General features: G+C 51.8%; 13 protein-coding genes across 13 annotated transcripts; 6 read left to right on the top strand and 7 right to left on the bottom strand.

Moving 5' to 3' along the window:
- Positions 1 to 264: 264 nt before the first annotated feature.
- On the bottom strand, positions 265 to 1,877 carry UCRPA7_4159 (putative spx domain-containing protein; the record flags this gene model as incomplete). The annotated part of the gene is made up of 3 exons (XM_007916724.1): positions 265 to 1,305; positions 1,384 to 1,580; positions 1,643 to 1,877. The coding sequence occupies 3 exons, from the start codon at positions 1,875 to 1,877 to the stop codon at positions 265 to 267; spliced, it is 1,473 nt and encodes a 490-aa protein (XP_007914915.1).
- Positions 1,878 to 4,552: 2,675 nt separating this feature from the next.
- On the top strand, positions 4,553 to 6,796 carry UCRPA7_4158 (putative u3 small nucleolar ribonucleoprotein mpp10 protein; the record flags this gene model as incomplete). Its single annotated transcript, XM_007916702.1, has 1 exon — positions 4,553 to 6,796. One exon carries the CDS (start codon positions 4,553 to 4,555, stop codon positions 6,794 to 6,796), a length of 2,244 nt encoding a protein of 747 aa, XP_007914893.1.
- Positions 6,797 to 7,481: 685 nt separating this feature from the next.
- On the top strand, positions 7,482 to 8,868 carry UCRPA7_4157 (putative 2-nitropropane dioxygenase protein; the record flags this gene model as incomplete). Its single annotated transcript, XM_007916713.1, has 5 exons — positions 7,482 to 8,160; positions 8,217 to 8,245; positions 8,318 to 8,403; positions 8,459 to 8,635; positions 8,688 to 8,868. 5 exons carry the CDS (start codon positions 7,482 to 7,484, stop codon positions 8,866 to 8,868), a joined length of 1,152 nt encoding a protein of 383 aa, XP_007914904.1.
- A 28,210-nt stretch (positions 8,869 to 37,078) lies between these two features.
- Positions 37,079 to 37,884, bottom strand: UCRPA7_4156 (hypothetical protein; the record flags this gene model as incomplete). The annotated part of the gene is made up of 2 exons (XM_007916708.1): positions 37,079 to 37,813; positions 37,879 to 37,884. The coding sequence occupies 2 exons, from the start codon at positions 37,882 to 37,884 to the stop codon at positions 37,079 to 37,081; spliced, it is 741 nt and encodes a 246-aa protein (XP_007914899.1).
- Positions 37,885 to 42,928: 5,044 nt separating this feature from the next.
- Positions 42,929 to 45,105, top strand: UCRPA7_4155 (putative l-fucose permease protein; the record flags this gene model as incomplete). Its single annotated transcript, XM_007916709.1, has 3 exons — positions 42,929 to 43,234; positions 43,292 to 45,018; positions 45,072 to 45,105. 3 exons carry the CDS (start codon positions 42,929 to 42,931, stop codon positions 45,103 to 45,105), a joined length of 2,067 nt encoding a protein of 688 aa, XP_007914900.1.
- Positions 45,106 to 46,137: 1,032 nt separating this feature from the next.
- Positions 46,138 to 46,752, bottom strand: UCRPA7_4154 (putative glyoxalase bleomycin resistance protein dioxygenase protein; the record flags this gene model as incomplete). Its single annotated transcript, XM_007916727.1, has 3 exons — positions 46,138 to 46,228; positions 46,326 to 46,681; positions 46,738 to 46,752. 3 exons carry the CDS (start codon positions 46,750 to 46,752, stop codon positions 46,138 to 46,140), a joined length of 462 nt encoding a protein of 153 aa, XP_007914918.1.
- An 839-nt stretch (positions 46,753 to 47,591) lies between these two features.
- On the bottom strand, positions 47,592 to 49,151 carry UCRPA7_4153 (putative major facilitator superfamily transporter protein; the record flags this gene model as incomplete). Its single annotated transcript, XM_007916704.1, has 2 exons — positions 47,592 to 48,536; positions 48,588 to 49,151. 2 exons carry the CDS (start codon positions 49,149 to 49,151, stop codon positions 47,592 to 47,594), a joined length of 1,509 nt encoding a protein of 502 aa, XP_007914895.1.
- Positions 49,152 to 50,456: 1,305 nt separating this feature from the next.
- UCRPA7_4152 (putative aryl-alcohol dehydrogenase protein) lies at positions 50,457 to 51,660 on the top strand (the record flags this gene model as incomplete). Its single annotated transcript, XM_007916712.1, has 2 exons — positions 50,457 to 50,594; positions 50,650 to 51,660. 2 exons carry the CDS (start codon positions 50,457 to 50,459, stop codon positions 51,658 to 51,660), a joined length of 1,149 nt encoding a protein of 382 aa, XP_007914903.1.
- A 2,103-nt stretch (positions 51,661 to 53,763) lies between these two features.
- UCRPA7_4151 (putative gdp-mannose transporter protein) lies at positions 53,764 to 54,871 on the bottom strand (the record flags this gene model as incomplete). Its single annotated transcript, XM_007916723.1, has 4 exons — positions 53,764 to 54,164; positions 54,221 to 54,598; positions 54,660 to 54,750; positions 54,800 to 54,871. 4 exons carry the CDS (start codon positions 54,869 to 54,871, stop codon positions 53,764 to 53,766), a joined length of 942 nt encoding a protein of 313 aa, XP_007914914.1.
- Positions 54,872 to 55,793: 922 nt separating this feature from the next.
- UCRPA7_4150 (putative methionyl-trna formyltransferase protein) lies at positions 55,794 to 57,176 on the top strand (the record flags this gene model as incomplete). Its single annotated transcript, XM_007916706.1, has 1 exon — positions 55,794 to 57,176. One exon carries the CDS (start codon positions 55,794 to 55,796, stop codon positions 57,174 to 57,176), a length of 1,383 nt encoding a protein of 460 aa, XP_007914897.1.
- A 5,184-nt stretch (positions 57,177 to 62,360) lies between these two features.
- Positions 62,361 to 62,891, bottom strand: UCRPA7_4149 (putative stf2-like protein; the record flags this gene model as incomplete). Its single annotated transcript, XM_007916728.1, has 2 exons — positions 62,361 to 62,607; positions 62,707 to 62,891. The coding sequence occupies 2 exons, from the start codon at positions 62,889 to 62,891 to the stop codon at positions 62,361 to 62,363; spliced, it is 432 nt and encodes a 143-aa protein (XP_007914919.1).
- A 2,386-nt stretch (positions 62,892 to 65,277) lies between these two features.
- On the top strand, positions 65,278 to 66,423 carry UCRPA7_4148 (putative fe-s cluster assembly protein dre2 protein; the record flags this gene model as incomplete). The annotated part of the gene is made up of 2 exons (XM_007916711.1): positions 65,278 to 66,046; positions 66,116 to 66,423. 2 exons carry the CDS (start codon positions 65,278 to 65,280, stop codon positions 66,421 to 66,423), a joined length of 1,077 nt encoding a protein of 358 aa, XP_007914902.1.
- Positions 66,424 to 66,867: 444 nt separating this feature from the next.
- UCRPA7_4147 (putative carboxypeptidase kex1 protein) lies at positions 66,868 to 68,891 on the bottom strand (the record flags this gene model as incomplete). The annotated part of the gene is made up of 3 exons (XM_007916725.1): positions 66,868 to 68,250; positions 68,306 to 68,666; positions 68,740 to 68,891. The coding sequence occupies 3 exons, from the start codon at positions 68,889 to 68,891 to the stop codon at positions 66,868 to 66,870; spliced, it is 1,896 nt and encodes a 631-aa protein (XP_007914916.1).
- Between the last annotated feature and the right edge of the window lie 279 nt (positions 68,892 to 69,170).

Below are 69,170 nucleotides of genomic sequence, written 5' to 3'. Positions count from 1 at the left end.
GTGACCCGTCGGCCATTCGCGATACCGCAACGGGTCCTATATCCGTGACCTAGGCCGTCCAAACCCACAATGTACAGTCAAATCATATGCACCTCAACTCCCGCATTGGAGACACAAAGCCTCATCATATCCAGGTATCTTCGTCGTCGTCATTATACGAAGACCTGGCATCCTAAGCCGGTCAGGCTCGGTTCGCCGGATCATTCGTCCCAAAGCACACTACCGTTGTGCCGTTCATCCCAAGTTTGATCAATTCTACTCGAATCAAGTCGTGTTTCCCATCACCAAAACTAGGAGCATCCCGTCAAGAACACAAACGGTTGCGAAGGCAATCCAACCCGCGGCGTTATTGATTGTGCCCAGCTGGTCTTTTCGAGCAAGCATCATGCCTAACGCAGTGCATGCCAATCCCAGACTGACGACAACGCCGACCGTCACACCCGCATCGACCTCGACACGGAGTTTGTGGCGCCCGGTCGATATGAGCACAGCCGCGATGCCAACCAGGGCAAAGGCGATTGTGAAGCATCCCACAGTGCCAAAGAATAGGACTCGCTCGCGGTAGCGAAGTACCCGTTGCTCCTCAATGGATGGTAGGGAAGCGTAGTGAGCCTCGTAGCCAAGGGGGAATTCTTCTGACGAGGCGTATTCGAAGCCGACCTCGCTCTCGTTTTCGTCGTCTGCATCGGTATCTACGGCCGTGGCCGAGGAGCTCTGCCCGGCGGGAGACTGGCCCGGCGGATTTGTGAAGTAACCCACATCTTCCTGTGTTGGGGGAGTTCTGTCACCCCTTGTACCATAGCCGCTGTCGGAGATACTGGCATGAGTGGGCAACAGTGGCTGCCGGGCATCGCTCGCCTGTTGATGGCGGATTGCGAGCCAAGCTCTGGTCTTTTCAATTGGCATGGTCAGGAAACTCATCAGGTTAGGAAATGCACGATCGTCATCGGGATTGATATAGATGGCGTAACCATCGTCGACATCCCCCACTTCACTACCGTGGTCGTACTCGTTCCAGTACCGCACCTCCTCGGGTTGGTAGGAGCGTGTTTCTGATGGTCGCACCTGGATGGTGACATGCCTTGGCGACAGTCGGCCATTGCTCTGATACGATGGCGTTGGAGGCATGTCGTCAACAGCTGGCGTTACAGGCTCGCTGTCCACTGGACTTGCGGCACGTATGGCCGCCAGCCGGTCCTGGTAGGTTTGATGAAGGGTCCTAAAATCACGCTGGGTGAAGCTCTTTGGGTGGCTGAGCACATTGTCTCTGAAGCGTGTGCCGAGCGATGTTGAGCCGGTCCATTTCTGCCAAGACCTGGATTAGCGCTAAATTCCAAGAAACACTCGCACAGCATCCTCGATGACGGGTTGCTCAGGTCTCACCTTGTACTTCTTGAGGATCTTTCTGAAGGCGACGACCTGCGCATTGACGAAGCGCTGCAGGAACTGGATTTCGTCACCGATGCGGAGCAGCTCTCGCTCGCGCTTGGCCAGCTTGCGCTGCCGTCTGATGGTTACCTTGCCGGCGTCATCGTCGGAGCGTCTGGAGATGAGTCGCCCGGTCTGGCTGGTGAGATATTCTGCGGCCGCGTCATGTTAGCTATTGTTCTCATCGCACGAAAAGGTGGGGAGGAGGACGTACGCAGGCGGCGGGAGATCTCGTCGGCCTTTGATGCGACAAAGAGGTCGACTCGGTCGTGCTGGCGGCACAGCTCGAGGTAGAGCTCATCTTCGACTCTGAGGAGGGCGGCGTCGGAATGGCCGAGGATAGTGATGGCTCTCGCCTGGTCCTTTGTGGTGTGCACCTTGATGTAGTGCTTGAGGGAGTTGTAGTCAATGTTATCTGGGATTGGGGAATCCCCCAAAATGATCAGCATAAATGCAGCGGAGTATTATTACGTTAGAGCAACACAACACATACGAAGGCTCCATTCCGGCACCGATTCCCTCTCAAAGTTGTCGCCGTATTTCATGTCCTGGGTGTACTGTTACTGCCTCTGCGTCTTCATTTGAGACCCGTGTGACGTGTAGGCGGCGCCGAGGGCAGGAGGACTACCGAATGTGCGGTTGGAAGAAGCAATGGGTGGCTGGCGGGCTGGCGGGCTTGCTTGGATGCGTGATAGCCCGAGTAGGAGGAAGATAAGAATGATAGAGCGTAGATCGATCACCCCGGCGGAAATTCACGCCAATTGCCACTGGGAAGATGAGGCTCGAGCGATAAACGACTGTTGATCGAGAACTGTGTTGTTAAGAGAAGGTACAGTAAGAGAAGGAGAGATAAGGAAGAGACTGATAGATTGACTGATCATGAACAAAGCCACACTCTGGGCGGCGAGGTTGGCATTGGCATTGGCGTTGGCGTTGGCTTGTTTGACTCGGTGCGCGGCCTTGATTCGGAGGCGGCTTCCCTGCCCTGGCAGTGACCCTGTCTTATACCGGTATTACGTCGTGGAGGGAGCCGAACGAGCTGGAGGGTGGGGTTGGATTGGCGCTGCTGGCCCCAGCACTGGCGCACTGGTGCACTGGAGAGTGCTGCTAGAGATGCACGTGGGCGGAGCAACGCAGCATACTGGCGTCCTGTAGTCGCCTGTGGGCCCAATTGATGCCGACGGTGTGCGTGCTAACTTGCAGCTAAGATAGTGCCGTCTAGTCTTCAGTCCAGGAACCGTTCGCGGTTCTTCTCCTCCTCTGCAGCGGAAAACCCTGCCTGCATCGTGATGGTTGCCGGCAGACAATTGTCATATACCTACCGAGCATACCTCCCCCACCGCAGGAAGCTCGCTTCTCTACTTTCCAGTAGCGTCAGTACTTTTGAGGATTCTTGTAGATGATCAATCTGCTACATTCCTCTGGGTGAATTGGCTATGCTAGTCGCCAATTGGCTTCTATGGGGAAAGGGAAAATGCCCGTGGGGATTCTCACAAGCTGCGACGGCCGGATTCCGCTCATCGGCCGTGGAATATCACGATCTGCTGCAGAAAAAACGCCATCCAGTCCTTTGCCCCTCTCTCAAGGGTGACCACCACCAAGAAATCAGCTGCGTATTTGTAACAGTCTTTTCGGCTCTTGATGCACTCGTCCCTCCAATGGTTAGCCTAACAAAGACTTATCCCGACTTGCCGTAGATACAGCATCTTTCGCTCGGTTGTCCAATGGAGAATGCAGATGAATTGTTCGCGCTGAATTGATTTCTGACATCTTTCTCAAGAGTCAACACCTTGCCGATTACGGACGCGATGTTGAGCAGGGTGTGGTAGACCAGAGTCACAGAAAAGCTCTCTAATCGTCAACAGTCTCATCCCGCCCTGATGAAGGGATTGCACGAAGTTCAATCATCTCCACTACATTTGGGAGTATCACTCGTGGCCGAGCATAGTCTCGAGACGCTTATCCTGCTTCTACGTAATTCTCACGATCACCGCCTGCTTCTGAGATTCTGTTGAAGAATCGAGGAGACTTAACACGACCTTGCGGAGTAGTAGGGAAGTGCAGCCGCCCGCAGCTTTGACAGGGGGCCAGATGCACCAGCCATTGGCTCTGAGTTGAATGAAAACACGGGATCGTCCCCTCCTCTGCTAGAGTAGTGCATATGTTCCATATTCTAGACCTCGACTAAACATTCCAATTCTGCCGATTCGATAATGCCTCTGATTACCCGCATGCAGTGAGCATTAGCGTTCAAGAGACCCGATCAGGAACATGCCGTGCATACCGGCCTTATCTTCGCTTTCCCATCGCTGCTTACCGTCTGTGGTGGATTGCGGGCCGAGAACTGCCACGTGCTCCATCGGCCATTTTGGTGTATCTTTTCCATTCAAATTCAAAGATCAGCTTCGCAACAACGATCCCTTTCCTCTCGTTCTCTCGAGCTCGCGCCTGTCTCATGACGTTGACTGAGAATAGCCGCATGTGCCGCTAGCGTGCTTGGACCCTTTTGATGAATCCACCTCGTCCGGAAAGACACAAGAGGTCACACGATTTCCTGCCAATTTGGAAGGATATGTGATGCTCGCTGGTGATTGTGGTGGCCGGTGATGTGGAGTCTCGGTCAGCGAAAAAGGTAAGGCGACGGGTCTGTCATGCAGTAGCATTTCGAGCCTCCGCTGAGCGGAACTGTCAAGTCAACAGCCCTTGTTGGGCTTCCTTGGCCGGCTGTGTCAAATTCTGCATCTTTCAATCATGTCGATCGAGTAATCGTTACTCGATTCTACTTTGTGTGCATAACTTCAAAGTTGAGAAAGAGGGCAATTGTCACCAGGAAAGGGCCGTTGTTGAGCGACTTAGGATGCAAGAGGGTAGCGTAGCCGTTGCTTAAGTGGGGGCAGCCTTTCTGTCTTTCCAGGGTCCTCAGCCAGTGAAAAGCCACAGTTGGCGCTAATTGGTCACTCCGCTTCAGCCTCTCTCGGCGGGGTTGCAATAGCCTGAAATTTCTAATTTTTTTTCTGCCACTGCACCACTGCAAGCAGCAGCACCAGAAGCTCACGCCTGCAACGAAATTTTCCTTCCTAGTCGGAGACCGGCGACTGCAACAGCATCACCGTGTGCCAAGACAATGGCTGGTGACGGCAGCACCTCCTCCTCTCTGACATCGACCTCCCACACCTTGACGCACGCCCCGGGCATCATGTCCCTCGCCGCCGCGGGCACCGCCTCTTCCGCCGTCGACCTCTCCGCCATGGCTGCTCTCCTCGACACGATCAGACCCTCCAACCGCCATGCCTTCCTGCAGCCCTCCGCGTCGATACCCTCTGCCTCCCTCCAGCTGGCAAAGGTAACACTGGACTCGTTCGCCGGCCAGGTCAGCGACGAGCAGCAGCAGCAGTTGAGGGAGGCGAAGAAGCGGAAACGTGAGGGCGGCTTGGACAGGAGCGAGGTCCTTAAGATCCGTAAAGTGCATGTTGATGGATTCGAAACGGGTCAGGTCTGGCAGCAGGCCAAGAGGATCATCTCAAGCGCTCTGAGCCAGTCCAATGAGGTGCTACGGGAGCTCGAGGAGAATAATGAAATCGAGACGGAGACCAATGGGGTCAATGGAGATGCTAAGATGCTGGAGTTCGGCGAGGATGGGTTCGAAGTTGGATCTGGTGACGAGGACTCCACGGACGCCGATTCAGAGTCAGGCAGTAGTGGCAGTGACGAGGACTCTGCAGATGAGGAATCAGACGAGGTTGGCTCTTTTGACATCGACGATGCTGCCGAGGAGCTTGAAGATGATGCTGAGGAAGATGGTGATCAGAACGAAGAAAGCGAAGGTGACTTGAATGCACCGGATGAGGAATTCGTAGAAGATCCCAACGGGCTCAACGATGGGTTTTTCAGCATAGACGACTTCAACAAGCAGACACAGTGGTTCGAGGAGCAGGATGCCAAGGCAGACCCGTACACCGACCAAGTCAGCGATGAAGAGGACCTCGATTGGCATGCAGATCCCATGTCTGTAGCCAGCACGTCAAGGCAAGCTTCGAAATCCAAGAAAGCCGTCGAAGAGGAAGACGAGCTACCTCTCGACGAGGATGAAGATGACGATGAAGAAGCCGGCCCGACTTTTGGTGATATGAGGCTCGATGCTCCTGAGGGAGAGAGCGAGGATGAGTTCGGCGATGATGTTGGCAATGGTCTAGATGATGGACTAGATCTCACCGCAAACGATATTTTCTACAAGGACTTCTTTGCGCCGCCTCCAAGAAAATTGAAGAAGGGAGATAAGCCCCGGAAACGACCCGAGCCCCCCCGAGCGGAGCTTGATGATAGAGACGTGGATCGTGCCATGGCGGATGTCCGACGTGATCTGTTCGAAGATTTGTCAGAACGCTCCGATTCAGAAGACGCTCTTTCCGATGTGTCTGCTGGCGACCCAAGATCCAGGCGGTCTGCGCACGAGAGGAAACAGGCAAAATTGGCGGAGGAGATCCGCAGGCTTGAGTCAGAGCTTGTTGCTAAGCGTGCTTGGACCCTGTCTGGTGAGGCTGCGGCCGCAGACCGGCCAATGAACTCTCTTTTGGAAGAGGACCTTGAGTTTGAACACATTGGCAAGCCAGTCCCTGTCATCACAGAGGAGGTTAGTGAAGACATAGAGGCATTAATCAAGCGACGCATTATTGCAGGAGAGTTTGATGAGCTCATCAGGCGACGGCCCAACGCTGATGTCCCGACTGACACCCGCCGCGGACTGATCGAACTTGATGACTCGAAAGCCCAGAAGAGCTTGGCTGAGATATACGAGGAGGAACATGTCAAGAATGCCAATCCCGACACATACGTAAGCAAGGCCGATGAGAAGCTACGGAAAGAGGAGAAGGAGATTGAGCAGATGTGGAAGGAATTGTCCGCGAAGCTCGACGCTCTTAGCAGCTGGCATTACAAACCGAAGCCGGCTGCTCCCAGTCTCACAGTCGTGGCGGACGTTGCTACTATATCTATGGAAGATGCCCAGCCTACCACTGCCCAGGGCGTCAGCGGTGGTGAGAGCATGATTGCCCCCCAGGAGGTCTACAATCCTAGCAAGGAAACTGCGGAGAAGGGCGAGGTGGTGGCCAAGAGCGGCCTTCCAATTGCAAAGCAGGAGCTGTCTCGTGAGGACAAGGTCCGCAGGCGGAGGAGAGAGAAGGAGAGGCAGAAGAAGAGCGGCGAGCAGGGCCAGCCGATCAGCAAGAAGGCGCAGGAGAAGAAGGATACCATGGCTGACTTGAAGAAGGGCGGCGTCAAGGTCATTAATAGAAAGGGAGAAGTGCTCGACATGGAAGGCAATAAGGCCCAGGCTGCGAAGACTGTCGGCAGTGGCAGCTATAAGCTGTAGTGCGTATGACTAGATAGCTACCTCTAACAGATGAGTTTAACAAACATCAAAAACATAATGTCGTCAAATAAGAGCTATTGTGCGTATATGGCTAGCAGTTGCCTTGCGTAAAGCCTCGAATGTCAAGACTGTCACTCTGAAGAGCCGGGTTCCCCATCGCTTCGTGGACATGCGGCTGACTGTTCCTATACGAAGGACTTTGTCTGATTTGTCTTCGAGGTTGGCGTCGCATCTCTATCTTGCCTTATGAGATTCGAGCAGGGGTCCATTTAAGGTTCTTTGCCCCATGAGGACCCCGCAGAAACACGGCAGTCCCACTAAAGATGACTTCATCCTTGATACCCGTCATATCCTCGATAACCGTTTCAGCTCGGCCAGACGGAGCACGTTCGACGGAGTCGCTCAGTTTCTTCGAGTCAGTAAGGCACAATTCTTAGGTAAGTTTTGACCGGGGAAATTATATGTCAATCACACAGAGAGCGCGCCCTGGCCCTTTCCAATATATGATGTGCTGTGCCGTTGAGGCATTCCTTTTGAGTCGGACCTGTCAGCAAATGCTGATTTTTGAGAATATTCAATGAGACTAATCCTACTTTCACGAAGAACTTGTAGGCTCTTTATTTCCAGCAATCAGCTTTGTGTGATACGCTCCAGATCTTTCTCATCAAATTCACGTCTATTCACCATGGCCCCAGAACGCGCAGAGCCCAAGTCTAAATTGCAGGAATGGTTTCCCAACGTGAAACAGCCAGTCATCATCAGCGCGCCCATGCTGGGCGTGTCTAATGGCACGCTGGCAGCACATGTCTCCAAGGCCGGGGGCCTCGGCATCATCCCCGGCGGCGCCGACTTCACCCCCGGCAGCGCACACCTCGCGAACCTGGAGAAGGAGCTGATCGCTGCGCGGGAGATACTGGGCATCGCCGAGCTGACCCTCACTCCGGCGCCGGTCGGTGTGGGTTTCATCACCGCGAGCCCGAGCGTCTCGCAGTTCAAGGAGACGGCCCTGCCGCTGCTCGAGAAGTACATGCCCCAAGCGGTGTGGCTGTTCGCGCCGGACCCGGCCGCTGAGCCCCGCTCGCATCCGGGCATTATCACGGCGCTTCATGAGCATGGCTTTCAAGTCTTTGTTCAGGTCGGCACAGTGGCGGCTGCGAGGGAGGCGGTGCAAGATGGTGCAGATGTTATCGTTGCGCAAGGCGTGGATGCGGGTGGCCACCAATTCCAGCAGGGTGCAGGTGTCATCAGTTTGGTGCCGGAGATTAGAGCCATGCTCGATCGCGACTTCCCTTCCCGAGGAGTAGTACTGGTAGCTGCCGGAGGCATCTCTGAAGCGGGTGGTGTTGTCGCTGCTTTGGCACTGGGTAAGCAGATGCCTCAAGTATACTGGTTTGTTTTGGCGGCGCTAACATGTCGATAGGTGCGGAGGCTGCTGTTATGGGTACGAGGGTAAGTTGGAAGGAGCAGACTCGATGATGTCGGGTTATGATTCGGGTGCTAACGTCACCTGATATGATTTAGTTCATTGTCGCAAGAGAAGCTCTCTCTCCAGAAGTCCGTCGCAAAGTTATCCTAGAAACGCAAGATGGTGGAGTGTCCACAGTCAAGTAAGCATTCCCTGATTCACAAAAGTCGAGATTGCCAAGGCTTAATTAGCTGAAGATCATACTTCCACGATGACGTCCAAGGGACCACCATCTGGCCTAAATTGTACGATGGTCGAGCCATCATCGGAGACTCTTACAAAGACCATGCTTCGGGGCTACCGATCGAGGAGAATATCAAGAAGTTAAAAGAAGCAAAGGATGCCGGAGACAATTCCAGATTGGTGCACTGGGCGTAAGTAGATTGTTAACTCAACCTTTATGGAGCCAGACTGACCGAGCAAAAGTGGTACTGGTGTAGGTCTTGTGACAGAGGAGTTGCCGGCGGGCGACATTGTCAGATTTGTCCGAGATGCTGCGAGAGAGAGACTGCAAAAAGTACATTTCTTGCTCGATGACGACGACAAGAACAAACGTGACAAGTCATGGATCAAGGAGCTTGGCCAGACCCTATACAAGCACAGATAAAGTATCGAATGCTGCTGCTACATACATGAGAAAATGACGGGGAATTTTCAATCTCGTAGCGTTTATTCTCTTGTGTATACTTTATTGCCTCCAACCCAGGTTTCTTTCACCCTCATATTACGCAACTTCTCCAGTGCAATACTTTCTATCGGCATGTCTAGAACAATCCAATCAGCAAAAGCTCCCTCTTGTATCACGCCGGCCTTGTCCTCAAGGAAGGCCCCGTGTGCAGGCCATATCGTGAATCCCTGCAGCGCCAGCGCAATTGTGTTTATTGACTCCTCGGGGTACCAGCCATCCAGGCTTCCATTCACTCCTCGACCTGTATGTGGGCTTTTCCTAGCCAAGGCGGCATATAAACCTTGGAAAGGATCTGGTGGTTCCACAGGGAAGTCGCTTCCTAAGACGGGTTTGAGGCTCAGAAATGAGGACATCCTGTAAGCTTCTGTTGTAGTTCTTTCATGCCCAAGTCTCAATTCGGCGTACTTCATGTCAGAAGTCGCGTGCGTTGGTTGGATCGAGGGGATGATGCCCATGTTCATCATGCGTGCTTGATCATGCGGATGTATGATCTGTGCATGCTCGATGCGAAATCGGTGATCGGCTTGACATTGATGTAACATCTGTCCAGGGCAAAGATCTATGAGAGCGGCCTCCATGGCGTCGATGGCCAGCCGATTCGCAAGATCTCCGATTGCATGGATGTTGACTTGATAGCCAGCAGCCGACCATGACTTGGTTAAAGACATTAGTGTGGCGCCATCTACGAGCAGTGATCCAGATGCGTCTGGTCTATCACTGTACGGCTCAATCATAGCACTTCCCCAGCTGCCTAATGCGCCATCTTGATGGTGTTAGCGAAAATTGAGCTCCAAGGGTTACTACTAACCTGCGAACAACTTGACGCTCTTCACATTCAGCATGCCATTCTCTTCTTCTATCCACGGAGCCTGATCTGGGCAGAATGTATTGCGCTCTTTGCATTCTATCATCGCGTAGACTCTAAGTGTCCAATCGGTCGAATGTGACATCTCCTGATATAATGCCAGGTCCTCAGGTATAACACCGGCATCGTGCATGCCAACGAGACCTACGGCATGAAGGCTCTTCATTGCAGATCTGATAGCCTCTTGTTTCTTCTTAGCATCTGGGCGAGGCCAGATGGCCATAACAACGTCCATGGCATTATCACAGAAGACGCCCATGCCAGGATCCCTGATAATTTCGCCACCAGGAACATCTGGGAGGTCTCGAGGAAGTAGGTTGAGAACAGCCTGCGAGACCCAGACGCAGTGAACGTCAATACGGTCAAGCATGATGTAATGCCCTTTCAGCTCCTTATCTGCTTCCAACATGCCCTTCAAAGTTATTAGCGCCACAATCCATCAGAGACTTCAATTGTGACTTACAGCAGTAGGCATTTCACCTAAAGCCATCTGATCCCATCCGACTCCCCTGATCCAATTATCTCGTGTACCAGTATCAGGGTGGCTCTTCAGGTAATCCACGACTCGGCTACGGACCTGCCCAGAAGAAGATGATCCGAAGAGATCGACCGAATGTAAGAACTCTCCATATTGTAGGAGATGCCCATGTCCATCCCAGAGACCAGGATACGCATATCCCTTTCTCACTGCATTCCTTTGATATGAAGAAGGTGGCTCTGCCAAAATTTGACTAAACTTGCCCCCCGAAACCGTGAAGCACTTGGGCATGATGCCTTTGGCCAGTGCTGAGGCGGTGTACACGCCCTGATAGCAATGGATCTCATTATCTAACCCGAATGACTGAAGAGGACGCTGGAGGCCGATATATGCTGCAAGCACCACGACTAATGCGGACAGGCCGAAGCCCCAGCGAAGGAGTCGTGCCGTTGGCATCATAACATGGTAAGATCTACCAGGGGTAAGGCCAAGCCGAAGCCGGAGCTAGGTGGGCTCTCGGAAACCTCAGATTCCTCAGCTGGTGACCGGAACATACAATAAATGTACAGTATACTGTCTAAAAGAGAAGCTCTGCAGCCGAAGCTTACGATATGGAAGGGGATGACTTGGTGCTGCCGTGAGAAAAGCTTGCGATATACCTGGTCCTGGAGGTATGTAGGTAGGGTAGATCTCCCTCCGATATGGGCGATAAGATAAGAGTTTATGCATGCGGATGATGTGCAGTGACTTGACCAGACACCGCTCCACTTACATTGCCGCACCGGTAGATATATGGTGTCTCTCTTCACGGTTTCAGCCCTCTTGATGAGTGCATATGATTGTCAAGTAACTCATTACACTTGAGTCAGTTGTAAAATTCTTCGAGAAGATCTGTGACTGTAGAAAGGATGTAGTTCCTGCGGTGAGATCTTGCCTGCTATTTTTAGCGCGTTCCGGGCGTGTGGTTGCTAGAGATGTGCCACTGAACGGCAGGCGCCGCTTGAGCCTCCTAAGCCGCCCTTCAACTTAGCCTGAAGTTGGTCGTATGCACAGGCAGGCAGCCTACATTACACAAAGAAGAATTGAACGACAGCAAGTCCTATTAGCAATACCCAAGGATCGTTTGACAGAGATATTGACTGTGTAGATTTCCCAAATAATTTGGCGGTCATCACCAATCAGTCCTATTCTATGTCTGGCCTGTCCCTTTACTTTCGATTCAACTACTTCACCAAAAGAAGACATCGCCTCATTTCTGGGGATACATAGATTACCCTGCAATAATGAGACCAGGAAGTGTTTAAAAGCTCTCACGAGTATTATTTGAGCATTAAGAAACGCTTTTCTATGCGTAATTGTGAGGCTCACAGCAGGGCTGATCTTCGGTTCCTCTTGAACGCTTACATAACTTGCGTTGATTTCAACAATGCATTCCAAGCTTGGTTGGTTCTGAAGAGATGAGTGTGGTGGGTGCCCGCCACTCTAAGTGCCTATCACGTCTCTTCACTATTGACATTGATAATTTATCTGTCATTGCTGGTCAAAAATATTCACCGAGCTATGCAGGTAAGAGAGACAACGGAGAGCTCATTGACATCAAATTTCACGGAGGCCATTCGTAAGTCTAAGTTTCTCATCTTGCGCATCAAGCTGACCATTTGACAGGCATAGTTGCAAGTCAAACTAGAGGTCAGCATTTAGCCAGCTACAAATCAGTGTAAGTCACGGGCACCCAGGTGCGTTTTTGCCTGCCCAGATCACATTTGATAGATATTTGGAGAGGAAGGAGCTCACAATGTACTCTCTTCTGCAGTGGGAAAAGAAGGGGAGGGGGGGGAGGGGGAGGGCGTGTACCTTCGCAAGCTTTTGTGAGCCTGCTGAGACGGCAGGAGCCACCAACATGTCTCCCGAGCCATACCACCTGCCTATTTACCTCTTACCTCCATCCATGCTCTCTTCAGTCAAAGGGCAGAGTCAATAAGAAAGAGCTTCGGTCAGATACTCATCGTCTTCATGAGCTTTGACTTCATTAGTACGAGCTTTTGGTGTCTGCGGGTCCAGTCCGGCTTTGATATTGTGGCACGAAAGGCACATTTCAGGCATTTAGTTCATCACACGTATGATGCTACCTTCGCTGACGTGCTGCAACCTCGGGTGAATATCCCCGTTGAACGAGCAGCCTCCTGTCTGTTCTATACGAGACTCAAGGCTGGGGACTGGGGCCAAGACTGGACCGAGAAGTGCACAAGTGAACAATACGATCTAATGGCTACGTGCCCATCTCACCTACACGATCAAGAACCACGTTAGATTACGCAACAAGCAACGTCTGCCTCCTCACAAGGATGCTAGTTCGAACTGGGTATGGGACGGCTTCTGATAAGACTGCATCTCGGAACAACCACACCGACCTATGACAATCTATCTCCTGCTGGCGATAACACAGGATCCCGCCGTGGATCGGCTTCCTTGATCGGGAGCAAGTGTGCACTGCAATGGCAAATAGACGGAGAAAGCTTGACGTGGCCATCTCGACCTCCCCATTTTCGATACGGCATACGTCGCAGCAGAGGCCGGCAGAAACTTGGTCCACATGGATCCAACTTCAGTCGAGAAATCGCGGAACGGCCTGTGTCCATGCTGCATGACGATAGAGGTCTCTCAGAGCTGTCCCTAGACAAATATGGCAACACAGTCAATGATCGAGAACACGATTAAGTCCAAGAGTCAGAAATTTCGGGTGAATTCAGACTGAAATCCAATACATCTCCAGGCCAACAACCATCGTTGCGATCACGAACGATCATGATGGAACACATGTCGAATAATGGAAAGGTCGAACACTTCATAATGACGATACACACGACTCGAAACATGCCAAGCTGGAAGAATATAATTCAACCGTATCACGCGATGATTGAGCCGAGGATGGCGTGCTATATCTCCTTACAGAACAAGTCGACAAAGGAATGCGCGTGCTTATGTCGACCGGGCCACGGAACCGGGTCCTATCGAAGGCTGGCAGCTGGTCTGACTGATTGAACATAGCTGCCCACTAAAGAAGGAAGCGGATGTTGAACGATCATTGAAGGCAACCTAATATCACGGAAGCGCATCGGGGGGAGAAACAAAGCAATGCCAAGCCTGCCGCCGAGCATCTGGGAGCATCTGGGAGGTCGGGTTTGGTGCGCTGCCATTGGCGGAAGAAATAGGCCCTGGAAGTCCAGTAATGGGACAATTGCGGCAACAGCAGTGGGGCTGAATCCGCCGTGCCCCACGTTCTGTCCCCAACTTTTCCCAGCTTCTAGCGGTTTCTTGGGAGGCCGGGCGAGCCGGGGGGCTCAAGCTTGCACCGACCCCGCCATTGGGCGACCTTCAACCCCCGTCTAGTGGTGCTCCGGCCATAGTGGCGCCCTTCCTCTAGGTACTCAAGTGTGTGCATACATCGTACACAGACGAGAGGCAATCCCGCGCCCATCAGGCGGCCGTTCCCCGAGTACCTACGAGCCTACGATCTACTGACCTAGGCACCTACCTACCTTGTTTGCTGTAGGGGAGCCGATTGTGGTGGTTGGATTGGCCTGGCCTGGCCCGAAGATACTTCACGAACACTGGCACCGGATGGTCGTCGATATTGCCTGCGCAGCATCCGCCACGGCTTGCAATCCCGTCCGTTCCAGTCGAGAGCCAAGACCATCTATCTGCCACTATCAGGACCTCCATATGCACTGATTCTGCAGCACACGGGCAACTGCTGCATCTCCACGTTGATCTCCTGGTGCCATCAAAATCTCTCCGATTTGGAGATAACCACTAATTAACTAGCTGAAGATGCACCAAAGGCCGCTAATCACAGCTCGTAGTCCGCCACCAAGCCGTCAATGGCATGTGCATTTAGCCTCTGGGGGGCTGCTGGGGCTAGGCACCTTACCCTTAGCACCTGGCAGGCTTGCAGGTGGTCTCCACTCGCTCGAGTGAGCAGCCAAGACTTTGCTTGCTGCCCGTCCTTCTGCCCGCCCGAAAGTCCCAAATCCAACACCGCAACCTCGAAGCATCCAACTGGAACTGGAAAGAAAGCCCTGTCTGTTGTGGTGGAACAATTCCATGCCCGTCAGGTTCACACATCCGCGCGGACTTCCACTGCGACCTTGGCCTGGAATGAGAATGGGCTGAGCCTGGCGCACGCCAATCTTCCCTCATTTCCTATACCTAGTCCTGTACTCCCTCCACTAATGGGAGCATGCGCTGCTTCGCGCTCTTCGCAGAGGGTCATCCCCGTCGAACATTGAAAGCCCACACCTCCTCCTCCTCCTCTTCCACCCCCCGGCAGACCCTTTGATAGTTGACGCAGCTTATTACACTGCTGGGTCAGGGATCGCTGCTCCAGCTTGTAGATTGACGGCAAAACAAGCGTCGGCGAAATATTTCGGCTGACTTGGCATTGGTACCTCCCACTAATCTCGTGAGACGACGTTGCGCCTTGCGAACACCGACCCGATCTGCCCTCTTTACAACCGCCTTTGCGCCTGCTCGCGACCCGTCGGATTTCTGCTCTGCTCTTCCTCGACCATTCACCCAGCTCGGCGTCGAAGCGCTTACGGCGACTACAGCTCGTGGTGCTTTGCGCCGTGTCTCGACTCTAGCAGCATTCGACAGTGTGCAACCATCTCCCGGGAGCGTGCTAATCTGCACCAGATATCACGAGCTGCTTCTCGCGCCACACGAATCTAAAGGCACCGCATTGTGGTAGCTGGAATAATATCTCTCCCAAGGCACAGGCCACGCGACTCTGGGGGTTTGTCAGATTTCGGACCGACCATTGAGGAATTTCTCCTGCTCTTATCTTCCCCGGCCGCTGGCCCCTCGACCCCAATTCCTGAAACGAAATCGTGGGGAACAAGCCCTTGACCTGGCTCATCGTGCAGCTCATACGCAAATGAATTCACCCCCACAACGCCAGACGCAAACACCTACAAGTCAGCCATAACCTTGGCATACCACGCCTCAGTACCACTCGCGGCCAATATCTATTGCCTTTCTGGCTCCATTTGTTTCTCCAGTTTCTCGTTCTAAGAGTTCAGCCTTCAGGCTCTCGTCCCGCTCGATACTGCCCTCTGCAATACGGGCCATTCTGCCATGCCCATTCGAGAATACGGAGACAACTTACAACTATATCCAGACGATCTGTCAAGCCACGCGAGGGCTTAGAAGTCAAGAGAGAGTGTGTGGAAGCCTTATATCGGACGACAGAGGGAACCGACCAGAGAAGGTGCCGTCGACGGGGAGTGGACATTTGGCCATTACCGTGGGGTTGTCGTATGTTAGGTAAAAATGGCCGCGGTCCAGCAACTCCAGTCGGTGCCGACGCCAGCGAGGCCCAGGAGCATGGTCAATGGAGTTGGGCGTGACATGGACGTCGACATGGATATGGGCAGACAGACGCCACCAGTGACGAATGGGAGCAGTTTCGGCAGCGGCCCCCAAAGAGGCGACACCAGAATAGTCGTCATAGTATACGGACCAGAGCAGGACAAGATCGTGTCCATATTCGCCGAAGTTCTAGGAAAGCCTTTTCGACTTACTAATACCTTTGGAGATGTGAGCGTGGCCGACCAGGGGTTGGTCGTAGGCATACTTGCAGATAATGCGAAAGGCGACATCGATGCAAGAGACCGGGAATTAGTTGTGGCGATCAACGCTCATTGTGTCAACTTGGGAATGCCGCCGGACGTCCAGCTGTCGGCGCACTGCGATTACGAGTTTTTGTATACTGAGGCACCCTTCTACCGACGGGATTTGTCCAGATTCATTTCCTTCACGCTTGGCCAGATCAACCACCATGAGACGTTAATGGCAAAACCCAGGACATACTTCATCTCTACTACTTTTCCAGATGTTCGGGCAGCTCTTCCCAACCTGGACATCCTCACAGTTGGCGCGGACGCTGTGGAGATACGTGTTGATCTTTTGAAAGAACCACTCGACAACGGGACATTTTCGGATGTTCCAAGTTTGAGCTATGTCGGGGAGCAGGTCATGCTGCTTCGCCAGAGAACGGAGTTACCGATCATCTTCACAACGAGATGTACTCGAGAAAATGGTCGGTTTCCGATGGATAACCCAGATCTATACTACGAGTATTTGTACCGGGCAATCCAATGGGGCGTTGAGTACATCGACGTGGAACTTTGGCTCCCAGAGCCGATTCGAAAACGACTCTATGAGCAGCGAGGAAGCAGTCGAATAATGTCTGCTTTCCACGACTTCTCGGGAACGTTTAAATGGCCGTCTCGTCAAGCCGAGTCAGTATTTGTGCAATCGAGACAATATGCTGATATCATCAAGATGATTACAATCATCAGCGACCATAACGAGAACTTTGAGCTTGAATACTTCCGTTCAAAAATGCGGGCTGAGTACCCGGACGCCCCACCATTATCAGCTGTTAATATGGGAGAGACTGGTCAGTTCTCGAGGACTCTTAACAAGGTGTTCACGCCCATCACTCACCCTTTGCTACCGATCATTGCCGCACCAGGTCAGATGAGTGCGGCCGAAATCAATGCCGCACTGTCACTCCTCGGCCAGTTACCAAAGAAAAGTATCTATGGGATCAGCAGTCCTGCATCTCGCAGTGCCACTCCACAGGCACCCTTCTATGAGAAGTGCTTCAATGAGTTAGGCCTGCCTCATTACTTTGCTGTTGTAGAACGGCAACAAAAAGGGAGTGTGGAAGCATGGTGCAACCAGAAAAACTTTGGCGGAGCATACCTCAACCCACCAGTATCATATCATAGTCTTGTCAGCAATAGCTCGTTTTTCGCATCTATAAATGGTGGTGCCGGTCCAATACTTAGCGAAGCTGCGCGAGCCATCGGAGTCGTTGATACTATCATCGTCAGGCCGGGAGCTTCATCGCCGTCATCAGCACCAGCATCGATTCCGTCAAGCCCGCGGAACGGACATGCTAGAATTGATTCGGGGTTTGGAGTCCACAACAGTGAGTCTGGACTGTCGCCGAATACAACTCTCATACTCGACAACGCTTCATGGCGTGGCATTCTCAGTACACTGACCCGGGACCTTGCTCCGTCGGCCTATTTTGGGCGGGCTGCCGTTGTTTTGGCTTCATCATCTGATGATGCAGCGAGCGCCATCTTCGCTCTCAAGGCTCTGAGAGTCAGCAAGATCTACACTGTGGGGTTCAAGACACCCGTAGCACTCGCGCGAGAATTGACTATCGAACCGTTCAATTCACTTGAGAGCTTACAACGAGCGAGGATGGTCAGCGCCAATGATGATAACGCCTCGCCTTTTGTCGTTGTGAGCGCTTTGAGTCCTGAGAAGAGCAACATCGCAGGGATGCTGGTTCGCCTCTTTAGCTCCCGTGGCTCACGCAACTCCCGAAAGGTGTTTTTGGATCTCGCCGACAGCTCGATCGCACGAAAAGGAGACCCGAGTATAGTTGCTGAGCAAAGCGGCTTTGCTGCATACGGCTTTGCAGATACTACTGCTTTCACTACCGTCGAGACATTGCGGTTGCTCGTGGGTCAGAATGTCCCATACAGTTTCGTAAGGCTAGCGAGTGGACGTGGCATGTACTGAATACGACGCAGAAGATGGAGATAGTGCTTCGAGCAGATCTTTTGCCATTAATCGGCCTTGACAGGCCCATGATAAGTGCAATAGTGAGCTCATTCGACATGCGACACTCTTAGAAGAGTCGTGGAGGGCATCACACATACAAGCAGGATTCTGTGTGTTGCAACTTCGAAAGAGCCATGCCAATCTGCTGATTGCTATGCCGCTGATATCTGGCTTATGTTTCTCGAGTCGGAGATGGGAGATGAGGTTGTAGGTCTTTTACTGATGAGTGGTGATATTCGCAATCACTAATCTCAGAAGACCTGTGCGAGTATGCCTTTGTGTGCGGCGAGAGCGATGGTGTGACACTGGCGCCCACGGAGAGTTGTTATGAGACTTATCATATTCAGGCGTTTGGAGGCAGGTTTCACATGAGCTGATACATACTCTTTTTCCAATATTAGTTCATAAATCTAGGAGTACGTGTCATGGTCGGATTGCTGAGAAGAGGGGACCATGATCAAATCTCATTATGTACTCTTTGGCCTTTGATATTCAGATACGAGACCTGTACATACCTGCATTACCATCTCAAGGGTTTTTCCAGGATACCTCTAGATCGGTCAAGCTGCGAACTTCCGGGACGTTCACATTGCCATATTGTTCTCGGGCGATCAAGCAAGCTTTTCACCCTCACTGACGCGTCTAGCCCCAATTTCTCGTTGTAGCGTCTTAGTGCAGTATATTAAACAATGTCTTGTGTCGTCAGATTGCAACAATCCACCCATAGAATTGCCACTACCGTAGGCATGGCCGTGCTACCAGGCTGGAATAATCTCGCATCGGGTGGAAGCATGTCCACTCATGCGGAAGCAAGATCCGGTGATGCGGGTTACTGAACGAGGTGATACGACATATCGCAGGAGAATGATATTTGAGACAGTGTCTAGGAGTGTGCTGACACCCTATGACTTAAGCAGGCTGATGGGAAAGCGGAGGCTTTCCTGGACTCCGTGGCTTGATAGAACAAAGAGCATCAAGAGAGTAAGGCAAGGAGGCAAGTATCAGGATGCGAGACATGTCTTTGCTCAGGGATAATGTGAAGTGACGGGCTGTAGCGTGCCGTGCGTTTGACTTGGAGGTGAAGGTGGTCTCAGGATATTGGTGGCTTCGCTAACACTTGCTAATCTTACGCTGCACGAGGCCCTGTATGTCTTCTCTTTCATACAATCATACGAATACAAGAGCTTTGAAAAATCCCAGAAGGTCACCAAACTATCCAAGAGTGAAGTTGCATCATGGTGGGACGTTTGCACCTGGATCCAGTCGAACCGGCGCCTCTCGACCCGTGGTTTCGGGTTCCGTTGCCGTCCCGCCACAGGCCACGATGCGGAGCAAAATGTCTCTTCTGCAGGAGGCTTGAGTAGCTTGGTCTGGGGAAGAAACTGAGCCTTCGGATAGGCCGTGGGCGTGTGTGTCATGGGGATATTATTAGATGAAGGCACGTATTCTGGAAGTCTATGCATGCGTGGAGCTTCACCTGCCGTTGAAAGAACGGGGCAACTGTATCATAGCCAAGCCGGTACTGTATGCGATCCTGAATGGGTCTATGGGGACTTTGACGTGGACCTTTTCCAGACGGGCCGCTCGGGGTGTTTCTCGCCAGAATCACTCGACATTGGTGCGCGTATGAGTGAAACGGAACCCTTAATACCTGTCAAATGCACAGTGATTTAAGTCAACCACGGGTTTTGCGGAGTTCCTAGGTCTCCAGGTGATGTTCAGTGGCAAGATCAAGCGAAATTGATGATCTGTGAGGGTTTGGCGTGATGATGATATTGAAGGTGTGAAGGAAGCTGTCCCATGTTACAGACACTTTACAGAAGACTACCTTATGACGTCCAGATCGACATTGTCTACGAAGAGGAGTTCGCTTGAATGTATCAGTTGATCTCGAAAATCGTCTGTAGGGTTGACGGGGTGGTAATACCCAAGAGAACGTTGTCACTTTTCCATTAACTCAAAGAAACCCGCCCTGGACACGCAGACTAGTCCATAGAACTTTGCAATGGAGCATTTGTAGATCCAGAGCACGAAAACCAAAGCTTACAGTCACGAAGAGCGAAGGCTAGATAGTGCGGGTGTATGCTTTCCGGCCGTTAGAGGTGGGAGAGGACCAAGACTGAGAAAATGGGAGCAAGGAGAAGCTGACAGCCAACCTTACGTTGTTCTCGGGCGTCATTTTGCCATGCTCGGTATTTGCGGGACACTGCCCCCCGAGGTCCCCCAAGCCACAGCCGCCATCTCCAGCTCTCAGAGTTCGGATTCGATGGCGTTTCGGGCCGGCAATTCGACGACCAGTCCTCTTTGAGCAAAGTTGGAGAAGGAGTTGGAGAAGGTCAAGTAGTCCGGGTCCGAGCTTCTGGTCTATATCCAACTCCCGGATAATGCTTTAAGTCATGAAACTATTCAGTACTGAAAAGCACTGCCGGGCCTAAGCATCTGAATGAAGGCACTGAGTAGGTCACTGCTCAAATCTGAGACAAGAGCCATGGCCAGAGCATCTCTTCTTGAATCGAGTATGCACTCCGGTCCATCAACTGCATGCATGCTATTTTGGACCTTAGTGCGGCGTACACGACAGGCAATGGAGGATCCTGTATTTTCTCACGTCTCGGCTACGATGATGGACTCGCTCAGCAGGTAGAGAAATGATCCAGGACTCCTTGGCGGTAGCTGCAGTTAATATGGACGAATCCCTGTTCTGGCTCTAGTGCCCGTAGGACATAGATTAAATTGAGGCGGGCTTCTGATCCGTACTTGTTTTGATGTAGTTAGACGCGTAGGATGACCATCTAGGCCCCCTCAGGTCATCGCGCCCTGGATCATGCAAGCCCGTGGCAATAGAAATGAAAGCTATTCCTAGTCGATGAGAAATCTGCAGCACTTACAGCACCCCTATTGACCAGAGGATCATCAACACGGTCGTGGTCCTCGGGATTCCGACTATCTCCATGATTGCTGCCATCCAGAGGCTCATAGGCTCGTTCGTATGGTATTCAATGCTTGATGCGGCAGGTTGTCAAGTCCTCCAAGGTAGTATTGACTGATAGAGGCCCGGCTGAGAGACCAGATGGGGTAGTTGGAATGCCATGATTGATAAACATCGAGATACGAGGCTCTCAGTAAAGCTGAAGTGTCGTTTGGGGTGTGGACCCTGTACAGCGAAACCACTCTTCACTTCGAGACTTTTGGATCTGTTGATCGAAGACAGTCTATGGGTCTCTTGGGAAGATACAGTCGTATCATCAAAAGTGGAAACATGACTCATCGAGTGGCATTGACTGCCAGACGCGGACCGGGGGCTACAAGGATGGGACCTGAAGTCAAAAGCAACAAAGTGGCAAGGTCACTTCTTCACGCTGCAGCTGTCACCCGTCAAATGTACAGCTCTAGCACGCCTGAAATCCTGCGTACAACCTGCTTTGAGAGGTTTCCGGTGGATGCTATGGCTTGCTGCGAGGATGTGTTCAGCTGTGCCGTTACGCAGCCCCTGTGATATAGCCTTCTTTGTTCCTTCCTGCCGAAGTCAGTACCCAACAAGTCCGATATGCAGTCTGAAAAGAAGATCGAGATGGCATAGGCCGTGGATCTCTCTAGGGTGCGACCGCCGCCGCTGTTTAGGGAGATGAGCCATGCTTTTTCTCGTAACAGAGAGAGGCCCACCACGTTTTCTGCATGGGCATGTGTCTCGCAATGCGCGAAAAGTATCTCTTCCCATGTGGGGGGTTAAGGTTCTCAGCTGTGTTGTGCCGGGGTACTAAGCGAGGGGCGGTACATACAGTACGATCGTGGGAATCCCAGGTTCGGGCGCTCCTCGGTTCATCATCAGTGAGGGGTCTCAACGGTTCTTATCCATGCGCCCCAATTCCCAGCCCGCCAGCACCAGTAACACCATGTCATTGACACTTAGCCCATGTTGTTGGAACCCTGGCCTTCTAGCCTCCAGGGCGCTCACAATCCCTAATACGAATGAGCAACAGGTCTCCTCCTCATATCGCCCACGCTCTTCTCACGTGTTCGACGCAACATACTGCATAGTAAGACAACCATAAATCCTGCTAGGCCATTGTCATGTTAGGCTGTGCCGATCCCCGCTGGCCGATGACTAGGATCACAGCGCGAAGAGAGTCGGGGCCGGAGACACGGAATGTCACTTCTCGAGGCCCTGGAGTGTAACCCCAGTTGTGCTTACCAAATATCGACTCAGCATCTCAGCTTGATAAAAACCTTTGTTGTGGCAGGCCAAATCCCCAAGGCCTTCTCGCTGATACGGCCACTTGCGACATGTACGCCGGCTACCGAAACTCATCGGATAGCTGATGGAAGATCAGCCCCAAACATGGGAAGTGGGCGCCCAACGGCTCGTAGACAAAGAATCGAAATGAGTGGCTTTTGAGGTGTGGCTGTCCAAGATTGCCTCAATGATCCGCAGTTCTTCGAAATGAGTCCTCGCGTTGAGGGCTGCTTAGCTGAACCAGGTTGCGAGAGCGAGTTGTGACTTTAGGCACCTGAGTCTCACAGGAGGTTGGCCATGCTGCTCATCGCTTCTTCCTTGCTTCCAGAAAAGACAAGTCGCGTGTTATCCTGGTTACATCTGGCCTATAAGTGAGCAATTATGGACCTAGGCTAGTCTCTCGTTGTGTAGGATCACACCGTGAGGGACTTTGGGTCTTCTCCGCATTGTCATTGCCAGCCGAAGTTCCACCCCCGCCATTCCGGCCCCGGCTGATCTGCTCTCATATGCGCGCCCGCTCTGCCCAGTCGGCTTCGCTGCAGTCTCCCAGGAGGGCTTCTCATCGTCAGGCCGAGGATCCCAGCCGCCAAGAGTTTAACCCCTAGTCCACGCTGGTTGATTTGCGTCAAGTCTCCATCGAGACTCTGCATATTGAACCTGACTCGATCGAGGGGTCAACGCCGAAGCCTTCATTCACTTTGCTGGCTTGCTAGGACCCGCTGCCGGACAGCCACGGCGCCAAAGCAAGAGCGCGCAATGTTACTATATCCAATTGAAAATAGGCAGGTGAATTCGGCACTTGTCTTCCAGGATGGCACGATTGTGCCTCGGGGAGAGAGCGGCTCAAAAACTCTGGCGCACAGACTCAGGGCCTTGAGTAACGAAGCACGCAGTGAAAAGCAAAACCGACTGAGCTCTTGTTGGGTCTGAGATCGTGGATGCTAGCCACTTGCAATCAAGATTGACGTGTTGAACCAGCGTCTGGCCGGCTCCCGAGCGAAGATGATGCTCTCCTGTGCCCGATCAGATCAACTCATCTCGCAGGCCGAGGCAGCCGAGACGGCGCATCCAGAGACTGACTTTAAGACAGGCATCTAAATAACATACGGCTTCATGCACGATAAAGTGGCATTTCCCAAGGAGACAGACCCAAAAATGGCCCGCGTTCCACAACAGCTGCAACATTGTGAGCCGGACCGAAACTGAGGAGACACATGCTAGGACAGTTTAAAAATGGATGGGACATGCGTGTAAGCTAGACAGTCGAGGGCTTATTGTGTAACAGTCTCGGGCCAAGGTCGGACAACGATGAGCCTGCCTATTCTAGACCCTGCCGATCTATGGGCCTGCTCGAATCTTGACCACATGTCGACATTGTGCAGGATCATGTACAGTATATCTTGTGCTGTGCCACTACCGTAACTATTACCAGAAAAGGAAGATCGATTTTGTTATCGATCACGTCTTTGAAGGGATTTGCCAATGTGGCCCAGACGCTGTTCCAGCAGTGGGGACCACTGGCCTCCTTTTCATCTAATGTCAAACCATGCTCCCGACGAAGCTGCATGTTTTGAAAAAGCTTGTGTGCTTCCTAAGGTCTGGACTATGGTGTCAGATAATAGGGGATCTTATGAACTCGAATCTTAGGCCAAGAAACCAGCCGTTGACTTGATTCATATGCACAGGATCGGTCTACATGTCACTCTCATGCTGTTGTGACAGGCAATTGCCGGGCCGCAGGAGACGGGACGCAAATCACGGATCCAGGGAAGAGGACAGCCCAATGCGCGGGCGCACTGCAAAGCGCACAGCTGCCGGGAACATCGTTGTTGTGCAACGTGAAGAAACAAGGAATCTGACTGTGACGGGACGCCATGTCGCGTGTAAGTCGAGTCTCGACATCACCATCCCTCCGGCGGTCGTCCAATCCGCAGCCATGAGGCGCACCCATAAAGCCCGCTCTGGCGTGTCTGATCTCTCGGTCTCGGCGGCGGCGGCGGCGCACAGCATTTGAGAGAGGGCGGGCCTAAAGCCCCGCCCAGGCTTCCCGGCTGCTTGCGTTTCCCTATCACCAACAGGCTTCGCTTTTGAGATCCCCGAACCTTGCGATCGTGGCTTTGTAGAACGTAAAAGGTGCTATATTTCACACAACCAAGTGCCAATACTGAGCCGTAGAAGCGGGACTCCCGAATCTCGCTTGCGCGTTCCGCTGCAGTCGCCCAGAGGCTGAAGCCAGCCTTTGGCCACAGCGCCCTTCCAGCACCCGCAGCCTCCTGTCAGGTCCAATTAGGGGGCGTCTATGCGGTGACGGTGGGTGGCTTCTGCGCTGTAAGGCACGGCAGTGGCTTTGTATCGTGCAGGAGAGCAAATTAAGGCACGCCTTACACGTGTAGATGCAATATAATGAGTGGAGGTGTGCTGAAGAGCCGTGCTGTAAGTCTACGAGAGCAGTACATTTCAGGTACATTGAGGCCCCCACCACACCGAGCTGCCGTCGGGTCTTTCCCCACAGTCCCAGCGACTGCTGTCCCAGGTTTGGCAGTCGCCGGTTCGTACCACTGACTGAACTCGCGGGTTGTTCCTTCCCATTGCTGCTGAATCAGGAGCAGACTGACTTTACACGTATGCTTGCCATGAGGAACAGGCAGGAACAGAAACAGGGGAAGGGAAGGAAGGCCCGAGGCCGCCTCATCGAGAGACCCGACAGACATGAGAGACATGCGATTCCCGACGATGTGAAACACGCAGCAAGGAACGCCGCACGTCACCGTCAGCATCCCAAAGGCCCCGGCCCCATCATCAGCACCCTCCTCAAGATCCTCTCCCAGCACAGGCAGCACAGGCAGCACATGGGACGGACGGTCTGGGATGCCTTCCACTTCCACTCCCACTTCTACTGGCCCTGTCCCGGATCTTGGGTCTCGATACCCGGATCGACCGAAAGTAGTCGATCGAGGCGAGCGAGGCGAGCAAAAGGAGAAATCACGGTGGAGCCAGTTACAACTGCCATGCCCCCTAAATTCCCCCATCCAGCACTCTACGGGTAGGGGCGCATGCGACAATGGCAATATATATGATTCGGCCTTATCAAAACCATCGAGGGAAGACCTGGAACGCCGGTGGAAATGCCATAAGCGAACAGGCACGTAAGACCTGACAACCTTAACTTACAGGGAATTGGGGAGGGATCACAACCAGGCGGCGGCCCTTCCCATGTGGTGTGGATCTGGATCTGGATGCTGTCCCATGACAGAACATATTCCATTTCTCGCTCCCCGATGCCGCCGTCTGCCCCCTGGTCACTGATGGTCGGTTCGACCATTCTGCTCCAAAGGTATGTCAGGATCGCGCGCGCATGTGCTACTACAGCACGTACGTAGCAGTCCAGAAACCCCCCTAGACAGGAGAGAGACCACGAAGCAGGCTTGAAGCAGCAAGCTAACAGCAAGCAAGCCAGCACTGCTCCGTCGAAAGACGACCCGAGGAGGGTCCCCCCAAATGCGGTCAACCTCTCCGCCTCCCCTCCAACCTTCTTGACCATCCCAGAACAGGCTGGTCAAACCCCATCTTTTCCTGCTAATTAGCGCCCCAGTCCTGCCCATTACTCGGCCCCTGTCTGCTCTCTCTCAGTTGATCAACCTGCCCTGCAGGCCAACCCTTGTCCCACCGCCCGCCGCTGCGTTGTCTGCTCGCATGCGAGGACCATCGTCCTGAATGGGAGGGGTGAGACCGTTGTTGGAGACTCGACAGTACCGCCGCAGCACGCAGCAAAGAGACTAATCAAGTACCTAGCGTCTTGCCTTAGTGTACCTACAGCGCATCTGTCTAGCGCTGGGAGGGGGCAGCACCTCCCGGTCCCTCGATGTCCGAACCCTGGTCCGGTACCCCGACCGTTCACTAGCCACCTCCACACACACACTCGCATCACGGTGGTCCACAGGCAAGAAGAGAGGCCACTCGCAGGTGCCCGGTTGTCTTTACTCCACACTCCCGGCCTGGCCTGGCTTTCGAGATCGTTTTCTTACCTCATATTTCCCTGGCCACCTTCGTTCCAGTCCCCTCCACTGCTCCCTCATACACTAAATCGACCTGCCGAGAGAGACAAGAACTTGCCAAACCATATCGGACCTGACGACAGACGCCACAGGCGTGAGTACGATCGAGCATAGGGACTCACCGTGTAGCCAACAAGAGACAGTGCCAACCAGGACGCAGACTGCAGGATGCACACCAACGGCCCGTGGACGCACGCACTGTCGAGCTAAGCAGACGGGAACCCCAACAACCACCACATTCATTTGCACTGCTCACCACGGATGCCCTTCCTGACGACGGGCATGACGATCTCGGGGTTCGAATCTCCAGTCGCTGCAGCGCCTCTTCCTGGAATCCATCCGATCCCAATGTCTCGTCCCCAGGTTGGCATCGAGCGGTTGCCGACTCGCCGCATGAGCAACGAGCCTCGAGAGTCGATGAACTGCAAATCATGCCGCAAACGCAAGGTAGGAAACCCGGGCACTGCAAGCCATTGAAAGCAGGCGGCACTGTGATACCTTCCGGAAAAATTAGTCTAACGTCTCCTCTACTGCCACAGATCAAGTGCAATCGTTTGCGACCAGCATGCGAGGCATGTCAGGTCTTTCAGTGTCCATGCATATATGGTATGTTGTGTCAAGACTACGCGATTCCAGCAATATGGCAGCCCCATGGGGGGTAGAGTGCGGCGCAACGGCGAGCTAACCACTTCTTTCTTTTCCCTGGTGCAGATGCCGTGCCGAAAAAGAGGGGGCCAAAGACCGACGTACTGGAAGCTTTACTGAAGAGAGTCGACGGCTTGGAGGCCAAGTTGAAGGAGAAGAAGGAGCAGGAATTGCCATCTACGCCCACTTTAGAAAGCGTCCCGACGATTATAGATGAAACATCATCAACAGCAACTGGTAACAGCAGTAATGCCGATTCGAAACTCAAACTACCACAACTGGATACGGCTCATGCTGCAGATCTGGCAGAGTCTGCTGTCTACTCCCCACCTCCTATCAGGTGCGTGAAGCTCAAATTACAGCTCCCTGACAGGCAGTGCAGGCTTTAATAGACTGACACGATTCTTAAACAGTGAGCCGTCACCAAGTGTTCAGCCGGATGCACTTCTCGACACATATTTTTCCCGATTTCACGCCAAACCATTCCACATCTTAGATGAATCGTCTGTCCGACAACGCCTGCAACTAAGCCAGGTTCCTTCCTACCTGGTTCATGCCATCTATGCTGTTGCAGCGAGGTAAGAGTCCTTTGCCTAATCTCACAACAACGCCTATTGACATTCAAAGATATACGCCACATCCAAATGGGTACCAAGCAGCTGTCAAATTGAGCGAAGAATATGCAGCCCGAGCAAGGGGAGAGATAGATACCGATGAGCCTTCGGTTGATGCACTGCAAGCCTGTCTGCTCCTGGTCACGGCCTTTACTGCGGCAGGGAAGGGCAAGAAAGCATACATGCTTCTCAGTAAGAGCATTTTTTCGTATTTGACATCTGTCACATCACTGACAGCGTGACAGCGAATGCCGTCGGCATGGCTATGGCTCTTGAGTTACATCGCGAGATGGATGTCCATGCAAGGGTCACCCCAGTGGAGCGCGAAATGCGAAGGAGGCTGTTCTGGACATGCTACCTTCTAGATCGGTTCATGGCTTGCGGGTCAAAACGACCCTCCCTGGTAGGCGATAAGACGATTCTTCTACGACTGCCGTGCTGGTCGCCAAATCCGGCTGCTTTGCCGGTCGAAGGCGAGTTCTTCCAGAGTGGATCCAACCTTCAATATCTCCAAGGCAGTGGCAAGAAATCTCAGGGCAGCAGTGGAATGCTCATTGATATCAGCCGCATTCTCGGCATTACAAATCGCTACCTCGCTGCAGGAGGCGTCAAGGGTGATTCACATTTTCCTTGGCACTCGCTATCTAACCTTTCCAAGATCCGCCAAGATCTTGACATCTGGGCATCTGGAACAGAAGACGTCTTCTCCAGCCTCGAAACACTTTTCGGTCAGCCAGATTCGACAGTACTCGTTCTCAGCAAGCTCATCTACCATTTGATCCACTGCCTCATATATCGACCCTTTCTCCCTATTGACCTGGCAGAGCTCGCAGGCAGCGGTCAACACCAGTCTTGGCAGATTGAGGCTACCAACATGTGCTTCCTTCATGCAAATGCCATTGCTGAACTTGTCGAGCTCGGGAAGCAGACCGCGACGATTGAATGGCCTTCATTTGTGGGCTACTGCATCTGTACTGCTGGAACTGTCCATATCCACGGAGCACATTACAATAAGAACGGACCCGGGGGTGAAATGAGTGTCTTCAGCTCATCCGCAGAATTTCTATCTCGAGAGATGCAACAGCTTAGTGAATTACGTTACGCATGGGCGAGTGTACAACATCAGCGCGAGACGCTTCAAGGAATATACAATGCCCACTCCGAACTAGTCAAAAGCCTGGCGAATATGAGATACTCACCGGTGTTTCACCTCGAGGATTTCTTCGAAAGATATTCAAACATTGGCGGTCCCGGAGGACAGACATTCAATTTTGACGCCGCGAACCTCAGTCTTTCAGACGTTGTGGTCGATTTCACCACCGATACATACACTGGGCATGATTTGTATGCTCCACGGGTGAATGGCGGAGGCGAACCTGGTCAAGAGCGGCCGAATCTGAAGCGTAAAAATACTGGCACAGGTGGAAGAAGGCGACCGGATGCGAAGACGCCAGCTCCGTTAACAAGCAACATCAACCAAATGTCCACCGGGCTTCCAACACCATCCCATCCTCGTCATCAGTCATTTTCGGCTGCTGGTATGGCTCCACAGCCCTCCCCTGGTATGTTGCACACTCCAGCATCTATTACTGGACATCACGAACTTGCGAGTCATCATCAACAGATGAATGGTATGCATGAAACAGCCGAAGAAGCTGCAAACAATGCTGCAATGGCTGCAGCAGCTGCGGCAGGATTTACTCTCTCAAATCATATCCACGTCAATCAGATACCTACTCTATCGGGGTCACCTTTCAGCCCTTCTTACAATTTTGCAACAATATCAACCTCAACCCCAGGACCCGGACCTGCCAGTCCTCAGAACAACGGTGGGCAATTTGATCCTATGTTCGGTGGACTCCCGACGAACGCTTTCTCTAGTCCGGCTCCATGGCACGGTGATGACGGCAATACAAGACTTGTTGGTGCGCATCTGCCACACAGCCCAAGTGCCAAGAGCAACAACGGTAGCACGGGCACGGGCCCAGGCGACGAAAAGGATCCGTTCCTTAGTCTTCTGGAACAACTTGCCGAGAGTGAACACGCCCGAGGTCCAGGAAGCGAACTGGATTTCTTCCTGGCTGGAACCGCTCAGCAGTAAATTACGCTACACTTTCGACACCACGAACAGGTCAAACATGGCCTCTTTATTTCATATTATTTACATATTTGCTCAAAGGGTATTCACAGGAGGAGCATCCATTTGATATTTGAGGTGTTCAGCGAGTGAAAAGTAGGATATAGGCGGTACTTCTGAGTTCTTGAAGCTAGCAAGCATTTGGGCATGACTTTTGGTTGCATGTCAAGGGCTTTGTTTGGACGGATTGAATTATATGACATGATGGGAGACGACAGCCTAAAAGACAGCGGAGCTGGTTTAGTCCGTTGCATAAGTCACGATGATACGTGTCTCAGTTTCTGAAGCGTAGTTGCAGCTATTGTATGATTATGTCAGTATTGAATGAAGAGCAGGCGTTGAGATGTTGCGGACAAGGAAGCCTTATTGAGTACCACACTCCGCCGTTGAGCCATTCGTCGCTTGCAGATCTCAGGGGCTGTGTTTAGCACCAAGCGCCATGGAAGGCGACGTATCAAGGACGCTGAATGCCAACCAGCCACCTCATGTTAGCCTCTTCTTGGCCTGCGTTTGACGTAAGTACTGGACCCTCGGATGATATCATGTCACTGGAACCTTGAAATTGCTCTCAAAGCGGTCAGTCTGAGTTCTGTATCCGACGGATGCGACTCTCTTCTTTCTCGAGTCAATTCAGGGGGCAAAATGTGCAGAAAGAGCCGGCGGCTCTGGTACACCCAGGCTACCATGTAGCAACGATGTATATAGAAGTCAAGCTCTCAATGTATATGACGACGGCGATACTACATAGACAAGGGGTAACGCTCGGCCTTGAAAAGAGCCGCCGAAGACTGTTGACAACCTAGAAGAGACTATGCTTGCTGCGCATAATGCCGGAGGGTCGAGGACAGCCCATCCTGGCCGACGTCCCTGGAGCCCCGGCGCTTGGCTTTCCGAGAGCCGCCCTTTCGGGGTTGGTGTGGGCTCGCATGCACATCGTGAGGTGAGGTCTTGGCAGAGGGCGGCTTGACGGGCCGTTCGGCGGTACGTGATGTCTCGAGGTTGGGGAAGGAGAACTTGGGGAAGGGGACATCGTGCGTTTTGCGTCTCCCCGCAGAGCGGCGTGATGTCCGGCTACTTGAGGCTGATGAGGGTCCTATATGCCGGGCGAGCTGGGGCCACTCGGCGATATTATCAGGGGAGCGTCAAGTGTAGATCGATTGGGTGTGTATTCGCAATCGTGAAGCATGCTAGGCTCAAGTGGTACAACATACCACAAGTTCTACAAGATATCGAGCCTCCCTACACTAGGGCAATAAAAGACTGCAGCTATGTCTCCGTGCATTGCGCAACATATTCCTATTCAGGTGTAGACGAACAACGCCAAGATCACTCTGATGTGCAGGAAGGCGACGGAACCAGCGATTATTGAACCACGGTCGAAGCGGTCTGTCAACTGCCGAACCAGCGTCTTGCCCCTGAAATGTCCTAGAAGTGGGCCATATTGCTTAAGTCGAGTAAGACACAATCCACTGTCTGTTGGATTATTTTTTTTTAAAACATGGTCATCATTGATCTTCATAATGCATTGTTGCTTTTCCTGGTTCGCACATGCGGATCCCCCAGATTCACGCAAGGACATAAAAGAGCATGAATGATGGATGCATAAGTCTTTATTTTAGGACTAGACAACCTCAGGTCCTCAATAACTCATACAACATGTTTTTTCTCCTCAGAAATTAAGATTGCCAGGCTGAGACTATTGTTCGTCTCAAGCCTTGTCCTGTCATTTAGGTACAATGCGTTTATACAGTCTGACCAATCACGGTTAACAGTTTCATGTCAGCTTATGACACTGAGCACGCCAACATAGTTACAACAACATCACAAGAGCACGAGGCTTTTACTAGATCACAAACTCCAAGCGTAGTTGATTATGAAATAGTGCCAAATCCGTTTCTCTCTTTACTTCAGCCAGTTTAGCATATCTCATCTGGCACATGCGTTGCGGCTTGATGTGTTCACCTCCTGCGAAATACACATTGTCAAGCACCATATAGATCTAGTCAACAGCATATCCCTTCACGTACGACCATAGATAGTGGAATACAGACGATCCCGTCCGCTCTCGTGTACTTAAGCCACTAATCGCTGGACTAGTAGTTGGGTCGGTGACGACCAGCGAATCCCCGGTGTTGTACGTTCTTTTTTTGCTCTTTTTTTTTTTGCTCTTTTTTTCTATTCTCTTTCCTACTCATCACATACATGAAAGCTTACGGGTTTGCTGCTGGAGGGGTAAAAACAGAGGAGGCGCAAAATGTCACTGAAGCAGCGAGGAAGGTTAATAGTGGGGCCGACTGTATAGTATGTATCTTAAAGTTTGACGAGAGTCCGGTGGACGGGTTTTGTGGAAAGCAGGCAAACAGACACGTAGATACCCAATGAGACCAAGTAGCCAACGGATGACTGATTTTCCCTACTTTGCGTCATTCCTGGCATATATCGACCGTCAAAGATGGTCAAATATTGATGTTGTAGAAAGTCAGGGGAGTCAATTCAAAGTTCACCGCGCACCTGGGGTGTCGATATCCTTTCTGTCATCCCAATTACGCGAACAGGCTTCTCAGTCATTTGGGTCAATCGTTCTGTTATGCTCTAAATAACGTTATGTAGACACGGCAAGACGGTATTTAAGTTCCCCGGCGACATACGCGTTTAACCTTTTTTAACCTTAGAAAGGCCTTGGAAACACTTAAGTAAGTGACAGACGTACATGGAAGTCATATGCAAACCCATCGTCGACGCCATTAAGTAGCTCCCGTACCCCCTCTGAGAATTCAGTCGCGAATAACTCAGAACACAGAGTGCTAGTACGCCCCCCAGAGCCCTCCACTTTGCTTAAACCGCTTTGCATCGTTGTAGAAAGAGGTACTCTTTCTACTCTGAGCACCCCAAATTGCTTACTATGCCACCAAAAGACTACGAGGAATGGCCGGAATTTGTCCAGCCCGACGAGCCGAAAAGCTTGACGGAGCGTCTGGTGACTGCCCACAACGAGTGGGGAAAGGAAATGATCAAACAACGGCAGATATGGATACAAGCCAAGATCGATCTTGAAGCCCTCGTACACCACTCCGTCTTCCAGCAACAGCAGAAACTCGACAAGATCAAGACACAGGCCGAGCAGGATTATGAGCACTGCAAAGACCAGCGACGGACGCTCCTTGAAGTGCTTGGGGAAGAGGATGGTGCCGAGGGTTCTGTCTGGGACGAGCCATTGCCACAACTTGTTTTAGGGCAGATTAAGAGCGAAGAGATCGACGAGGCTGCGGTGGCTACAGAACACGAAGCGACTCCGATGTTCAATAACTTGGTGGATATGGCCATCAAGACTGAATCATCGAAGACGCCTGAAACTCATGATAGCAAGAAATCGACGAGATTGGGGAAGCGTCCTCGAGTGAAATGAGCCGGTTGCTAAGCAGTCTTAGAGACCCATGTAGGTGGTGTTGGCCCACCCGGGACAGAATGAAATCAATGGGCGTTTCGTTCCTGATCTGCATGCCGCCAAAGTTGTACGAAACATGTTGTCTGTCCTTAAGGGTATTTTATGATAAAGGCTATTGTTAGGTCCATGAGGGGGTTTGTATCTATCCATGTTGTTTGGTTCGCTTTTGTTTTTGTTTTTCTTGAGGCACCAACTCATACCGTAACGCTACACTTAATCTATGCACCCAGTAACGATGAGCTAGGTGAAGACTTCGAATCGATGTTTTGTATGCATAGTGCGCGTGGATTGTTGATAAAAACTGCACGGGGCTTGATTATCGAGTTGCTTAAGGCTGAGGTGGCTTACATATCAACCGGGCGCTGTGACTGTGAAGCCGCCTGCTCGGAGAAGACAGTACTATTAACGATAAATGCTACGAAAATACTAGACTATTGCTAGGATCTATCTAATATACATATATATGTATAGAAGAGAGAGAAGACAATTCCATGCACTCCCTTGTGCTCAAGCTTATAAGCTCCTGGATTAGGTTTCAGTGAAATCCGCTCTGGTACAAAGAATCAATATAGAATGAACACGCATTATAGCCGATGAACACTCAACGTCTAGCGAGAATATTTACGTGTTTAGATCACAGATTACTTGTCTCTAATATCAGAAGGACAGCAATTGAGACGTATCAAATGCTGAGTTTGATTACATTGCTATGTTTTGCATAGATTTGCGACATCTACTCGATTCCTAATCTATTATTTCAAAATGTTTTTATATTAATACAAAACAAGGTGGTTTATGATGAATAGGAGGGGAATTCATTGTAGATTGATCTGTCGTTCAAAGCCTAATCTCGGGCCACTTCAGCAATTTCTTGCTTATTTAAGACTTGTTTAATCCACTGCCGAAATTTTTCAGAAAATTGTTCGGGGGGAGTGTCGATGAGCCACCTTCGTCCACCAAATAGCCAATATAAAAAGTTTATAGGATTACCCACAGGTGTTCCGAAATTCCCATCGTTTCTACCGTCAATAGCTTGCTGTCAAATGTGCTGTAAGATCACTGTAAAGAGGCAAGTGACGGTTCACTTTGGAACTCACCCTATAGCTCGGTTGGAGGCGATATTGTAACCTCTATCTCCGACCAAACCTTTTCACTCGTCGAAGTCTCTCGTCAAAGCAGGCATCTTTTATTTCAGTAACTTCTATGTGAGCAAGAGTGAGGATGCTTTTCTCTTGACTCCAGATGCCCGGTTGTTCAGAAATTTGCAGAAGATTATTGTGGTTGCTTGGTTGCGTCGAATTAGGAGCCGTCGATCTAATTGAGTATCTTGCTGAGCCAAATATCAAGTAATAGTACGCCAAAGCAAGAGCAATTAACCCAATCGTGATCGTAGGGTAATTTTCCCCCGAAAAATGTTCGAGGTTTGATTTTGGCGTCCAGCCGATGATAAATCCATTTGCGGCCAAGTACAGCACAGCCTTGTCCTGTCATTCACAATGCGTTTATACAGTCTGACCAATCACGGTTAACGGTTTCATGCCAGCTTATGACAGATAATAATGCTGCCCGAATCTTGTCCTCGCACTTTTCCTCCTTCGTGAGTGGGCCGGTGCTGCCGCTGCTCTAACCTGTGCAGTCTACCTAGAGAAAAAGTAGCCAGACATTTGCTGTCGCTGTCTTTTTACCCTTCTACGGGTTCTGTGCTGTTCACTAGAAAATGTTCTAGAAAGGGAGTCTCTTGGATCGCTGTCCTGCTGCGAGCGATTTGGGCTGGGGTATCGTCCCATTACATCTCGTAATGGCCGAAGCGGTAAATTGACGTTTATGGAAGCGTCGTCATCAGGAACTGAAGCCGAGTGCAAGGTAGAGCCTTCTTCCAGGAGGGATGAACTGAGACTAGACCCGGTACCACTATCGACAGTGGCATCCCCGGCCATGTGTATTGGTAGTGACAGTAGCCTGCCCACTTCTGGATCGCCAATCTCCCCCGAATTGGCTCCCAGATTGATACTATGGCCCCAAATGACTGCACCGCCCTCGTGGTATTGCAGGTCAAATGTGTTGTTGGCTACCATGACGCGGCGGATTGTGGCAGGAAAAAGAGCCTGTACTGGGTCATGATGCTTCCAAGCCCTGCTTTGGCTGAAGCCTCGAACGGGTCGTCGCTGACATTGGCAGGCTCTAAAGAGCTCTTTTGGACAACTCCAGACAAGGTCGTGGCAGACTTTTAACGGTCGAGCCTCTATATCACCGTACATTTCTACTACCCTTCGCAGATCCCAGATCGAAGTGGTCAGGTAGTATCGCCCCTTAGGTACGGATTTCCACTCACTACAAAGCCCGTCTGCATGCGCTGGCCGAATAACATCGCCAAATTCGCGACCAAATAGAATTGGCGCTTGAATTGATCGTATGAAGTCTACCCACCCATACCCACAGGCATGCAAGGTAGCCACCCGAGGGCGCAAGTCACAATCAGAAACGATGTCGACAAAATCCCAGCCCTCAAGGTATTTTTCGAATTTTGACTTTTATATTGACACCAATCTGTCCGGCTACTCTAGCCTGATGGTCGATCATCTGTTCGAGGTAATTGTAGTGGTGCTCGACCCGATCCTGGAAACGGTAATAGGATAACTTTTCCTTATCCGCTACATCGGCGGATAATCCTTTGCGTATAGTCTCTTCATATCTTTCGACTTTCTCAGGGTAGATTTCGAGCCCCATATTATCAGCATCTGTCAGAGTATAGGAATAGCCGAATTAGGTCTATGTATTGTAGCATCTTTCATCTTGTCTGGTTCGAACAAGGACGAAGCTGCAAAATCGTCGGTTCTATCATGCTCCAAAAAGGCCCGGACAATGTGAAGCAGTGCACTAGTGCCGTTGACGAGCCAGCCACGCTTATCGTGCTTGTCCCACAGCACGACAAACTTCTGAGATATCCACTTCAATTTGGGAATATACCCTTGCCGTGAGACGTGTACTGGCAACTCTCTCATGCCTATCGCAAATGAGGCCCCCGCAGAAACAATCTTGCCGGCAGAGATAGAGATCTTCTCAAGGAGGCAGCCAGGGGTTGGAGGTGGTAGGTGGGATCTTCCTGTGTTTAATTTTGCATCAGTCGCTCTTATAAATACATTGTTAGCCTCTCGCTATCATCTCAAAGTTACGGGGATTCTACCTGCATAGTATCTGGAATTCGAATACCAACCTACAACATGCCGCGCCCTTTCTAGTGCAAATATGCTGATTCGATTTTCGGGTTTGTCTTCGAAATCTAAATATGAGATACGCTCTATCGTTGCGTTGTAAAGATAGTGCCAGATAATAAAATCACTTGTCTGTTTCACTGCCACGAGCATGGACGAGAAACCCTTAATGAATACAGCATCGTTGAAATCGTTAACCATATTTGTACCTGACAGGCCTGCCATAATGTCTAGAGGACTTTCGATTCCATCACAATTTTCAAGTTTCTTCCGTATAGGATAGCCGGCTACAACGATTCGAGGCCGTATTTGCAAGCCGGCTCGTCTATATCTTTTAACTCTCGCGCTTGGTATATTAGTTTTAATCCCCGCACCCGTCTATCCGAGAGCCGCATGATCAGTCAGATACACGCGATCTCGGATATCGAGATGTTCTTATAAGGGTTTACCCTAAAGAGTATTAAAAATAATAAGTTATACTTTCTAATCTTTATTAAGAGTAGGCTTGTACTATCTTAAATGAATAGCTGGTAAATCCTATAAAGAAATAGGTGGATGGTAGTTTTATAGTATATAAAGATAGAAAGAGTGACTGAGAATAATTTCTTAATATATAATTCATTTTATATTCTATCTTTATATTGATCTATTTCTGATTTCCACCTGATTTTATTCAATTTCCGCCTATCAGTATTTCCTCTGATTGAAACAGAGATTATAATAGGTTTGCATATAATCAAAAACAATATCTACCTTCTTTTTCTAAAGTCGACTCCGTCTAGAACCTTTGCTTTTAATTATATATCCCTGATTAACTTCAAATTCCAAAGGCTCTCCTCCGGCTCCTCGGCCGAACATTGCAGCTGATACCGCTCCCCCAAGACAAACCTCTCGGCCAGTTCCTTCAGCTCCCGCTCCTTCGCACTCGCCGCCTCCGGACTGCCAACGCCTTCACTCCACCGCCATGGCGAGACAAAGCACGCATAGAATCTCCGCAGCTCACGGAGCGGCCTCAGGATCCGCCAATATCCCTCGATGACCTCCCTGCCCTGCTCCGCCGTCATATCCTTCCTGTCGTCCCGTGGCTCCCACTCGCTCTGGTCAGCCATGACGAGCCGGACAGTCAGGCCCTCGATGTTGAGCCTAGCCCGTGCCCACTCAACCGTCTCGGCCCAGTCCACAAGGACCCTATGATCCTCGGCGGGCCACGTGTAGGGCGGGTAGGGCGGGAACACCAACTCGAGGAAGCGCAGTTGGCCCAGGCAGCTCTCCGGAACGACATCGCGCAGGAAGTAGCTCGCGCCGAACCGGGAACCCGGGTACCCTCCCAGACCGTCGGCCAATCGTGACAACTCCTCCGGGATGCCGTGGGTTAACCGAATTTCCGAGGAACGGTCATGTACGATGAAGCGGTTACCGGAGAAGAAAACGGCCTGAGCATCCTCGTGGAGAGCTCGGCAGATGAGGAATAGAGCCTGAGGGGGCTCCCAGCAGTTGCAGACCGACGGCGGCGTGGAGGAGAAGGCGCTATGCTTCACGCGGCAGTAGCAGCCGCGAGAGACGGAAGGCCAGGTCTCCCAGCAGCGGTTGAACTGACAGCCATGGTGGCGGGAAGGGGGACAGGTTTGCCCCCTGAACTCGAGATTGTCGCAGTACCAGTGGCTAGCAATAAAGCCTCCATGCTTGGGGTCGGGGCTCCAGGCTACCTGGGTCCAGGGGGTGATGAGGTCCGTGTATTCGAGGATATGGAGGCGCAGTTCACGGGGGAGTCTGAGGAGCGGGGAGGCTGAGCCGGGGACCGGTTGATCCGGGGGCAAAAAAGAGGGAGATCTGGGTTTAATGCGACGTGAATATAACACGGCATCCTGGGCTAGTTTCTGAAGCCGGGGATCTGGCTGTTGACAGAAGCGGACAGAGCATCCCTTGGTTGTCGGAAGGCGAAGGAGCGATGACATGACGGATCTGGCCACAGCCATGCCATCATCTATTGGGCAGACATCGCAGACTAGAGCCAGTTCAAGCGTGTCTTCCTCCAGTGAGGCGGCCAGATGTTCGGCTGCTATGTCCCATTCGGAGATTAGTCGGGCTACCCTGGAAGTCAAACAAGCGTCGCCAGCGTTGAGTGGCCTGTCATGGCGGTGATTGTGCCTACACCACTGAGTCGTGTTCCCGATCACTTCCCCGCCACAACATTGCAGACCAAAGGCCCAGTCTGAGCTTGAGAAGAAGTGGCATGATGCCTCCGAGAGGATGACGCGAAGGTGACGGAGGGCAGCGACAGTACCGGGCCGCAGATTTCGGATGCACTCAAGCGAGTCACGGTCGCTGAAGCGGACGCTGAAGTGGTTCGTCGAGTAAAGTCGACGCGAAGCCTCGTTGTACAGGACACGGCACGAGAGGAGGAGGCCGTGAAAATCAACACGACGCCTTGGCCAGGGGAGTAGGTGGTGCTTGCCGTTCAGATCAAAGACAGGAAGTTCATCGGCGCCACCCCGCGTCTGAGAAGAACTAGAGCCTTGTATGTCGAGGTTGACGTAGATGCGGTGGCGGATGGCGGGCGGCAGACGCAGGATCACAGGCCCATGGCCGCGCCTTGGCGTCATGAAGGCGGTGAAACTTCGAGTTTCAAGGCCAGTTCACCAACGCTTCTGTACTGCAACGGTCCTTCAATTGCAAGGCGGTGACGCAAGTGCCTTACTCACGAGTGTGGTAGAGGGCAGGTACGAAGAGATTCTCCAATGCTGACAAGGAGGCGTGGGAGGGTCCTAGTTTCTTGGAGAAGATCATGTGGGGCGCACCACTCGTACAGCCAAATTTTCCATGTACCACCAAGAGTCACTATTTTCTATATACTATAACTTAGTCAATATATTTTATATAAATATATACTATATATTACTCGATAGCTAATTAAACGTTTAATCTTTATACCTCGCCAGTTTCCGAACTGTATGGGTAGTGTTATGGTTTACCTAGACACGGTCTAAGTAGCCCTTTATATAGCCCTCCACAACTTCTCATAGAACTTGAGAATAGACAACTCATTACACACACTCTGACAGAACGCACCAATTCCAGTGAGAGGCTCTCTTTAGCCATTAACTTGGCTACTGTGACAATAGCTGACCTCACTACGTAAGGCGTCCATCAGCTACCCACTTGAAAGGATATAGTGTCCTGGAGTGACCACTATATTACACGACCAAAAGATCAGCAGTCGTAGCGCTAGCCGCTACAAATCTCCAGGTCCTGCACCTATAAGGCTTACACCTTTACAACTACCATCTTCAAACACTCTAATATTTTATAATAATATAATGCTTATATTGACTCAGTCAAAAAGAAGATAGCTATCGAAGACAGACTCTTACTCTTTGGTAAGACAGACTATTATCTAAGAGTCTGAGTGAGAGGGTTTATATATATAACTTAGCTTCCCTCCCCTTCTCATCACTTCATATTTCTTCATCTTTACTCTTTTTTCAATCAATCTAACCAGCCTAAAGAATAGCTTATACCACTCTACTTTATACTATCAACCTTCCTTTAGTCCCTACTACCCTTTCAATAGAATAGCTTAGAATATCCTATAGCTGTTTACAAAGTTCATCTCTACAGTTTCCCTTAAGGAACCGTTTCGCCAGTCAAAGATGAGTTGAAAAGCTATTGTAAAACATATGCCGGAAGCTAAATACTGTTTTAGTATGTGGCAGCCGTAAGAACGTTATACATCAAAACCTAGTGGTTCGAATACAGAATCCATTCAAGCCCCATGTAACGGAAATGAGCCATCCAAAAAGCGCCAAAGAGCGGGCAGAAATTCTGACAGCAAAGACAACGGCAACGGCAACGACCACAACAACTTATGTGACGACGACTCGCAGCGCAATTTAGTTGGCGCTCGCAAGCGTCGGCGCACAAAAGATTCGAAAGCCACATTCGCTTGTCCTTTCTGGAAGAAGGATTCTTCTCATTACCAGGATTGTTGCTTCTTCGTCTTGACAAGAATACGGGACGTTGAACAACATCTAGGAAGAAAGCACAGAATTCCTATTGATTGCCCACATTGTATGGATACATTCGATGAAGAAGTATCCAGGGATAATCATATTAGAGAACGCACGTGTCTACCACGACCCTGGACTCAACACGATGGTATCACGGAAGCACAAAGACAACAACTTACCAAGAAGGCGCCGCCAAGCCTGTCGCAAGAAGATCGATGGCACACTATATTTGATATCTTGTTTCCCAATCATGAACCACGACCACCATCCCCATATGTCGACCACAATCTTGTTCAGCCCATCACACTCTATCAGAGCTTCGTGGCCCGTCGTGGGCCACGAATCCTTTCTGATATTTTAACCCTTCAGGGTGCTATTATATGGAACTTTCCGAATGAGGAGAAAGATCTTACTGCATCCCAGCAACGAATATTGGAAGATGGGCTTCGCAACATATTTGACCAGTTTGTCAACCAGAGCGGCCATCCCACAACGGAATCTTTGGCGACATCTGGGTTGGAGACTGTGAATAGCTCCAATAGCACAAATAGTCTAGCACGCCGAACGCCTTCTTCAGGCCCTTCGATACAGGGGCGGTCACAGGGCTCTCTCGAGGATGGTGTCAACGAAGCACCACAGGGTTGGCAAGAACTACCTGCATCGTCTAGTGTTCTTGGTGTGGATGGCGAGTTCTTGAACTTCTGGGGCGACGAGGGTGAAGGGGTCAGTTATGGTCTAACGAGAGAGAACATGGCCGATATCGACCGGGCTTTGTTCCCTGATGGCATCCAGGAAAGCGATATTGCGGAGTTCGCCAACTCGTCATCCTCGTGACGACCTGTTGCTCAGGTGAAACAGCATGTCTATCTTTGTAAGGTTGACCGATCCTGTCACCATCATGCAGGTAATGGCGGGAAGTGAGACAGGCTCGAGGACTTTTTAGACAAAACAATGATATAGTCTTGCATGTATGACGAAGCTTTGCAATATGTTAACTAAAGCAGAAGAGATGAGAAAGAAGAGATAGTATGTTGAGTAGGCTTCCTGAGGAGTAGTCAAATATCTGAACATGAAAGCTGAGTTGATGATTGACGAGAGATCGAAGATCTTAATGGTACACTATAGACAGTCTAAAGGATAGTCTCCGATTTGATGAGATTCTGTCTTTGGACAAATCATTACTGTTGACCAGCAGGCCTTTGGGTATAGTGTAAACGTTGGGGACCGTAAATCACCTACCGTGGTTTTGGCCATTCCAGGACGGAAGTGGCCGATAATAGCGGTGCACGTCCTCCACCCAGCTCCACTACGGGAACAGTGAGGACAGCGCTGCGCCCATTGTTAACGTTATTTTGAACCTCCAGGGCAATTGCGGGGTCGGGGATCTCGCTTTGCGTCTGTGCGTACAGTGCACAGTGCACAGGCACACACCGATGAAGAATGCCCACAGGATGCAACGTTGTCAGTGAGACATGCAGAGATTTTCGATGCAAGCAATTCGAGTGAGGATCCTATTCCCCTTGTCATTCCCATTGTCTTGGGCGCACAGGAGACGATACAAATCCGGGGGTTCCGGGGTAGGGCCGAACTTCGTGGTTGGTGAGGTTTCTTGGGGTGAGTAAGACGGGGATGCTGTCAGTTAAAGCGCCTCCCGGGGCAGCCATTAGCCATTAGCCATTAGCCAGGCTCGAGCCAGGTTAGTTAGGAGCAGCGCCCCATCAGTTTTCATTTGCCCTCGAGGAGACTCGACTCGGGAAACATCTTGATTCGCCAGGGATCGGCAAACTTGTATGTCATCGCGTCCCTCAAGCGAAGCTTGGCTCCAGTCCTCTGGGTCAACACAACTGTCATAATAGGGCATGGGCAATAATGTGGTGACCGCCTGCGCCTTTCTCTGCACGCTTAATGGCGCATGCACACCCATACCGGTACATCCATACATTTCCTTTCGTTCAAGTCAAGTCAATTCAATTCATTCATTCAAGTCTGCCTCAAGCTCGTCGACGGCTCCTGTTGTTCTTCCTCTGCCGGGTGGCGCATGCGGGGGAGAACGGCATGTTATGTACTGTACGAGTCGGACGCACCCTGGAATCTGGAATCTGGAATCTGCCTTGAACAACCTCAATTTCCATTCTTCCAATCAGTCAAATTTGATTTCCTAGCATTTCGTTGCAATCGTCTCGCCGCTTCAGGCCTAACGACGCGGTATCGGTGACACGGCGACCGCCCCGATCTGCAGGAGCCCAAGTACCTCCTGCTGAGGCTCTTCCCACGCTACTTCACCCGTGAGCACTGCGCACTTCGTCTCTTTCCTGCTGGCGCCCGGGATCCCAACAACGCTGCGGCACCTTTGATTCTGCCCGCCAACTCACCGTCACAGCGCTGCAGAGTTCCGACACCGTAGGATTCAGCCGGTAGGACCAGACTGCCGGTCTGTCAGCTGAGAAGAGGCTCTGCGAATTTACTTACCAGCTCGAACTCTGGCCGTGGCTTCTTTCAGTGACACCTTGTCGCCAGCTTTGTTCATCACTCTGTAGGAAGGAAAAACATGGCGACTCTTCGATCAAGTTCAAGTTGGTGACTTGAGGTTCTGCCAAAGACTTCGCATAAGCGGCTCTAGATGCTGTCTGCGCGTAGACCATGACTGGCTTTACCACAACAAGGGATGGCTTCCCGGATCGTGGCCCGGCTGTCTTCGCAGTCACGACAGCAACATTGGTGCTAGCTACCATCTTTGTCGCTGGCAGGCTTGTCAGCCGCATCGGTATCGTGCGACATGTGAGCTGGGACGACTACATCATCGTCCTGGCTTGGGTCTTTGCAGTGGGATTGAGTATCACCATCGACATTGGCACAAGGAGAGGACTCGGCAGGCATGATGCCAACATTCCAGATGAGCATCGAGTGCCGCTCAGAAAGACCGAATATGTCTTCTCTATCCTCTACGTAGGCATTCCTATGCAACTGATTCGTCTAGGTATAGTTTGCTGACTCGAGGCGCAGAATCCCGCATTGATGGCAACCAAGACGTCAATCTTGATATTCTATCTTCGGTTGTCAAAGAACACCCAACAGGTCCTTCGAATGGCCTCCTGGGTTGTCTTGGGCATTGTCAACCTGGCTGGCTTAATACTCACCATCATCAACATCTTTCAATGTCGGCCGATTAACGCATCCTTCAGCGACATCACAGGCGAGCCTAAATGCATCCCACTCCTCACAGAGTTCATTTGTTCTGCACCAATCAACATTGTCACCGACCTAGCCATTCTGGCCTTGCCTATTCCTGTCTTGACAAGCATGCGGCTCCCAACAAGACAGAAGACGATCCTTGTCTTCACGTTCACGCTGGGCATCTTTGTCACCATCGTGGATGTTGTGCGGATCTACTACCTTCAGCAGGCCATCACCAATGTGCCATCGAGTCCTTCAAGTGACCCTGGGGCCATATTCGGCGATAGTGTAGAGTTTCCCTGGAACGCCTCTCTATCATTAATGTGGTCTGCTGTGGAAGTCAACATCGGCATGACGTGTGCCTGTATCCCAACCCTCAAGCCACTGATCATCAAAATCCTCCCAGCCATGCTTGTCGATCCTCATGGTACCCGTACGGCGGGCTCATCGACCCAGGATAAGGAAATGGCCAACGAGTCTCCATCAAAGCACGGAAGCGATGAAGGAAGGCAGGCACAGGGGGCTGTACCTGAGGCACCTACCAATGGACTAAGAGCACCTCCCGCTCAAGACTCGGGACCCGAAGGAGTTACGATGATGGACTTCCTGACCACTCCAGACATGACAGAGCTTCCTGGACAAAGAAACAGCACCGGTCTCCGGATTCCTCAAAGCGCGACCATTGACACGCTCGCTAGTAATAGCACGAGACGGAACTCAGTCTACTTCGGCTTTGTCAACATGAAGCGACCAAAGAGCATGATCAAAACAGATGTCGCCGAATCATTCAGATACTGCTTGATTGTCACGATCCTCTTCTTGCTCTGGGGGTTCTCTTACGGCCTCCTCAACACACTCAACAATGTTGTCGCCACGATTTCCAACATGACCACAGCGCAGACACTGGGACTAACGAGCGTTTATTTTGGTGGCGGTTATTTCTTCGGCCCATTAGTTGTCGGTGAATGGGTTCTCCGGCACGACGAACATGCTAGATTCCACGATTTGAAGTCCAGAGCGAATAGCGAACCCGTCGGTGGCTTCAAAGCGACCTTTATTATGGGTCTAGCCATTTACGGGATTGGCACTATCATGTTCTGGCCCAGCGCAGTTATGACCTCGTTTGCCGGTTTCATGATTAGCAATTTCGTTGTCGGATTCGGCCTGGGTGTTCTCGAGACTGGCGCAAACCCTTTCATTGTGCTATGTGGACCACCACAGTATGCAGAAATGAGACTCTGCATTTCTCAGGGTTTCCAGGGCGTTGCAACGGTGATAAGCGGACTGCTGGCACAGAAAGTCTTCTTTGTGGATCTAGATTCGGATGATGCTTCGGGCTCCATGATACTTTTGGACGTGCAGTGGACGTATCTCGCCATCACCCTGTTTTGCGTTGCTCTTGCGCTTTTCTTCTACTATATGCCACTACCTGAGGTGACCGATGAAGAACTCGGTCGAGCCGCCACTCGCCTTCCAGTCGATCCCCAAAAGAGAGGTATTGGCGGGCTTCAGCTACGGACCTGGTGCATCATACTTGCCGTTCTTGCGCAGTGGGTGTACGTTGCGGCTCAGGAGATCATGAGCATCTACTTTCACAGCATGATCACAGCATTGTCACCCGATGCATCCAGCTCGGCAGATAAACCTCCCGGTTTGGCATTATCAGTGTCAAACTATCTCCTCATCGCACACGCCGCGTTCGCCATCTCACGATTTAATGCGGCTCATCTCGCCTATGCAGCCGTCAAACATCCAAACAACCGTTGGATACCTTGCCCTAGGACAATCCTCACCCTCACATCAGCATCGAGCGTTTTGCTAGCCTTGATATGTGTTGTCCTTCGCCCACGAGCCAATCCAGACCTTTTGGCCATCCCCGTGATCCTATTCTTCTTCGCTGAAGGTCCCGTCTGGCCGCTTGTCTTCGCTATAGGTCTTAAAGGGCAAGGGAAGCGGACCAAGCGTGCCGGAGCTTGGCTCACCATGGGCGCTTCGGGCCCAGCGTTCTGGCCATTTGTCATGTACGGTATCATCAATGAAGGCGGCAGCGTCCAGACCGCCTTTGTGCTGGTTGTTGTGCTGCTCATTTTCAGCCTCTTCTATCCACTGTACCTTACCTTTGTCAAGGACGCAAGGACGCTAGTGGACCCCATCCACAAAGGTCGACTGGTCGGGGTTGGGGCTGGCGGTGGGATGGGCGGCGGTGAAAATCCTAGTACTGCGCAAAGCCCCAGCACTTCCCATCTAGATTTAGACGCAATCATTCGCGAGAGGCAGAGGAATATGTCTGATTCAAGCACGGGGAAAGAAGGCTTTTTACGGCGAGTTTCGAAAAGCTTTCCAACGAGAAGGAGAGACACGGCCAGGACAATGTCCTCGTCATCGCCCGAATACGAACACGCAGAGGGCAATCTTAGAGGAGACGAGCCCACGATACCAGAGGAGGAATTGAGAGCGTTATGATAGCGATTGACTGAAAGAAAACACGAAAGTGTCTTAAGTATATAAGCAATTATGAAGGACGTCCACTGTACGATCACGATTTGCATAAGGGGTGGGAATGGGAAAAGGCACTACTATTATTGCCAGAGAGAGAAAAATAGACGGGTCTCAGGAGCCCAATATAACTTCACTGACCGAAACTCCGAACCATTCTAAGCCATCAAGTCGCCACGTCAGTTCATTGCCCAGAGACCCTGCAGGTTCCCCTCGCTGTCAATGAAACGCGAGAAGTAGCCCATGTTGCCACCAATCGCGGTCTTGGGGCTGTCATCAAAAAGGCAGGTTAGAACATATTGATCGTAAATCGAGAGACCAAAGCACCACCACGCTGAAAAGGAGGACGGGACTGCAACACACATACACATGGACCTTTCCCCCGTGGGACTCGACCTTGGCCAATGTGTCCTCGATGCTGTCGACGCAGTACGTCGTCAGAACGGACATGGCGAGCGGGTCCTCGGCGTCCCATGCCCGGATGAGACAGTTGCCGTCCTCCGGCATCTGGATGAAGGCGCCGTGCAAGCTCTCTCCCTTGTGGAAGAAATGGATAGCGTTTTCGGCACCTGTCATGACTGATGGCTTGCCGGCCGGGTCGCAATCCCATCCCAGCACGGAGGAATAGAACTCCTTGGCTCGAGAGGGATCTGTCACCGGCACCTCGAGCCAGCAGATCTGGCCGACGCCCGGAGAAGAGCTGGAGGACGTTGCTGTAGGGGTCTAATGTGCTTAGTTTTAGAGGAAAGCGTTATTCGTAGGAGCAGGTGTTGCCATACTTGAGTCTCTGACATAGTGACCTTGTCTTTAGTGAAGTGAGGGTCGTGAACAATAATCGGTTAATGTGAGATTGGGAAGTTTGAGTAATCAATGAACAAAGAGATCTAAGAATCGTCTTCGTTTCAACACTTGAATTGACAGAAGAAAATTATAGAGATCTAGAAAAAATTACATGCCCTCAAGTCCAGGCCATCCTTAATATACTCTTACAATGCCAATGGTCGATGCCAATTCCCAAGACCCTAATTGCTTTTTTAGCTTCACCGCGACTCTGGTACTACATCGTTGACCACAATGGACCTCGCAAGCCTGCATTCTCTCCTGCGGCCAGTATTTGTCGATCGTTCTTGTTGAAAGGGACCGGAGCCAGGCCTGTCTGAGGTTGATGGAGCTTGACGCCTCAGGACCTCAAGAGGGTTTAGGGGGAGGGGTTGCTGCCTAAGGGGCGCAACTCGGCGGACGAGGCCAGGCCAATGGGAACGCAGCCAGAACACCTGACACCGCGAGGATATCGCGCCTCCTTGCTACACGTCCGACGCGAAGATCTCGAGATGATTACTGAACAAATGCCGTGTTTCTGATGCTACGTCAGTGTCGTTGTGTTTGCCTGATGCTAAATAACCTGCCCGATGTGGACTGGAGATAAACATGTAAGACGGACTGATTTGAACACCGAAGAAACTTGGGCAAGAAGACCGAAGTGCCAATTGATGATGTGGATCAGTGTCTTTTCAGTTTTGTTAAAAGTACAATCTATATTGCTATTTCCCATGTCTCTGCGCAACGCCGATACTTCATTTCCAACCCCTCGTCAAAACTCAAAATGTGAGTCACATCATATGCATACAGACTCTCAAGCCTCCATGCGACCGTCATGCTCGGCAAACTCTTCCCTAATCTCCTCCTCCTCTTCCTCTGTAGCAGGCGCCGACCAACCTGTGCCGGCTTGAACAAACACAACTATCACCACAAGGCAGACAGCAGCCTGATACATCACCCTCAGAGCCACCTCGTAGCCTTGAATGGCCACAACCTTCTCGGCAGCGTTCAGATCTCCGTTAAAGACAAGGGCCGGGCTGCCAATGAGCCTGGAGATCAAGGTCGCGCGCCCTGGGCTCAGCTCGTCACTGCCGTCCAATGCCTCGAAGCCTTTCGTCAGGCTATCGCGCAACGTCCTCATAAATATCCCGCCGCCAATCGCGGTGCCGAAGCTTCCAGCAAAGCCACGGAAGGTAGCCAGCAGGCTAGTGGCAATAAAATGCGTCTCAGGAGCGCTGAGATGTAGCAAGTGTGCAAGTGTATAGTTGAGAGCGGCTCCCGTGCAGAAGCCGTTCAGGAAGACGGTCACGACGTATGTCCAGGCGGGGGTGCTGGCATTGCTCGTGAATGACAGACCAAAGAGGGCCACGCCGAACAGGAAGATCGACACCAGGCAAGGCAGCCAGAACGAGCCTGCTCGGCGGACATGGAGCCAGCCTACGAGCAGCCCGCCGCTTCCGAAACCCAGGTTAGTCGGGATCAACACGGAGCCGGCGACGGCGGGAGAAAGTCCGCGAACAGCCAGGACGAAGATAGGGGCGTAGAAGAGGACTGTCCACCGAGAGGCCATCAGACCTAGCTGCGCCAAGCATGATAGGAGGACACCGCGATTTGAGAGAACCTTCAGTGGAATAAGTGGATCTGACGCAAGAAAATACTCATTGACAACGAAAAGTATGAGAAGCGGTAAAGAGAGAGCAATGGGCAAAAACTGGATGGTTCCAGAAAGACCGTAGAGGAAGCTGACTAGAGTAGCCGTCTGGTCGTTCCGTTAGCCGTATTCACTCCCCTATGCAGAACCTATACTCACTAGGAGAATTGCCCCTGCGTAATCTATTCCTGCCAATTTCTGAAGAGTACTTTTGTCTTTCGTGGGACTAGTACTTGCGAATGCAGGTATGCTGAGGTAGACACCGATACCTGCCAAGATACCAATGGGAGACTGTATCCAGAATAGTGCCCTCCAGCCCATGGCAGGCAGCAAGGCGCCAAATACCACGGCGCCGGTTGACAGACCAATTGTGAAGCCCGCATTGACCAATCCGATGAAGAGGCCGCGCCGCCTCTTCGTTGTCAACTGAAGCACTAGAATCAGAGAAAGTGTCATGATGCCAGCACCGCCAACACCGATCAGACACCTGCCGAGGATGAAAATGGCAAATGAGTGAGCCTGGGATGCGACGATAGCCCCGATAGCAAAGAAGAATGAGGAGAACAGAATCATGATGCCAGGAGTGAAGATGGTGGATAGACGACCAACTAGAGGGGCGCAAGAGGCAGTGGTAATGAGATATGAGCTGGTGAACCACATAGCCTCCTCATATGCATCCAAATCCGCAGCAACGGTAGACTGTGTCATCGTCATACCGCTCATATTGCTGGCTATGATACCAATATGTGAGCCAGGGATAGATTTGTGTATTTAGTTGTCCCCTTACCTTGCAGGAATATCAATGCCCACATGCTCAAAACGATGCAAACTGCCCTTATTGGGCTAACAGAATGGGCTGCAACATCGTCATCGTCCGGAGAGGTGCGCTGCTCTTCGGTTGCTGACGAGGCATCCCGCAGAGTCTGTGAGCTGACCTCAGACGGCAACAGGGGCGTGTTTTCCGTAGCGGTGACATCCGTCTCTGAGAAACTGTCGTCATAAGGCGGCGTTCCGGCCGCTGGAGCGCCATTCCCGACCCCAGACTCCGGTGCCATGGTAGTGGTTCCCTGAGGCTGTCGCGGCGCTCGATTAGGTTCGATCAAATCCTGGTTCCACGCGCAGCTTATCGATGACCGTTAGAGACCCGGAGCACTACAGCGCTGCATCGGGACCTTCGGAAAACGTAATTGGAGATTATGCGGCTTAACTCAGCAGCAGGCGAATTTCTGAGGAGCTACACCGTTGAAACAACTCTATCACAACATTGAAAAGCGCTTCTTCGTATTAAGATTATGAAGTTGGGTAGGACGATAGGGAAGTCGATAGCAGCTAAGCTATCTCGATTACCTGACACCTAGAGCCTAGTGCATGGGGAAACGTGTAACTTTAGTGCAACTTAAGATTGTCGATCCCTTGTCATCCACTGATTGGTAAGCCGGCTCTCGGTAGGACAGGCCCTATAACAAGGACTGCTCCCGGCAGCCGGCCTGCTGTCTCGCCCGCTCTGTCTCCGTGATGCGGGGCACTGACACCGGGTCTTGGCCTTGGATGCCGTGCGGCATGAGCGATGTATCGGGATCCTGCACCCTTGTGGCTGGCTTGAAATCGAGTATGACAGATCATGGTATGGAATCAGAGTCGTGCAGTGAGGTGCGGGGAGCGCGGCGGTCTTAACGCCTAAGATCCGAGTCATTCGAACGCCCTATGAGTGATCGCAGTTCCCCATTATTGCAATAGCTGCAAGGCTGAAATGTCCTCTGTTGGCTGTGTTCGAGGCAGAGATTAGTGATATAATTTTTGGGGAAGGTTGCGTGGCCGTAGAAGTGGGCCGGATATACCATCTTATCGCCCAAAATCCGTTGATCGAGGTTGACGCCATCATTGAGCATGGGGCTTTAAATACTTAGCCCCGCTCGTCACTGAAGAACAAAGAGGACGGCCAGGCAGGTGTTCTTCTCGAAACGACTCATCAAAACTTCCACAATTTCCAGCTTGCCTCAACAATTCATTGAACAGAAAGTGACAATCATGGGACTCTTTGATACAGCTCCAGAGCCTCCCACCGAGCTGGGCCGGCTGCAGGTTCTCTCGTCCTCAGCCGGAATTCGAGTGTCGCCATTGGCGCTGGGCGCCATGTCGATTGGCGAGAAGTGGGCAGCAGGAATGGTGAGTCCCACTGCGATATTATTTTTGCTGTAAATCGGTGACTCACCATAGTCAGGGTTCTATGAACAAGGAGCAGTCATTCAAGCTCCTTGATGCCTTTGTCGAGGCCGGCGGCAACTTCATCGATACCGCCAATAACTACCAGGATGAGGAGAGTGAGACCTGGATCGGTGAGTGGATGAAGGAACGCAACAACCGCGAGCAGCTGGTAATTGCTACAAAGTACACCAATGACTACCGCGGCTGGCAGATCGGCGAGGGTAAGGCGCCGAATCACGCAGGAAACCACAGGCGAAGTCTGCACATGTCTGTTCGGGATTCTCTGAAGAAGCTGCAGACAGACTACATTGACATTCTATATGTTCACTGGTGGGACTTCTCAACTTCCCCGAAGGAGGTCATCGACTCTCTTCAGATTTTAGTGGAGCAATCCAAGATCATGTATCTGGGTATCTCCGACACACCGGCTTGGTGGGTGGCGGCCGCGAACACATACGCTATCGACCACGGAAAGACGCCGTTCAGCATCTACCAGGGCCGCTGGAACCTGATGGTCCGGGATTTCGAGAGAGATATCATCCCAATGGCTCGTCACTTTGGCATGGCATTGGCGCCCTGGGACGTTCTGGGAGGAGGCAAGTTCCAGAGCAAGAAGGCCCTTGAGGAGCGCAAGGCTCAGGGCGAAGGCCTCCGCAATCTTGCGCGACCTGGCGAGCAGGCTGGACAGTCAGAGGAGGAAACTCGCATCAGTGAGGCGTTGGCAAAGGTCGCGTCCGAGCACGGCATCGAGTCTGTGACCGCAATTGCCTTGGCCTATGTGATTTCCAAGGCGCCCCGAGTGTTCCCGATCGTGGGTGGTCGCAAGGTCGAGCATCTGAAGGACAATATTCAAGCGCTGAATATCAAGTTGACCGACGATCAAATCAAATATCTCGAGGGCGTGAAGTCATTCGACGTTGGCTTCCCGATGAACTTCCTCGGACCCGATCCCAATGTGACCGGAAAGAACACGCCAAGATTAGCGAGAGCAACACAGCTATCTTTCCCCGACCGCTCGAGAAGATAAAAAGGGGCCAAATTGCAATATGCCAAGGACAATATTATATAGCGAAATATAGCTTCTTGGGTATTGATGAATGCTAAGAGGAGACCTGCGCCGGATAAACTGTTCGTCCAATTCATGCTGTGCTACATTTTCAATCTCTATATATCCAATCTTTCAACGAGATATTTGTTCAGCCTGCCATGCAAGGAGATCACATTTTGTCGTCCATCCGTGCATACCTCGTCATGCTCAGTCTCTGTCATTCGTGCGGAATATGATTCGGGTCATGGTGGTGTGGCAACTCGGCGACGGTGTCTTCGGAGATATCGTTGCCTAAAGTAGGCTCGTAGCGCGGTAGTGGTAGTTCGTCGTCGTGCCATTTGGCAGTATAACTTCTTTCTCTGAACGGTGGTGCCGGCCGCTTGGGCACCTTCTTCTTGTTTCTTGTCCTGCGGAAGGATATGAATACCACAAAGCCCACTCCAAGAGCGAGCGCAAGTATGACCCCACCGCCGATGGCAACACCCGCAATGCCCGCGGCGGACAGCTTGCCGCCGGGCTCAGGGGCAAGAGCGTAGGGGTCTGACGCTCCGCCTGCTGCCGAGGAAGCGGAAGGCTCGGTGAAGGGGACGTCTGGTGTTTGCGTGGTCGTGATCAGTGTCTCCGTAGTCACATCGGTGAGAGTCCAGTGTTGTGATGGCGAGTCACTGCGACTCAATTGCGGCAACAGAGCCTCGGAAAAGCCGTCAAGATATTTATCCGGCCCGGTGAAGTTATTGCTAAGCCTGTATGTTCCGTTGACTGAGGGCTCAAGGCGCCAGAATTGGCCAGTGTAATACCCAGTCAGTGAGAACCACGGCGCCCGGCTCTCAGTGCCGTTGTCATCGAAAATGTCTAGGGACCGGCCATTTCGAGTTTGTTGTGTCGTTGACAGACGGTAGAGGCCGAGAAATTCGCTCAAGGAGACTTCCCATTGCTGAAATTGCTTGGCTTCCGAGGATTCTGGCTCAACAAGGACAGTATTGTTCTTCTCAGACGATGCAAGGACCACCCGTTGGCCAGTAATTGTAGTTGATATGATGTACAACTTTGATGGATCAACGGTCGCCATTGTGACAGGATGATGATTGCACGTTGACGAACGCTGAACTGATCGGCTCCATATTGAGCAGTATTTATATGTCTATGACCGCACTTCCGATCGAACCTGCCGGTAATGGCTCGGCGATGTCACTTTGTGCTACTCGCCTGCTATTTGTCTCAGATTTGAGAGCCGGATTGGGCGGTAATTTTTCAAGGAGCTGCTCTGTACTACCATATACTGGTCATCAAGAAACGGCGGAGATTGAGGAGATGCTGAAAATGGTCAGCCACATGTAGCCGAATCTGAGGCAACAAACGTGGCGAATTCCTCTTCAGGCTCCATGTGTAGAGGCAAATTTCTCTTCATTTCCTCGCTACCGGGTCCCTGGATTTATATCAAAACGCTCTGTGCCCGCGATGATGAAGTGCAGGTAACATCCCTGAATTTTCTAGTAAAACTTTGCAACATACCGGTTGCACGATCAGGGTATCCAGATGACCCCCAAAAATGGTCCCAGGAACACGTCGTGTGTCGCCAAGTACGTGAGAGACCACCCATGAGTCAGGTCATACCCTTCCGTGATACCGTCTACGCTGTATGTCTCTGAGCATAATGTGTTGACGTGACCACGCGATCCCCATCTTCTCCACCTGAGACGTCGTAAGCAGGTGAGAACTTGTCTTTCAACTCGAAGACCTCTTCGAAGCAACATGTGTCCCATCCTTGACCGTAAAGCCAGGGTTCACAACTCGACTCAGCCACGGTTATCCATCTCTTTAGTCTCGGTAACTACCCGAGTAACAGTGCAAGATTTCACTGTCATGGAAAATCGCCTTGAGAGCTTACACTGAGCACGGAGATCAGCTCAGTAGGTTATCTTCAGTGATCCAACGTCCAAGCCATGGCATCAATCAAGAACTCGCTCCTTCCAGTAAGCGTTGGCCGACATCGATTGCAACCTCCTCTCGCACCTGGTCGGGCGTGTACAGATGGGCGATTTGAGAGACGAGCATCGTTCCTATTGCTCTTCGCATTGACACTCATTTCGGCTGGTTAGTCGTCGGAAGAGACATCTTGGCCTTTTCTGTTTGACGAATCTTTGCCCAGGCGTAAACGAGACCACTGATGAAACCGATAATGATAGCAGAAACACTGCCAAAGGTAATCGGGGCGTCGAAGAAGATGAGGCCGCTGACAGCCATAGGGAGTTTGTTCAACGCGCCCACCATCGAATAGGTCGTCGACGAGGTGACTCTGAGACACCATGCAGAACAGTACGAGATGAAGATAGCGCCCAGACCTGAGTAAATCATGCCGATGATGAGGCTATTACGCGTATCTTCAGGGAAGTTTCTGGCCAAGTTCTCGCCCGACCAATCCTCAAGAAGCAAAGACCCAGCGATAAGGACCGGGATTGATAGGAGGTTGTTGTAGAACATAGCTACATGTGTGTTAGTGGCTGAAAAAGCAGGTTCATTTTAATGTGAGTGAGCTTACTATCCCAATCCTTAAAGTTCATCGTCTTGATGACCTTACGCATGCTGAGAAGAAAAAAGGCAGAACAAAACACGTTCAATCCCATCCACATGTATCCCGCATTAAGAGTCGAGATAGCCTCGGATGACTCTTGCGAGTGTTGTCCGTTGACAGCGGCTTGGATGTCAGCCCAAGCAGCGACGATGGAGCTGAGAACCATGATTCCAAATGAGAGGAGGATCATAGGGGTGACTCTGCCGCCGAACCAAAGGACTTCTCCATATGCAGTGACAATAATAGACAAGTTCTTGAAGATGGTGTACACCGGAACCGAGAGGAATTGAAGGGCCTTGGCACCAGTATATATGTATCCAACGAGCAAGACAGAAATAGGAAACCCTATAGGTCAGCTGTTTAGGATTGCTCACTGACACAGAAATGCATGAGAATGAAGACACACATCGTTTGGCTCTAGTTGAGTCAAATGCAGCCAAGTTGGTGATCAAGCCGACACTCTTGCAGGCCATGATTGCTGCTACGCAGACAGTGGACTGCAGCAAGGTCAGAAACGTGCCAGCCAAAGATCACCAGGGAGTTTACCTGAATCGCAAGATACAGGAAGTTAAGATTCCAGTAACTACCAGACACGACGTATTTGTTCACCACGGTCATGCTGATAGATGCCAAGCAGTAAGCCAGAATGCAGGCGCCAGCGTTGTTGTCCAACTTGGAAAGAGGACTCGCATGACTGGCATGATGCGGACTTGAGCCTCTCAAAAAGCCATCTTTCTCGCCCTCAGATCCCTCACCCCCACGGGGGTCGTCTTTCTTGTTTGACATCTTCAATTTGAGCTGTCAGAACACACCGGATTCGAGGGTTTGGAGGGTTATGCGCCGAGTGATATAGATATTTCAAAACTACCTGATCGACAGCTCTACGCAGCCGAGCCTAAAACGATTGTTTGAGTGTTAAAAATGAAAGGAAAGAAGTTGCAAACGGGAAACTTGAGGGGTGCTAAGTTATTTACGCCACGCGTGTCACTTACGGTAATTGAGCAATCAAAATTAGCAAAGGGGTAGGAATGAAAGCACACAGGGCAATGCAACCAAGTGGGATGCAATCCAACTGCGGCGCAGGGATGACAAGCTGGGGGACCCGCCTGAAAGGAAGGAGCAGGTGCCTAATGCGTCCGCCCACTGAACCTACCCTACCATACGCCGGACGGTAAAGTAAGGTACCTGGGTCAAATCCCTATGGGGGTCTTCGTCTCCACACAGCCTGTAGCCAGCCTTGCTGGTGCATATACCAATGTCCTTTTCGAGATGAGGATTTAGAACAGATGCACTTTCATCTCAAATCACATGCACGCAACGCATCCGAACAGCGAGACACGGTAGACTCAGCAAAGGCCATGGCATGACCATTCAGAGCAGGAGGAGTTTCACAACGAGCAAGAAGGCGTCAAATTGTTTCTCCAATCATGTTGAGATAAGATACCACGAATCATCTCCTCTTCGATGACATGACCCCATCATGAACAGCTTCAAATCAGTATCCTTGTACTAGCAGATTACGCACCCTACTAGTCTAGCAATGCTCCGGGCCCGTCTACATCCTCTACGGCCAGGTCCGGTCCGCACTGTCGGCCTGCTGCTCCGGTACAGCTCCACATCCAGCACCAAGGCATCGGATCCGCTCCGCATCTTGTTCTGCGGTTCCGATGACTTCAGCTGCCATTCACTGCGGTCCTTGCACGCCGAGCATGTTCGCAACCCGTCTCTTATCTCTTCCATCGATGTTGTCGCCCGGCCTGGCAAGCCTACCGGCCGAGGGCTACGGCGCATCAGGGTGCCTCCCATCAAACCCCTGGCGGAGGAACTGTGTCTACCAGTGCACGAGCGCGACACATTCACCGGGTGGACGCCTCCCACGCCAGGCACCAGCCCCGACCCCATCAATCTCATCATTGCCGTCTCGTTCGGCCTTTTCGTGCCGCCGCGGGTCCTGCGCGGTGCCAAGTACGGCGGGCTGAACGTGCACCCGTCTCTGCTGCCTGACTTCCGCGGGCCCGCCCCCCTGCAGCATACGCTGTTGACCGGGCGCACGCACACGGGCGTGACGCTTCAGACGCTCGACGAGCACGCCTTTGACCACGGCACCGTGCTGGCGCAGACCCCTCTCCCGGGTGTTCCTGTCCCCGAGGAGTGCACATTACCGCAAATCCATGAGCTACTTGCCCCTCTAGGTGCCGAGTTGCTGGTCCAGGCGCTGCGTGACGGCGCACATGTGCCGCCGCGGGTCTCTGTGGGGTGGCAGCCTACGGCGGCGCAGCTCGCCGAGGTGCGGCACGCGCCCAAGATCACGAAGCTGGACTCCGAGGTCGACTGGGGCTGCTCAAGCTGGGCTCGGGATGCCGGGACGTGGACGGCCTCCGATCTGGCACGACGATTCCGGGCGCTTGGGCTTAACAGTCTGTGGACGCGTGCTGTATCTCCCGCAAATGGGGAGAAACGCGTCATCTGGGAGGATGTGGAGGCATGTGAGTGCCCAGCTGAACTCGGAAGTTTTGTGCAGAAGCTGTTGAGTCGTCAAATATCTGGAACGGAAGCCATCTCAGACACGATCTCTGAAGGTCATCAAGAAGTGGATGGCGCATTTGCTGGAGTCAATACCATTTCCTGGGCCATGGAAGACTATGAAGCGCACCAAATACGACACTATCGTATACCATATACCACGGACGGAGAGTCTATCATCATCCCGGTCCGCGTGTCCTACAATTCAGTTGAGAATCAGGGTTCAATATCTCCTAGGAGAAAATTAGACGCTCTGAAGATCAAGAAAGCCAAAGTAGAAGGAGAGCAGAGTAAGCCCGCAGGTCAAGCGATGAAGCAATTTGCAGAGGGGAGCCATGAAGACAGAGACCTTTTCTCGCTGGAATTCGCCATGAACATAATAGCAGAGAGTAATCAGTGACACCTGTAAGCTACCAATACTCAAGGGTTTCGTACATAATGTTATAGTCTAGAACCTGTATAGAAGAGAATGTGTAAAATATGAGGCCGTTCACCTAGCTCCTTAGCTCATATACAATCTCTCAAATTGAAGGAGATCCGGCCTCGCCTAGCCCTCAGAGATCACGGCCACACAAGTCGAGGCAACCCCAACCAACCTCTAGCACATTACCCCAGAAATTTCATCCCAAATAGATAAGCGTGAGTCATAGAACAGAGAGTAATAGCTGCTCCGGCAGCTATAAAGCCGGTTTTGGTATCGCGACCCAGTAGCCCAGCTAGGAGGCCAACAGCGAGAGACAGAAGCACACACCCAAGCAGCCCCATGATGATGAGATACTTGCTCGGGTGCGTCCTAATTAGTAACGCGTGGACAGGTCGCCCTGCCGACGCGCTGTCGTATTTCAAGTTGAACTGCTCATAGAACCGGAAGAAATCTGTTCCACTTCCCAGGAGGATATTGGGATCGTGAAAGCCCTCTGTGAGTTCTGGCAATGGCGTCCTTTGTTCGATGATGACTTGACGGGGAAAGTCTTGATTTTCAGGATCACCAACACAAAACTGGGGGATGATTAGCAAAGTTAATTACATATATCAGCGCCGGAGCTCACTGGTGAGATGATGGCATCCTCAAGCAGCGAATGTCCATGATACCATGGGATTTTGGGTTTCACATTATGGTACTTGTTGTTCAAGATATGCAAAGCAGTAGTGCCCGTTTGGGTGCTGTGAAACTGAAGAAGATGCATGACATATCTGCCATTCTGTGAGACAATAAGCCGCCAGTCAATGGCGCGTTGACGTTGAAGTTCTAGCATGGGCAGAGCTTCAGAAATCGCAGATACAGCTAGTGTTGAAGCCATGAGGCAAGTGAGGGCAGAGAATTTGAAGTATAGAAAGAAAGGACACGATACGCACAGTGCGATCAAGAATATAAGAAGATTGAAACCATACAAACTCAGACGATGGGCTTATCTGACTATTCTGCGAATTTTCGATACAGCGAATCTTGAATGGCCGCAAATAGTAGTCATTGCCAACCCAACGCGTATTGTTTCGTAGCTAATGTTGCTAAACTTGATATATGCTTTGTGGGCATAAGTATGGATTTGCCTAGTTACAGCTTAGGGCAGATGCGAACATTCGCAGAGCCAATAAATAGAATGTTTTCCGCGCTTATGTGTTCACTTGACTTGAAGTAACCAGGCCTACCGGGCCTTTGAGAACTTCGAGTATCTAACTCATAATGTAGGCAATGATAAAAGGTACAATGTGGTACATACGTCCGGACTGCTCACCGTGGAGGTGGTATGGGGCCGAAAGACGATATTCTATGAAGATCCTTTACCGGTCGCTGCCAACGTGTTTCGCCTCCAACATCGAATACTATCATATCCGAAAATACAATCCTCAGCTATGCTTTCCTTACTAGTTTTCTTGCACCTTTGCTACAATACTCATGCTCTTGAGATCAATACTTCTGTCAGACTTCATGCCGAAAAAAGTGGTGCGGACCACCTTCAACCACTTCGAAGTGAAGTGACTAAACCCAATAAGAACATGGTCGTGATGTCTGGAAACTCGAGTAGTTGAATTCAAGATGAACTTTCTGCCGTTAGTCCTGAAGGCTAATCAAATTTCGCATAAGACGTAGTTCATCAGAAAGCCAATGGGAGATTGTTGAATAAGACTCGTATACGCTCGAGTATGTTGTGTTGACATGCCTAAGATACTTGTCTCCGCCATGCATCTACGTCATCATGCATGGCTGTGCAACTTTTGACTGGCCCTGCGAACTTTCGCACGCTCTGTTCTTCGCGCTTACTAGACTTCGCGTGTACTGGTCGTCGCGGTGGCTGGTGTTCGCGTGTGTCCTAAGGCATACTTCAGCCTTGTAGCTCATGGCTTTCCGATCATCCTTTATAATGGAACATTGTCAGCGTCTCTTGCGTGTTTTTAGACAAATTTTACAGCATCGTTCTTACAAACGTTGAAGTTTTGATCTGCCATAGTCTTGTCAAAACCAGCTTGTAAATAAAGGAGCAACGAATTTAACGAAATATCCAGCCATATCTGTATCTTTGTCTTTGTTGGCTCTCAGTACCGAAACCTCGGAGCGGTTGACAAATTCTCTCTACCCGACCAACAGCGAGCTGAAAAATGCCCGTCCGAGAAATACTACCACCAGGTTTTCGCCAAAATGGGAATACTCTTAGTAACGAGAATATCTGCCCATCTAGCTCCTTTTTGGCATCAGAGAATCTGGTTGTCCCGAGACCGAGTCCGGGTTTTTATGGGAGCATCATGGCCTGTAACAGCCCAACGAGTATCACAACAGCGGGAATGACACACGATGGTGCTAGAAAGACCGTGGATGCAAGATCACCCGACAGCACGTATGCTTCGGGCTTTGACGGACCCCAATTGCTCATCGATGACTCCTGCATCCAGCTAGATTCGATCCCATCTCCAAGATTTTCTGGAGATACTGTGTCGTCAAATCAGAACATCTTCCCATATTCCATTCATATACCGACGATTTATGAGAGTGCTTCATTTACCGAAGAAAGTCGCAAAAGAAAAAGACACGAATGTGAGGATTCTGGTATATCTTGTGAAACACCAGCAGATTCCCCCGCATCGGATCCGAATACACGGCCAAGTACCAGTCTCCAGCGACAAGAGGCCAGCCACAAGTCAGAAGTAGACGTAAGGCTTCACAATCTAGTCTCGAATCAAATCACGGCTGCAGAGATGCCTAGATGGTTCTTACAAAATGCGGACCTGGAGCCTCCAGAGGCTCTGGCAGTGTCAAATCTCTTATTATTCATAAAGACTAGGTATCCGGAGCTCAATGTAAACAGCCATCACCATTCAGGACAACCTTGCGGGATGGCCCAAGATGGCGACTCTTCGGACCACAGAGTCATACCCAAGGTAGACAACTGTGGTGACGTCTCAGAGTCTGATGACAAAAGCCAGTGGAGCATTGACTCAGATGAAAGTCTCGATCAGCTTGGCTTTTTCTATTCCCTGTTCGACCGAGTTGGCAACAACCACTTCCAAGCACCGCAAGCCTCCCCGAATTCTACTGATAACGGCAGTGGAACAAGCGGCGGTACCAGTACAAGCAATGCGACGTCATCTACCGCTCCAGGAGCTGGGCGAGCTCACCGCTCGGCGATAGGCTTTGGCCTGAGAGGTGAAAATGAATCGTCAGATGGGGCTAGGGTTGGCACTGGTAATAAATTGGGCAGGAGATTGCCAGTATTCCGTCCTTATCCCATGATCTGCTGGCACGCTGCTATTGGGGTTCCTTGCAAGGGGAAACTTGGCCGATCCCCAGAGGTCCGCCGCTTGTGGAAGTATGTGCTCTTGGCTACTGTGATCTCTGTTTAATCTGCAATGCTGATGTATTCGATTTTGACAGTGATCATTCTTGCTCGAGGAAGAGCTCAAACAACCATCGACTTCCCCCGGCTTGCTCGCGCTGCAAGCGCCTGTTTGCAGACGAAGTGGCCGCACAGGAACATGGGAAAGAACTCAGATCTGATCCGCCTTGTCCGATACTACGTGATGAGGACCTTTCAGAAAAGAATCACCTACTAGAAAGAGATGGCATAAGTGACGCTCGAAGAGATGAAGTGGATGATGTTCTCTACAGAGTAAGCAGGGGCGAAACACCTATTTATTGCGATGAGGACTGGTTCCAAAAATGGGTTCAAGACAATACTGATGTGTACATCGGCGAGTCTGGTATAACGAAGGAAGAAGCCGAGCTTGAGCTGAAGAAATGGCTTGTGGTGTTCGTCACACTCTTTCCCGGCGAAGAGATACCTGAAGACCCGTGTGAGTATAACTATTCTGTAACAAGTCCCTTTACTCATGGAAGAAACAGTTACGGAGGCCACTACAGAAAAGTTCGATCGGATCATTGCTCTTTGCTTAACAATCTTTAGTTCGAAATGCATCGAACGCCACCTCCCACAGCTTCAGGAAGAATATACCGAAGTGCTGATGAAGAGTCTGCGAGAAGCACTTAGATCTGCAGAGAGAGAAATGATACGCCAAGCAAGCAAGTCGGGCAAACCAAAGCCGGCGAGAACAGGTGCCAAACGCCAGAGACTGGGAGATATGCAAATACCCGTAGAGCTCGCCCCCTTGCAGCCGCTTCAGGCTTTGGGCCAGTTCAAACCGGTCAATATGCCTCCAAACCTTCCGCTTATGCCCAACTATGCAGCAGCGAACACATTGCTCCAGCCTGCATATGGTATCCATGGGACGGTGCCGCTGGGGCCGCACCCAACACCACAACAAAACTTCGAACCACTACCTCTTGCGGTTCCAGATGAGCCTTACAACGCTGGAATGATAGGGGGTGATCAGCTGGACCCATGGAACCAATACCCTTTAAACGGCACTCCCATGTGGGTGCCAGGCCCTGACAGTGAAGAACTTTGGTAATCCTGACAAATTTGACGATTTTCAACAAGGGATAATCTAGGGAAGGCCTAATTGAATTCGAGGTCACAAGCTGATCTGTCGAAACAGTTCGTAGATCTTGAGAGCAATCTCACGAGAAGAGCGGTATTTTCAATTAAACACGATGACAGAACTCGTAGTACTCATTCTTTGAATTATGCCCAGCGAACTGCACTACACGGACGTGAACACGTTGAGAAACAATAACCCTCCCCCTTTCAGCCGGCGTGAAGTTGTGTGAGTAGGCACTAAGTCGAGTTGACGGTAAAGACCCATCGACAGTGAAGTAATAACGTGGGTACCTACCACTTTTGACTGGGCCTATATGCCTCGATGAAACACATTGTACATCTATCATCACGTGGAACTAGTTAGATTGAAGAACTTTGTGTTTAATGGATCTAAATTTGTGAGAGATCCTTTAGACGTGGTTTGCTATAATACAACAGGTGGATGAGTGGGCCACCAAATAGCTATCTGCGAGCAAGCACAGTTAAGTGCGATGAAGGCATCGCCAGATCGAGGTGCAATCTGCTTTCAAAGCCAAATCCATCCATACCAGCCAAACACCAAAAGTGTACACGTTATTCATTCTTGCAGATATTGTAAGCAACCATTCGAAATGACGAGCCCCCATCATGTCCAAGCCTTGGTATTTGGGGGCTTAGACGCTCTTGGCAGATTTCTCCTCATCGAGGGAGCTTCCGCTGGAAGCGGTCTCCGTCTTGACGAGCTCCTCATCACCGGGCTCAGGCCCGTGGAGGTTCTCCTCGAAGACGGGCTCGGGTTCGTTGAACTCGAACTTGGTCTTGAAGTCGACCTTGCCGTCGTAGTAGCCGCTGCTGTTGGAGCGGCGACGGGCATTGGTGAAGTTGAACTGATCATCGACGACCTCTTCGCCGACACCACCCCTATTGGAAGAGGGTTGTCAGCATGACTCTTGAAAGTATCATAGACGTGAGTGGTGAGGGGTGTTTAGAGAAGACATCACATCTAGGGTTCAAACATACCAGTTGGCCTTTCCACCGCCGTTCTTCTTTGTCTTCTTGGGATCCTCGCCAGCATGGCCGTGCTTGGCGAAGTAGCGAGGAAGGTGCTCCTCAGGCGCGGCGGTGCCGTCAGCCAGGCCCTGGTGGTCCTTGTCGTTGAACTTGTGGGAGCGAGTCACTGTTCCAAACAAGCACATATCAGCCATCTGACATCTGAGGAAACAGCGGTTGAATGCTGAAAGACTGAAAACTCACTCTTGGACGATATTCAATTGATTGCAGGTAGGTTTCAGAGATGAAAATGGCTGAGAATCGATGCTGGATGATCGAAAGGGAGTTGGGTTCTGTAAGGTTTCGGGATGTTAGCGTTGGACGAGGTGATGCGGGGTCGTTATCAGCTCGACGCAGGAGGTGCGTCAGGGATGACTCGCGGATGAGGTGGGATTGGATGACTTACACGAACGTTGGAGAATCAATTGGGGCGCTGTGCGGGAAGTGAGAGGCTGCTGATCAATTGGAGACGATGCCGGAGCCTGGATGGAATTGCTTATGTGTGAGAGAGAATGGGTGAGATGGATGAGAGATGGAGAGATTGGAAAGGGGCGATGATCCCTTCTTTAAAGCGTTTGTCGATGGATGGGAGATGATTAAGGGAGGTGATAGTTGGAGGTTGAGTAACGTTCTCGGATGATATGGCAATGGGGATTGGGAAGGAGGGAGCTCTATTAGTAGCTGGCGCGGCAGGCGGCACCGGGGGTTGGATGGGATGAGTCGATTCGATGCAGTTCGATGTGATCAGGCGAGCTGGAGGCTAATCAAAGCTACTGTTCTTGCGCAAGCAGCACATCAATCAGGGGGGCTGCGGCAAGCTGGAACCTACGGCGACGGGGACAGCAGTCACGCGACCCAGCGGAACGAGACATGGAGGCGTGATAGGCGTTTCTGCGTGAATAGTAGAGTAGTGGAAAGGCCTGGCTGAGGTGCGCTTGCTGGAGGGTGGGCCGACTTGGGACATTACGTGATGCCCCCGTTCCTTTTTGCCTACCTCAACAACCTCCCTCCATCCATCCAAGCCGGCCGGTCCCATCTTTTGACTTTCAGCTAATCTACCCGCCAGCTCCATGTAGCATAGTAGTGCTATTGCATCTTTTTGGCGTGCAATTGCCTTGATCTTGCGTCTCGTCCCGTTGCCTCTTCCCGGATCTCTGTTCCTGCTTGTTGGGAGGGGGACCTCTCCTTGAATCACGATATGGCCCTTCCCAATGCGCAGTTTCCCCACAGAATAGCAACCGTATGACACAATTCCAGCCCCACAGGGTCCATGTTGCAGGTACAATCGGCTCCCTAGGCCAGCCCAGAGAATGCGGGGTACTTCTACGCGCAGCCCTGGATAATCCGCTAAGAACCCAAGCAGCCTAGCGCCCCTGCCCCACAGAAGCGCCATGGAGGCTTCTCGAGATGTCCTCAAGGTGAGCATCGCCAATTCTGCCAGCGTGGCATCTACCTTCCCTGCTTCCTTTCCACCCAGCGACGGGCTCCGGGAGGACACCGAGCGCATTGCGTACTCAATGGGGATGTTGAGCTAGGGTAGCTCCAAATGGGAGCTTGTTTTTAGCAAGTAATGCAGGGCTGAGCGCAGAGCTGGCGTGTTCCGCGTCTCACCCGACTGCCGGCCCTCGGCATACCTAAGCCCAGCGCAATCTGTGGTGGCATGTTTCCTCGCCCCAGCAGGCCCAGCAGGCCCAGCGCCTGTGTGAGTCAACAATCAGGGGTCATATGGCTCGTACGAGTCTCATGAACCCAATGAACCCACAGGAGCATGTCCGCAAATGAGGCTCAGGACATGCTAGCTCCACTCGGGTAGTTCCCTTTTTAGACAGCTATCCTCGTCTACGGCATGCGGACAGCTGAAGCCTCCCGTCTAGTCAGGAACATGATGACGACCTTGTCATGCCAGACACCATCGTCATCGATCAGATAGAAGTTCTGGTTGAGTCTCTTTTGTATGGAAGATTGTATGTATAGCCTTTGTGACAATATGATCCAGATCTGGCCAAGTGACACCAGCCCTTCACGGTCTGTAATGGGGCAATTGTAGATCTGGCAATGAGCATTCTCAATGATATCCCAGTCCGCCGACATCGGAAAATGGGTCGATTGAGCCTACAGCAAATAGGAGTGTTGCAGATAGCCCTTACCTAACCCCCAGGGCTTCTTAGCGCTTTAGGCTCTGCTAAGGTATGTAGGCTAGGGGTGCCTTATCAGTAAAAGCACGATAGCCGGCATAATTTAGGGGCTTTGTCAGTGACCCATAATCCGTACTGTGCTATCAGCGTGCATTATGTGGCTCTATACAGTAGCTCTGGTGTGTACACACGGACTCGGATTACCAACCAATGTGCGGTCTTTTCACCGGAGATGTTTTCATCACCTCCCCCAGAAATCTGCATCTTTTCGTCCCACCGCCCAAGTAGACTCGATTTCGCCCGGGACACCACCACATTCTTTCCTGCCCCCTTTGAACTCTCACGACAGCACTGTTCACTCCTTAACTCTCTCTGGCGAGGAGATTGTCACATCTCTCTCGAAAAAATGGCTCCCTCCTTTGTGACCATCGACACCTCCGATGACTTCGACTTCAGCCCCGCCCCCGCGTCGTCGTCGAAGAAGCAGAATGGCCACACCGGCCGCCGCACCCTGCTCCTGGCCCCGCCCTCGATTGCCTCGCACGAGGAGAAGCTGCGCGTTGCATTCTCCGCCTACGATAGAGCCGTGACGGACCTGCAGATGCTCGACCGTCTGTCCGCCGGCCTCGTCACCCTGCCCCCCGCCACCTACGACCTCGTCCTGCTGCTGACCGATACCGACGGCGCTAGGCACACCGAGGCCCTTCAGCTGCTGTCGCGCGACGTATTCTCCTACCTTGTCCCTGCCATGAAGGCGGGCGCCAAGCTCCAAAGCCAGGACGGAAATCTGCACGCGTCCGAGGCCCGAGAGGCGGTGCTGGCCGGGCTGGTCGAGGGCGACGGCGGCTTCCAGAAGCCAGAGTACGAGGAGGAGGTCGTGGTGCCGCTGCGGTTCGGCGCGAAGAAGAAGAATAACGGTGCGCCCAATGGCGCTGCGAAGACGAATGGCAACGGTGCTCACAGCTCTGCCGGCCCAGCGGTTGGAAGCGTCACTGTGCCCGTCAACGGCAGGCCCACGACATTGGACATGGCCCCGCCCGCCGTGAAACCCATCGGCGTGGGCTTCGTCGACTTTTCAGACGACTTTGGCGACGACTATGACGATGACGACGACGAGCTGATTGACGAGGACACACTCATGACGGATGCCGACCTGGCGCGCCCAATCCAGCAACGTAAGCTCCTACGCCCTCAAACCCCTCTTCTCTACCCACCAGCGACATACTAACATGTGTCCTCTCTAGCACCCGAGTGCCAGCCCAAGCCCGGCCAGAAGCGCCGCGCCTGCAAGGACTGCACGTGCGGCCTGGCGGAGCGCCTCGAGGCGCAGGACAAGGCGCGGCGCGACAAGGCCGACAAGGACCTCAGCACGCTCAAGCTCAAGTCGGCCGACCTCAACGAGCTCGACTTCACCGTCCAGGGCAAGACGGGCTCCTGCGGCAGCTGCGCCCTCGGCGACGCCTTCCGCTGCGCCGACTGCCCGTACATCGGCCTGCCGCCCTTCAAGCCCGGCGAGGAGGTCAAGATCCTCAACAACGTCGCCCAGTTCTAAAGGGGGTGTGGCTGGACATGGACTGCATGGCTGGATTGGATCAATTTTGGGGGCCCCATACGGCCCCAGAGGTTTCTCTTTGTTTTGTGTTTCTTCCGGATGAGGGCATGACGGCTGTCATTACAATCAAGCATATAGAGAGCAAAAAGGTACTAGGCGTTGGAGGTCCGTCACCGAGAGGTCAAGGTTGACAGCTATACTTGCATGACTGGCCGTGATTACGGTCTACGGGGAATCTAAATGTTCACAGTTTCCCTCACTTTTGCATGACCAAACTTCCTGTGACAAAAATGATATGATCATGTCGGAGAACTACAAAATGAATATGCACTGCCTTTGCCTGTCTTTCCAAACGCCGGTATATGTCTTGAGTTTTCAAGCCCCACGAACTTCTCCCAGGGCACACTGTTCACACTGTCTTGAGCTTTGGGCATAAAGCTTCATTCATGACCTCGAACCCGAGCCACCGGCAGCAGCTTCCTTCTTGGCCCCGCTGCCATCATCATCCTCGCTGTCTTCACCCACGCTGTATCTCCTGTCATGCTCCGCCACCGTCGGCGTCTCGAGGTGCAGATCATCCAGCTCGCTCTCGTCAAAGTCACCAGCCTCGATATCCCTGTTCGTCCGCTTGTTGCGGAAGTTCTCCAAGCCCGTGTTTCTGCCCAACATGTGGTGTGTCTCAGCACTGCCGTTCCCGCTCGTGGAAAGACCCTGGTAGCCCCGCCTCTTCCGTCGATCACGCCAGACGAAGATTCCCCAGGCCACGGCTGCGATAGCCACGATGACCAAGACAATCTCGCCGGATCTCTGGTAGGCGGCCCACTTCGCAGCGTCCAACTTCGCCTTCTCTGCCTCCTGCGCGGCGGTAGTGTTGCCCGCCGTGCCGCCGACCGTTGTCTCGGGCCCGGGCTCGCCATCGATACGGCTGTCGATCGGATCGCCGCCAATGCTGCTGATGTCCACCTTCATGATACGGTCAAGCATATCTCGCGATCTCCGAGGATAGTCAAATGGTACCATGTGGCTGCTGTTGAAGAAAAGCACGTAAGTCAGGTTACGGGCCTCTTGCCAGAAACCGGCCGGCTCGCCCTCGACAGTCCAGTCACGACGCGGTGCCCAGTTGCCAGGAGATAGCTCGAAGCCTTTTCCACCATTCCACTGCATGTTGCTGATCAGGGACTCGGTTCCAATATGGTTGCAAATGAGGTCTTCGGCTCCGGAGAACAGTGTGATAGGCACCTCCGTAAGAAGCTCTGGGAGGAATGAGATGCTGGCCTTGGAGTTCTTGGCCCGGAAAGCACTGCCCACAGCACCGTTGCACTCCACCCAGCCGGTAGCCTTAGCAGCGTTGATATGTAGGGCATCGACGACGTCGCGGCGACGGAGGTAAGGTGTCACGTTCTCCAGGTCAGGCGGCCAATTCATTCCACAGGACGGGTAGGTGTCTCGAAGGCGGACATCGTACATGTTGAGGCACTCCTGCTGGCCCTTGGCATTGTATCTCACCGTCAGCCTCAGCAGATCCTGCAGCACCTGCTCGCACGACGGGTGGTCCACGGCATCAGCGACGGCCAAGTCCTTCAAGCAGATCCGGTGCTGAACCTCAAGCTTTTTCGCAATATCGCTGTCCTTCTGGACCAGATTCTTCTGATAAGCAAAATCCAGATACGCCTCGTACTGCCTGTCGGGGTCAATCCATCCGTTGCCGATGATAAGGTTCTTGAGGTTCCACTTGTGGCCGATGTTGGGCTTCTTGTTGCGCTCGACGATAGCCTTGGCGATGTATGGAATGTGCTGTCCGGCGAAGGACTCTCCAGCGATATAGAGCTGTTGTTTCATTAGCATTGCGACCCGAGCGCCCACGTTCTTCAACACAACTTACATCGTCCTGCTCGTATTCAGGGAAGAGGTCAAACCACTTCTCCAAGAATGTAATGAACTGGTTGGCCATCTGATCCAGCTCCGTCACGTAGCTGTTGGTGTCGACATAGCTGAAACCGGTGCCCACAGGGTTATCGACGAATAGCAGGTTGGCAAACTCGTGCCATGAGCCATCATTGTAGACGAGATTTTCTTTATCCTTCAATCGATATGGTCCAATCTCCATCATCGCGCCATCCTCAGAGCTGCATCCTGGTCCTCCATTGAGCCAAATGACCGTCCGCTGCCGGTTGGCGATATGTTTGTTTTGGAAGTGCCAGAAGAAAAGGTTTCCGTTGTGTTCGGGAGTGATTTCGATATGCCTGGGATCAAGAGTATGTCAGTATGAATATCATAACGCATATCGCGACAAGAGTGTCGCCTGGCAGCACTCACCCAGCATGCATCTTGATCAGCGGGCCCTCCGGAGCACCCGGGAGCTCATGGACAAAGTAGTCAGCGGCCGAGTTCGCGTCGACGGTGGCCGTCCATGTCAGCGCTGCGGCGGCGATGAGCGCCGGCAGACGCAGCGACTTTAGAAAAGCCATGGCTGAGACGGCTCAGCAAGAGAGAGACAGGACCCAAAGGGGTCGGGAAAAGCGAAAAAGGGCGATGGCGGAAAGATGCCTTCTACTGCCCCCTCAAAGTCGCAATCATAAGAAGTGAAGAGACCTCGGGTGCTGTTGAAGAGGGAAAGGAGGCTGATTGATGAGTAGTTGAGAGAGGGCGGAGATGGGATGGATTGGATGGATGTCAGAAAGGTGTCCCTTCAAATGAATGGGTGGATGGGAGGAAGGAGGCAAGGTTCAGCTGCAGGCAATGCACTA

This window comes from Phaeoacremonium minimum, assembly GCF_000392275.1.
Source record: "Phaeoacremonium minimum UCRPA7 unplaced genomic scaffold PA7_03_scaffold_329, whole genome shotgun sequence".
Taxonomy (NCBI): domain Eukaryota; kingdom Fungi; phylum Ascomycota; class Sordariomycetes; order Togniniales; family Togniniaceae; genus Phaeoacremonium; species Phaeoacremonium minimum.
Note: the sequence above shows the minus strand (reverse complement) of the source record. Positions and strands in the feature narration are given on the sequence as shown.